Raw genomic sequence first — 68963 nt, forward strand, 5'->3', positions numbered from 1 at the left:
AGGTCTAAATGTTAATGAATAAGGAATTATAATATATCAAGGAAAATTATATAAAATTGAGGAACGTCTCGTGTGTCCTAAAATTCATGACGAATTTTAACCCAAGTAATAATAAATAAGAGCTGATACGCGATATATACATCTTAGGAATTACGATATGACGAAATTAAATGCCACCGGAATTTTATTTGGTTCCAAAACAACGAAATTTTAACCTAACGAAAATATGTGCTTCTACAGTATTTTAGAGAAAATGAATAATAAAAAAAATTAGTATATTTTGTTTGACGATCAAAGCGGCCTTGAACAATCTATAACCTAGCTCCTACTAGTTTTGTCTGGTTAAATGATCAAAGAGGAAAATCGTGCTTCCGTTTGGTTCCAGCCTAGTCTTCGATGAAATCGCCATATATACAGTGTACCGTGAGAAAATAGCAGTTGTGCATCTAGAAAACTATAGCTACAGGTCTGTAGCTCTCGGTCTGAAAAAAAAATTGGGATTAATTGATGACTTTTCAGACTGGGGGCTACAGACATGTACCTACCACTAATCAAATCTTCAAAGAAGACTAAATGTGTGGATTCTTTCACTGGCAGCATAAATATTAAACAAAGATTAATAATATATAATTATGTGCATAATTGCATTGCTATTGACAACACTTGTAAACTTTAAACTAAGTTTTGTGGATGTTATGATTGCGCTTTTAATTTTTAGATTTTTTTAATTGTTGTGCATGTAAAATATGGATATATAGTGCATATTATTCTAAATTTTGAATTTATGCGGTGGAATGAATACAGAATTTACAGTTGTTAATTTCAACTATAAACAAAACTCACTTCGAATTTGCTTTAAAAAAATATTCTTGAACTATATTGCAAAGCATCGGCTATTAAAGAGCTTAAAAAAAATTTATTTTGTTTATTCACCAGTCCAGTCAATGAGGAGCAGAGGCATTCTTATACATTAAAACAAAAATATAATCATGATTAAAAACAAAAATATAATCATGATTAATCATGATTAAAAACACAAATATAATCATGATTAAAACAAAAAAAATATAATCATGATTAAAAACAAAAAAATAATCATGATTATAACAATAATGGATAAAATAAGTGAAAAGATTTCCCAGATTTGTCAACCTGATACAGTGTATATGTAAAATGATTCACGTATGATCCAATAACCACGGATGATCTCCTTAATTATATCACCATGCACCCGCTTTAAAGGAAGCATATTCATGACAAAGCCAATTCACTAAAAGGACAATCGAAGAAAGCATTCAGGGTGGGGAGGGAGGGGTGCAAAATTTAAACTTATCATGTTAAATTCACATTGTAAAGTTATCAAAAATAATCCCCTTCCTCCCACCCCGACAAACACAATCATTCCTCATATCCCCCCCCCCCCCCCGAAAAAAATTCTGGATCCGTAATGAAAATGAACAATGTTATAAAAACAAACTAACTTGGCTTTTTTATGGTCACATAGTTACCGTAAATGATTTTGAAAACAATTTTATTTTATCAAATGTGATTTTCTACAAAATGAGATATGCCTCTACAAGTGTCGTGTCTGTAATTCTTTCAATGCAGATTATCTGAAACTTGTCCACTATGTAGATTTATGAGCAAAGGGAGACAACAGAGGTTTGTAACACTTTAGGCAATATTCAACGAAAAGTTTAAAAGAATGAAGACGAGGGAAGAAAGACAACTCGTGGATTACTGCCCTTACAAGACGTCATTATTCTTTTAGTACACATCTACCCACTCTAATACACACTATTTTTTTTCAATATTTGTTGGTATTTTCTCACATATGTTTTTTCCAGTAATTGGTGGCATGTGAAATTACTCTTTAGTTACAGCATAATTAATCTAGATCTGTTTGGTAGTTTGTAGAGGGTCTGATTTTTAAAAAAATGTTTGTTTTAGGTAATTTTGTACAACGAATGTATAAATTAGATCAGAAATATGTCATCAAAGGATATTTTGATTAAAAAAAAGAATAAAGTCCCGGGTGGATATATACTGGGGGTGGGGATGGAAGGTGGGGGGTCGATCCTTTCTTCAAGTACCTGTGGTCAAAGGTATGATATAAGACCACACACTCTAGGTGACCCCCCCCCCCCCCCATAAACCTTACCACGAATGCTGATCGCATGAGAGCAAACATCTAGGCTTTTACACGAGGATACTTCATCGGCATCGGCTAACGTTAAGTTTGTTTTCTCGGGGTTGGGGGGGGGGGGGGTAAATTAGTATTTTTTCCGGAGGGGGGAGGGAAATTTGAGTTCGCCAGGTTGGGAGGGGGAGTCCGGACATATTTTTGGTAATTTTATTATGTAGTTTAAAGAAATTTGAATTTTGAAGGGGGTCCGGCCCCCTCTAGATCCGTACATGGGGTGGGGTTATTCACATAGCAAAATCTAAAATGACACCTCCCCCCCCCCTAGATCCGTGCACGTGTATAATTTGTTGACTTTTTAAGACATCAGTGACAGCTGAAATATACAACATATGTTATCTCCAGCCCACTCCCACCCCTCCCAATCCATTTAGATCCGTGCATGGGACAGCTAGCATTAATTAAATAATGTAGATTAGATGTAAAGAAAAGGTAACTCTTGAAGCAATTTCGCGAGAAATCAAAAGAGGGACAACTCTTTCAAGACATATAATGACAACATGAATGCAGCTATAAAATGTAACCACGTTTGGCAATTAATTTACATGTATGTAATTTTTTTTCTCTAAATTGGGAAGACTTTATCCGTTATGCATTTTATCAGAAGTAATCAGTAGGCCGAAAGATGTGGCAAACGCGGATCCAGAATTTTTTTCAGGGGGGGGGGGGGCGGTTATTTGGGTTTTCGGGGGGGGGGGGGGCAAGGCATATTTTTGATTTTCGTAATGTAATTTAAAGAAATTTGAATTTTGAAGGGCTTCCGAACCCCCCTGACCCCCCCCTCTAGATCCGTGCATGGGGTGCAGTTATTCACATAACAAATTAATCTAAAATGAAGCATTGGACCCCCCCCCCCCCCCACACACACACACACAACAAACATTCACACGGAAAATAAGCATTACTCGAACTCCTTCGGAAAAAATTTCAGGATCTCCGTTTACTCTGGACAAATATTTTTTCTCAAAATTCTCAAAATCTTTAATTTTTCGCAACAGATATATAAAAATGTATTTTTTCCTGTTACTAAGTAACTAGTTTTTGTTTGGGAAATAATAAAATTAATTCTATTAACTATTCCAAAAAAATAAAGTATTTCAACAGTAAACCCTATCTAAATTCCTGACTTAATTTCTAAACTAATAACAAGTCAATACACTTAAAAAAAGGAAACATTTGCCCCTGTTTTTTTTTTTTCGCTTCTTTTACCCTCGTTGTCAGGGGGCGAATTTAAGCCTGCATGGATGAATTCAAAGCAAATTTAGAATTGCTATGTTAATCAGAAAATAATGACTATTTATTTTAAGGTTTCTTCGCCCTTGATTTTGATGGTTCAATATGTAATTGTTGTTTAAATTTGATAATAAATATGTAAACAAACAAACGAAAATATGAATATATTTGTTGCATGCTGTTGTTTAATAAGATAAAAGAAATAGCTTACTCGTTTTATTTGCAAATTTTGGGTTTGACATAATCCTGATAGTTTCGCGCGTTCCATGATTAATTTTCCTTAGGTTACTGAAGGTTTCTAACCATTGATAAACCGGTTAGAACTGGATCGTGCAGATTTCAGTAATGTCATTTTATATATTGATTTACAACTAATTTTCGTTAGAAATACAAGGAATCTTGCCCAGTGGATGTAAACATATATAATTATGAGTTCATAGTTTTGTGGAGTGTACAAAATATATAGGCGTCAGCGTGTGTAGGGGAAGAGACTAACTCATAGATCTTCTTCTTTTTTTTTTTATTTTTTATGGGATTCTTTTCATTATACTATTTGACATACCCGGCAATTTCATGAAATTTGGCAAAAGTTATAGGTCTCTGCGTTCTATACTATTTGACAAAATATCGTGCATTCTAATATATATGATGAAATTCGTCTCCAATTTTTGATTCGTTACACAATATACAATTTTGTTTTGTTATATGGAATACATTTACTTATCTTTCTGTCAGACTGCTAGTATACTAGCTGGTGCATGATTTGCGGCGCGAAATTTCAAAAAAATAATACTAAAAATTTTAGACAATTTTTCTAAATATATTTTTCAAGTCCAAATTAAATCTACCTTAAAAGTTTTGTTTATTTTACTTTTAGGTGAGTTAAATTAAGATACATATCGCTTTACAGGCACGTAGCATCAGGGGGGGCCAGGGGGGGGCCTGGCCCCCCCACTTTTTCTTGCAGCAACAAATTTTTTAAAATTTACATATAAAGAAATGAATTATAATGGAGTTGGCCCCCCCACTTTTTTGGAAGGTAGTAAAAAATTGATAAAATTGATATGAAAATAAGGAAATGAGTAGTCAAATTGGAGTTACCGCCCCCCCCCCCCCCCCCCCCCCGGATTAGGAATTTCATGATTTGGAGGAAAAAAATTTATTGGAAGGGAAAAAATGTTTTGGAAGCATAGTTGAGTCCCCCCCCCCCCCCCCCCCACGGATAAGGATTTTGAAGATTTTGGAAACTTTAAATTTCCCTTTTTTTTTTTTTTTTTTTTTTTTTTTTTTTTTTTGCTTGTCAAGATTTTTTGGATGGGTCTGGCCCCCCCACTTTCAAAAACGATGCTACGTGCCTGCTTTACCATATTTGAGTAAATTGATCCTATAGTCTTGCTTTGACAACATTTTAAAACTTTAGTATATGCTTGTGTGGGCAGATCCCGAAAACGGGGGAAGGGGAGGGGTCTGAGGGATATTTAATATTTAAAAGTTTGTCGGGGGGGGGGGGGAGTGGGTCCGAGGCGTTCTCCGCCAAGCGTGCAGTCTGAAAATTGCCGAGTTACAACACATTTAACTTTGATCCGAATGAATGTATGAAGTCCTAGTATGAAAAAGTCGTTGAAGAGTTTACGAATTTATTTACATATCTACGCACAAACTTGAAAGTCTATGCATCACATAAGAACAATCCACACAATTCACACAGAAAATAATCCACATAATCCACACAATATATTCGTTATCTACTGCTACTCTCATATACACTGTCCACTGCTACTACTACACTCCTCTACTGGTACTTTCACCTAATTATATAGTGAACAGTGCTTCCTCAGTGTGGGGAGTGAAAAATCTACCTCCTCAGTGTGGGGAGGGAATACATAATATTAAATAAATATAACTGTTCGGGCAATTAACTAATTATCACTATAATTAAAAGGTAATTAGGGGTCTGGCATAAAGATAAGACTAACGGTAAATGAGAAATTGATAAGAGATAACACCTTACAATCTGAACATTAATTAGTACTAAGAATAAATTTGCTACACATACTTTAAGCATTTTTTTTACCATGATAAAAATAAATGATTATTGTATTAAATTATTTCATTGCATTAGAATATAGTTTTTATTACTAGTTCACATTCTAGTTCCAATTTCTCAAGCCGGGTAAATCAGGTGCTGTAAGAGCACCCCAACTGATAAACGTTACCATCAATATTTATAATTTAATTACATTAAAAAAAATAAAATCGGAAAAAAATTACTAATTTTGCATATCCCCCCCCCCGTCCCTGATTCAACACAATATTTTTTTCAGAATTTTATTCGGCAGGTGCTTTCACGACGTCGCCTTAACCAAACGAATACCGTTGCTCGGCCTATCTTTGTTGTTCAGCGTTTAAATATATTATGTAAAGTTTTTCTTTTGTAATATGTTTATCGATAGCTTATCGTAACGGGAGGCTTTATCATATCACCCACACAACACATCTACTCGTAATACACAGTTTTCAATATCCCGTCTCTTCACTTGATCCGCCTCGTAATGTAAGGGCCGAAAAAACCCTCAGAATACCCCCTTTCTTCTATACGTTAGATTAGAAAGCCTTTTATCCTTTGATAAACTGCGCGAGCTCAGAGCAATGACCGTATTCCGGTGTTCCAATAACATTGGCGTAGGGGTTGCGACTTGCAAGGTGTGCTTCGGTTCAATAAATGTATTCATGCCCGGAACCAACATTACGTTCGAAAGAAGCATTTACAATCTCCCCGATGTGTTGGTTTGAATGGCGTACATATATTTATGTAGCCTCATATTGTTCGCGTTAGCGGAGGGATTTCCCGTTGACAGGGGTATGTATCTTGTAGCATTCTCGTTTTTTCTTCAAATCGCCATTTTTTATCCATGCTATGTATTGTTGACCTCGCGATCACAAAAAACCAATATGGCCGATCGTGCCATGGTCGAGCCAGATCAGAAGGTCTTTATACCCCTATCGGCTGAGGACATATAAATTGTTGTCTACGGCCGAATCGTGCAGGGGTCCCTGATTTTGTGTACAGAATTGACGGGCAGTTATGTCTTTGTTTGTTTTCGTTTCAACGTAGCATGCAGCGTGGTTTGTTTTGATTTTTTTTCGCTCGCATGTTTTTGCTGTGTATTCAATGAATTAAAAAATGTGGCGAGGCCCACGAAGGGTTAATTGTTGATTTTTTTATTGTTTACCACACTTTTCTTTTTTTTTCGGGGGATGATGGCAGTTTATTTTTTTTTATAAAAATGTTGTAGTGAAATAATTTTATTAGGTATTACAGGCCAAGAGAGCGGAAAAAAATTAAATATGGATCATTAGATGGTTTATTTTTGTTTTGAAACGTGAAAAGGTGGTTGACCTCGTAAGAGCAAAGATCAGTGCAAGATAGTAGCAACAGGTTAATATAATAATCGTTCTACAATAAAACTTGTGCAAAGATATTTGCTGATAAAAAGTTCCAATATATTGATCATAGAGTTAATCTTAAAAAAAAAAACCCAACAATATATGTATACCAGAATAATGTGACCCCATTAACTTGGTATGGTTGGATAAGGCCTAAGTTGCCATTTTTAGAATGCGCCCACATGCTGTGGAAAAGTATTCCACACCTGCTTTTTTTTTGAAGTACATAAAAAATCACAACAACACATGTTCCATAAGAGGAATATTAGCATAAAATAAATATAAATTGTATTGATTATGTTGGTTTTATTGAGTGAACATGTACTTATTTTGCTGATCAGATGTTGATCATAGAAGTGTTCAAAGAAAATTTCTATTTCTTTGAAATGATATGTTGACAAGATGATCAACCTTTATGCTGAAATACAATATTTGACCCATTTTTTCTTTTCTAGAAAAGGAGATTTATTTGAAATTTAGGATGAGAAAACTGATACTGTTTAAAATCGCAAGATAATATAGCGTTATGATTACAAAGGTCATACCACTTAGAATGCAGAGTTTCAACAATATGCATGTACCAGTAGGGAATATTATTCTGAAAATCAATTTCCAGATACACATGAACAATGGTTTTTTGATTTATTTTTTAATGCAATTTTTTGGCATCATTAGTTCATCACTGCATTCAAGTTAGAATATAGACACTTTTAAATGTATTTATTTGTAGCATTTGCAGCACTTCATTTTTAAAAGGTATTTTTCATGGTTAGGAGGGGGGGGGGGAGCCATGAATGAATTAATGATACATGTATGAAAAAGCTACCCTTGCAGTGCGTTTTTCTCTCTCTAATAAATATTTAGACACATGCAAGACCATGAAACAATTAGCTTTTTGTTTAAAGCAAGAAAAATTACTAGGGTCTAAGACTCAACATTTTTAAGATAACTAAATCATATGTTTTGATGATGATGGAGGGGGGGGGGGTATAATTGGTGCAGATCTTGTTTGTTGTTTCTTTTGCCCTTCATTGCCCTACATACTGACCAAAAAGTTTTACACTACTTTAGAAAATAGCAACATTTTTGACAGATTTTTGAAGGTAGACTGATAGATTAGCTTGTAAGTATCAATGTTCCTCTGTATTGCAAGAAAGAGGTTCCAGCAAATCTGCATGGACTGATGGTGAAATTTTCTTGCACTTAATTAAAAGTTGGATTACAGTATAGTATTCAATGCGCATTTTTTTAAGTCTCGGGTTAATATCTACAGGTAATATATACATGTAATGCTTAATATATACATGTAAGGGCCAAGGGAAGGAGGGGTGAATAAGTGGTTTTACCAAGAATTGAACAGGTGTTCAGTGAATCATTAGCGAAGACCTGTGCCCCGTCAGTTGAAGGTACATGGGCATATATCAGCAGTTTTTGAAGCCCTTCATCGAATGTCACAAAATATGCAGTGTTGCGGACCTTTGGGTGGGGTAGGGGGGTGTGTTGGGGTGGGGGGTAGTTTTTTCTATGGACCTTTGGTTGGGGCAGAGATATGGATTGGATGGGGGTTATTTTTTTTTTACTCCATGTTATTTTGAGGTTGATCAAATAAGAAAATTTTGTAAATGTCCATGCATGTTATAGCCCAAACTTCCTATTCAACTGACGTAGTCTAATTTCTTTTAATTTCTTTGAATATAGTGATGAATTAGTAAGGAAATATGCTGTGTTAATCATGGAAGCTATATAACAAAAAAATGTTGCCAGCACCAACTTAAGTTTGTTGATACAAATTGCTATAATAATTCACATATTTCTGTTATATATTAAGTTGCATTAGCATTATAAATCCTGGATATCAACACAATTTTGATGTATGATATTTCTAGAACATTTGTTTTAGATTGAAATCCATTATTTGAAATTGTATACATATACAACTCTTCACCGATTGATTTTGTCTGGTTTTAATTGAAATTGGAATCGGCCTTCACACTTTTTTTTGTTGTAACCAGAGTATGCGTTTCACACATCAGATTTTACATGCTGTAAACGAAGTTCCGTATTTCGAATCAGTCTTTGCTGTCACGGTAATCTGACGCTTATTACATTGTATCGGGTAATTTTGTTTTGCATATAATACCTTGAGAATTCTGATGTCAGTCAAGGTCAGACCATTTTATAATGTTATTATACGTATTTGTGATGTAATTGCAGAGTTGAATACCCAGTGTAAGCCATAAATGTAATTCTACTTTTTGATGCTGTTTTTCATATTAAGTAAATTTATAAGCGTATCCATTACATTTACTAAAAGAGTGTAAATTTTCAAGCTCTTAGTGCTTTCTATTCATTATTATGCTGATAGAACATCAATAATATATAGTAAGGTTATTATATAATAGCCCCAAAAAAGAGTAAATTTTTCAGATTTTCTATCAAGATCTGGTAAGATTTTTAAAGAGGACTTTAGATTGTTTATAATTTGTGCAATTGAAAGATTTGATAAAAAGGGTAACCTTTATAAGAAACTGATCCCCACCCCACCAAAATCATAAACGAAATATGACCCCCCCCCCCCCTCCCCCACCAGGAAAGAAGCAATACCACCCTCCAAAAGAAAATAATAACTCCCCAACTCCCAATCCCCCCCCCCCCCCCAAAAAAAATTGAACAGAACAAGTACCCCCCTCCCCCAAGAAAAAAATTTTGAGGAGAGTGCAGAATAAGTGAACTTGTCTTGCTATATATTTTGCTGTGTATTGCAAAGAAATGTAATAAAGTTAATAACAAAACCCCAGGAAACAAAAATATTACAAGTTTTATATGTTTATAGCTTTGTATGATAATATTGCCCAAGTATTGCTAATTTTCCTAATTCTAACATTAATCCTGCATGGTCTCATGACAAGATGTGATGCAAGAATCCTGATTAAAAAATGTTGTCTTGATAGGCCCTTCTATATATTATACATATATTACATGGCTTCGAGGGCGACATACCATAATATTTGACCCGAGGTGACAGGAAAGCCCTGGAGTGTTATGTCGCCCGATGCCAAAGGCAGAGGGCGACATAACACTCCAGGGCTTTCCTGTCATCGAGGGACAAATATTCTGGTATTGTCGCCCGAGAAGACATGCAATATATGTTATATAACATTTTTAAACAAATCAAACTAGGGTTATCAACATATTTATTTAATTCACAAGGCAGAGGCAAATGTTTTTAAAACACTCACGCTTGAGTTTATCACTTTTGTCGTATTTGCCGAATTTTTTTTCATCAATTAAACTATCGAGATCTTCTGAATTAAGATGAACAAACCGCAAATGTTGGCCTAACATGTTTAAAATTCGCGGATCTGTTTACGTTTGCTTAGCAACTGGCTCGTTGAATTTCGAACCCGACGTAATTAATATGCAGAATTCTTGCACGCGATGGTGATATTACAGTTTCGGGAAGGCAATATAACTATTTCCTGTGAAATATAACTGTTTCCGGGAGGGTAATATAACTGCTTCCGGTGTGATTCAGCAATGTTTAGGGCATAGTAATAAAATTATCTCATTTGTGACATAACGAGAAAACTTATTCAAAAATGTTATATATTATAATATGCTTTTATAAAGTATTTTAAAAGAGATAGCTAATATTACAAAGTTAATATTAAATGCGATTCAGAAATCAAAAAATGTTTGATAGGATTATGCTCTGCTTGCAACTTGTAGTGATCTGTCCATCCATCTGTCCATCCAATCTGGCTCATACTTCAACTACAAGGTGTGCAGTGACCTTGAACCATGTTTCTAGGTCTAAGGTTAAGGTCATAGCAGAAGTATCTGAAAAAACTTTGCTGGAATCTTACATTCTCTCCCCTTGGTCCAATCTGGCTCATACTTCACCCACAAAGTGCCTTTGGTGGAAGGGTGTGCAGTGATTTTGAATGACATTTCTAGGTTAAGGGTCAAGGCCATATCAGACCATGAAAAAAAAATTCAGAGCATATTTACTCTCTTCTATCTAGGTCATAATTCACATAAACAGAGCCTCTGGGTAAAGGGTGTGCAGTAACCTTATTAGGTGGCAGGGGATAGTTTTTTTGATACAATTCATTGTAGCCAAGGGATGCATGTCTTCGGAACTCTGTAACTAGAATTTCCTCAGTTCCCATTCAGCACAAATACCTTTAATTCACTCTCTATGAGGCCAATCACCATTTTCTGAAGAAAATTATTAGTCAAAACCTGTAAAATTCTCTACATACTGGTTTTTATGAGATTTAGATCCTTTCATATTTAGCTAATTTTTCATGATTTTTCAGCTTTTTAGACCTCCCCCAGCTAATTCCCTGCAGAGGGTTGACCTTCCGTACCGCATGCATGTTGCACTATCACATGTCAAAAACTTACCGGTGTATAGTTTACAATGTCCCATCCACCTACTTTTTGTGTTATTTTACCTCCCGTCTGTAACTTGCAATTTCACTGTGTAAAGTCAGCACAACAGTCATAGCCGCAGGTTTCGCATTTCACTTCTGATTCTCATGTACCTAACATAAGGGGCCTACATATTGCATATCAATTTCAACAACAGACACCCCTCTAACTAATGATAATCATTAAAAATCATTTCATGAATTTTAGCAACACTCATAAGCCTTCAAGTACAGCAACTCTCAATTTTTCAAAAATATTGACGGGTACTTTATTCGAAACTGTCCCTTGCTACCTTAGCAAGGTTTCAAGGTGAAAGGTGAAGGACAAAGCAGATATTTTTACAATCTAGGATTAGACCATGAATTATTTTCCATTGGCTTAAGCTTGCCCATATTAAACCCAAAATTGCCTGTTTGTAAGAGGTATTGAGCTACACTTCAAGTTCTATGCCAGCCTGAAAATTTCCAAGTCAAAGCAAAATCATATGTCAAGTGCTTTTATCTTATTTTCCATTATTTAAGCAGGGCCCTCTGAAATGGTCAGAATCTCAATGATGTCTATTTAGGTATACATTTGAACCAGTTTTCTCCATACCAAAGAGCATTCAATAAATGACAAATTATATGTACTTGCTGCATTTATTTCCTGTAAAATAGTATTATATGATACATTAAACTAAAATGCATACTGTAAACCAATTTTTATTCGCGGCGACTGTATTTCGTGATTAACGGCCAAAAAAACTGGTTCGCGACGACTAATGTTCGCGACCAAGCCTTATCCAGACCTGTATTGTTATAAAAATTATAGACATAGGATTGGTTCGCGGCGAGAATATAGCTGTAGGATTGGTTCGCGGCGAGAAATATTCTAACCTGGCGAAAATTTCTTGAACACAAATAAAAGTTGGTTTACAGTATCTACTATTATAAAGAACGTTATGTGAATACTGAAGTGCTAGGATCAAAAGTTTTATAATTGAATACAAAGATCATATTAGCTTTATTGAAATATCGAGAACATAGAAAGTAAGTCTGCTGTTATACAGTACATGGCATAAGGTATGCTGAGTCCAAGTATTGACTGAATGCATTAGGATTTGTAGCGGTATCATAAATAAATCTAATGCTATAGAGGTCATTGGCCGCAGAGTTCACCTATAAGGGGAGTGACCGAAGGTCAAACAGTGGTCAGATAAAGGGGCCCCCACAGGGGCAGGGGGTGTGTAGGGGTGTTTGACTTGACAAGCAGGGAATTAATCAAGAATTAATCATTTTTATTTCACTTTAAATATGCCTTTCCAGTTTAAAGAAATTGGATAAATATAATAATCATTTGCCCCCCAAATTTCTAATGTCCAAAAAAAAAGACAGGTATTTTTTGATACTAATCTATAAATTAAAAAAGAGGAATACTTAATTATTAATTATAATACAGTGAATAATATATGTAATTAGAACAAATCAGTTTAATTTACTTTTTATAGTTTATCTGTAAATATGATATACTAGTGTTTCCTATTTGACCAAAATCTTGATGATTTTTCCATATTCAAAAGCCACAGGTTTCTTTAAAAAAACCCAGAAAAATCACCGTTGTCAACAATTTCTGAATTGATTAAATGGTAGATATAAGGTGAGTGGTCTGTTAGATTTAATATCTATATTAATTATTGGATTTTCACTGCGAAGGACGCCTTTGTTTATATTTACAGTATTGATGCTGCAGGTTGCCACCAATCAATGTTTATTAAGATATATAGATATATAAGTAAATGGTTAAAGAATAAGCTATTCCCGGAGGCCAATGCTTTAAGCTTTTTCAGTTGAATTGCTGAGAAATATTTTTATCAATTTAAAGGTTTATATGTAAAAAAATTTATGTAATAAGTACAGGTAGCATAGAAGCTGTTAAGTTAGTAAGTCCATGAATAAACTGAAACCTTGTAGAATTGAGTACTATTGATGACAGTCAATGATAATAAACAGAGTAAAAATATCACAAGTGTTTGTAAGCATACTGAAGTCATCTCTAGAATCCTCAACTGTGAATGATTGAAAATATTGGAATTATACTAACTAAACAGTTTAATCCGGGCCATTGCGAAAATTAATGCTCTCCAAGATTATGTACATATGTAGGGGCAATGAACGAATGCTCCTCTCTGTGCTAAGTTTACAAAGTGTTCTTATAAGTACAGAGGAGTAACTGACTAACCCCTGACTGACTTTGAAGGCCCCCTAGGATGTTAACGATAAACCTCTTCTATCTACAAACATAAGTGCTGTGTATACCCCCCCCTTCCCTCCATCTGGCCGCCTTGTTTGCTGTCTTATAAATAAATTTTTAAAAAAGTTCTTGAAGAACATGATCCATGACTTACATGTGCTGTTGAAAGAGAATTGAAGTCTACAATCAATAGAAAATTATTTTTGAGGCCCCAAGGACTTAAACATTACATAAAGGACTATATATGATAAGGGCCTAAAATGGCCCCTTAAAATGAACATCATCATTTTACTATCATTCTTTGTTTTCTTAGTACAGATATATATGTGATGTGTTTACATCATATTCATTTTGATTCAAGTGCCCACAATTTAGAAATATGACATTGTAAAGACAACCTTTTCCCGCCATTTTGCATTTTTAGCGTAAAACAGCTTGTTTTCAAGCAGTTTTTCCTTCCGAAAACATAGAGCGCATTCTTGAACAAATAAAATATTTTAATCAGAGATGTACCTAGCCAACACTAATAAGTGACAAAAATATTTTCCTTGTTCAATCATGCGCTCTATATTTCCCATATGTAAATAGATAAGAAAAATGTCAATTTTTGGCTGATTTTGATTGAATTATAGAAATGGCGTCACTTCTGACGTCATATACTGCCAGTGTGTGCAAATAAATCAAATAAAAAGATGAAAAATATATTTTATATCAACTCTTCTAAAAAATTAGTAAACATTTTATTGTACCCGAAACACTTTAAAAATGGCGAATTATGGGGGCCAAATTTAACTCTTATCATATATAGTTCTTTCTCTATTCCTGTACACAACATTCCCCCCCCCCCCCCATTCCCCTTTGCGTCCTGGCTGGTGTAATCAGCCCCTAAGATAAACCTGTTACTCAATTGCTGTTTGTTTGGGAAACATTTGGGGCCCATTTATACAAGTTCTAACGGACTTCAGGTCACAATACAGACTAAGACTTTAAATCCGCTAACAAAAGGGACACACACGCACACACTCGCATAGTTCAAATTTTTACCTCCAATATTGGTCCTATTAGTATTTATAATAAAATATGCATGTACTTGTATATATATGTATACGTAATACAGTAGGACTAAGTACTACTCCAATCATTGTAGGAATTTTGTACGTATTTATCTCTAATAAACAGTAAGACTAATGCTCTCGCCACCAAATTTTGTTATGCGATGAATTTCATGCGTCAATTGTAATGGATTTTTTATTTTTCAGTTTTAACACAAATTTTTCGATAGTTTTGTGTGAACCTTTTTCCTTGACTTCTTTTTTTTTCTTTTTATATAAAAATAGGGGCCGTTAAAGTATGCATGTTGAATTATTTTATTAAGATTTTTTCTTTGTCAAGTTATTTTTTTTTTCTTTAGAAAACATGCTTTTTGGTAATGTAAAAGAGGGTGGGGGGCCTTTTCTATTAGTCTTATTCAGAGATGACGGGATGGAAATCCATGGGTCAATTATTACCGTAATAAACAGAGGTGTTTACGAGGACTCTCTTTAAAAAGTTGACAAAGTTTGGGATTTGCGGGAATTAACGTAGAAAGTTCTTGCTTAAGTAAGCGGATTAATTCTTCTCTCAATGACCAGGTTATGTAACCACTACCCTGCTGAGGTCAAAAGGTCAGATGCGATTAATTAAAGGTCCAAACCTGGACACAATAGTTTCAGCAAATGATGTATGATAGAGAGGGACAATTAAAAAAATTGAAGTTTCAGAATTTAAAAGAAAGTACAGTCAAACTTCGTTATCCCAAACTAGATGGGAATGTTTGAAAACTTCGAGATATCCAAGTATTCGAGATATCTAGGGAGAATTACTTAAAAATAAGTGGTTGGGACTAACAAATCACTTTGACATTTCCATTGAATGTGGGATATCAGTGTTGGAGATATTGAAGTTCAAATGTAATTGATATTTGCTAAGGGTTATGTCTTAAGCACACCTCTCTTAATTAATTGACCCTTCAAGTATTCAAAATTGTTATGTATTTCATTCAATGATTTTCTCCATTTTTAAAAAGGGGCCTGTGGCTTTTGAATTAAGAAAAATCATAGATGTTTTGGTCAGTTGGGGGAAAGATTTGTATATAGATAAAGTATATAGGAATGAAATCGATTTGTTCTGCCATTGTCTTAATTTTTACTGTATTTTTATAAATTGTTTAGTGTTCTTCCCTTTCATTGGGGATTTTTTTGGGCAGCAGAAATTATGGGAGAAAAGTACAGGTTCAGTTAGGAATTTGTAAGAGAAATTTTTGTGTAATATATAAAAATTTGGGTCAATCTTGTTATATTACACGACTTCAGTGTCTTCAACGGTATTCATCATTTTGGGGGGGGGGGGGGGGGGGGGGGGTTGTCTCATCAACAATACTTTGCTATAGATGTTGAGGTTTGAGTGTAGGTAATGTTTATAGGATTGCCCCATTTTCAATTAGATTTTTATTTTCTGTAAAAAAAAAAGGAGAGGGAGAAGCAGCTAGGTTTAATATTTATTTGACATTTAATATTTCATTTCAAACTACCTTGTAAAGAATGAACTAGCAGTACTTATAAAATTTCACCAACAGAAAAGACAATACATAACTAATGGCACTGTAATAACCAAAAATACAATTTCTTCCTGAATATTAGAAAACAACGGTAGAGATTGCAACACCATTACATACCCATGGTTTTAACAGCAACACCATTACATACCCATGGTTATAACAGCAATATTGTTACACATATATGATTATAACAGCAATATTGTTACACATATATGATTATAACAGCAATATTGTTACAAATCCATGATCATAACAGCAACACTATTACATACCAATGGTTTTAACAGCAACACCATTACATACCCATGGTTTTAACAGAAACACCATTACATACCCATGGTTATAACAGCAACACCATTACATACCCATGGTTATAACAGCAACACCATTACATACCATGGTTATCACAGCAACACCATTACATACCCATGGTTATAACAGCAATATTGTTACACATATATGATTATAACAGCAATATTGTTACACATATATGATTATAACAGCAATATTGTTACACATATATGATTATAACAGCAATATTGTTACACATATATGATTATAACAGCAATATTGTTACACATACATGGTTATAACAGCAACACTGTAACACACCCATGGTTATAACAGCAACACTATTACATACCCATGGTTATAACAGCAACACCATTACATACCCATGGTTATAACAGCAATATTGTTACACATATATGATTATAACAGCAATATTGTTACACATATATGGTTATAACAGCAACACTGTAACACACCCATGGTTATAACAGCAACACTATTACATACCCATGGTTATAACAGCAACACCATTACACACCCATGGTTATAACAGCAATATTGTTACAAAGCCATGGTTATAACAGCAACACTATTACATACCCATGGTTATAACAGCAAGACAGTAACACACCCATGGTTATAACAGCAACACTATTACATACTTATGGTTATAACAGCAACACTCTTACACACCGATGGTTATAAAAGCAACACAGTTACACATTTAAGGTTGTAACGAAATCACACATACTGAAAAGTCAGTTTCATTTTCCTGCTCATCTTGAAGCTTATTGAAAACTTTTTGCATTTAACAAATAATGAAGGAATCACTCTTTGAGTATTATGAGGTGATCAAATATGGTCAGGGGAAATCCAATAAAGTCCGAAGGGCTTTACAATAGATCTGATCACGTCTGATCGTATTTGATCACCTCATAATATTCAAATAATGATACCTTATTACTTCTACATGTATTTATATAATTTTCAGCAATTGTACGATTAAATATTAGGATAGTCATTGATGAAATGTATTGGACTATGCATTACAAAATTGTTTTGTTGTGTTATTTTAGACAAAGACACTGGAAAGTGTAAATATTGTTTATCACGAACCAGGCCATAAACCTCCAATACTGAACAGCAATATATGACTCTGAACCCACCATGTAGTCAGGGCAACAGCTTGCTTCTCTACAGGATTTTTAATATATAGTTAGATAAAATAAAGCAATTTGGATGAGAGGCGGTAGATTTTTTTTACTTGATTACATGTCGTAGTCATAAAATAAAGCAGTTTGTATTGACCCAATAGTAGGAGCTAGAATTGTCACCTGATCTCATGTAATGGGACTATCTAAGAATTTCACCGGATTACATAATTATTGGTGTAGTTATAATAAAGCATTTTTCATAATTACATGTAGTTGTTATAGATAAATGATTTTGTATCGGACTATCTAGGAATTTCACCTGATTACAAATCATTGTCACAGAATAAAGCATTTTTGATTTGAAATCTATGAACTTTAAATGTATTGTCATAAAAGAAAGCAATTTGAGGGCGATTTAAGAATTTCCTATGATATCATTTAATTTTCACACCCGAGGATTACAGCATTTTGTATGGTTGAATCAAGAATTTTCGCATGGTTACATTACGTAATGTTTCAGTCATAGAATTAACTTTTTTGTATGTATATAGGAGGAAGAAGTAATATTACTTTCAGTCATTATATTAAGAATGAAGTTTTTTGTATATATAGGAGGATCAAGGAATTTCACATGCTTTCATTCTGGTTTTTCAGAGGAGGATCTCATTTCTACGGGTATTACTTTCACACGGCCAGACGCCTACAATGTGGTGGCACAGAAGGGGAACCCCCTCCTGTTGAACTGTTCCGTGGGGTCCAATGACACTGCGCGGTTCTCCTGGTACAAGGACGGGGAGCCGCTTGACCTGTCCAATCAGAGGCGGGTCCAGGTTGTAAACGGGTCGCTGTCGTTTAAACGGGTCCTGTTCCGGCGGAAAAAGAATGTGACGGACGAAGGAGTGTACGAGTGTCATGTCCGTAACCAAATCGGCAGCATCATCGCAAAACGGGTCAAAGTTGTTATTGCAGGTGAGAAAAGTCACGCATGTGGCAAAGGTCACGAATGTAGCAAAGGTCACGGATGTGGCATCTGTTTTGTTAACTAAAGTTGAACTTTGATAACTCGAACACTGATATCTCGAAGACATTTGATATGTCTTTGAGATATCAGTGTTTAAGTGATTTCTAAGTCCCAACCACTTATTTTTTAAATTATTTACCCTCGATATCTTGAATACTTAGATATCTCAAAGATTTTTAAACAGTCCCATCTAGTTCGAGATTGCGAGGTTAAACTGTAATATGAATTATGATTTAAATGGATGGAAGTGTTCATTGCAGATCATTTGGGCTCAGATTTGGCTTCCATTTTAAATAAATTCAAAATAATGAAAATTAATGAATAGCTAATCAGAAGAAGGGTCACGGATTTGAATAATGATTAAGGGTGGAAGTGTCGCACCATTGCTTGCCCCGGGACCATACAACTTAAACGAGCTCACTTTTGATGTCAGTTTTACTTTCGCACTATATATTCCTTGTGTAAAAGTAAAACTTCAGAGATCAAAATAAAGTTTGTCTTAGTTTTATGGCCCAGGGGCCAGATCCTTTGAGCTCAGATATGGCTTCGAGTTATAGATAAATTTCAATAATAAAAGTTAATGTTTGTGTGAAATAAATGAATAGCTTATCGGAAGTTTTTAGTACTTGTATATTAAAGTTTAACAGTGAGAATTCCATTTTTGCCTGTTTAGACAGAATCGTGAAGGTGTGGTTTTGTTGGAGAGGGGTACACCGTCAAAATCCATGAAATGTGTACCCTCCAAAAGTTCTAATGTTTCCCCAGTAACCTTCCCTGTGAGGGAAGAAAGATGTGTTGCTAAGAGGTTGGTTCTAAGTAGCGTCTTTAACTTATAACTGGTTGTCAGTGGCTGGAAACATTTTACTATGAAACGAGGTAACGTCAGGGACGTGAGTTTTCAGTGGATCCGCTGATTTCCGCGGATTTGGAAATCAAAATGTCCCTTTTAGAGACCAGTGCAGACCCATGATTCTCCTGCCCTTCTCAGCCCTGTAATGTATTTTGCAAACATCATGAAATTTTCTAAGGAATAAAACTTAGTGTTTAAAAATTACAACAATCTCCATCTAAACATGCTGTGTTAGAACCATTTTAACAAGACTTTGGACTTTCAGTTAGACGCAGCTATTTATTTCTTGCGTCAAAAAAGTTAAAAATGACACGGTTTCAAGCGAAATATCCACCGATTGGGTAGTCTTAGCTCAAAAGTCAGACAAATCTTGTTGATTGTTAATTTGAGTGGCTAGCATGAAATACACATGCCTACATCACATTGCTGTTTGACATAACTTCTCAAAGTCCAAGCTCTTGTTAAAATGGTTCTATTTTGGTTCCCTGTAAAAGTCCAAGAAGGCAAAATAAGCTGTGCCCACAGAAGCAGAGCATCAGGCTTCAAAGAGGATGGAATGAGAGTTGAATAATATTGGGCTCATTAATTAAAAATGGCCTGTAATTTGAACGTGCATGTATATACTCAGTTGCAGGAAGTTTGAATGGAGATTTCATTCATAAATTGTCACATGTGCTCGCCGCTTGCAGTAAATTGCTTGCAAGCCCGGAATTTTGAATTGACATTTATTTTCATTAACTTTGTGTATTTGCTCACAGTGAGTAAGGACTGGTGTACCAATTAAATTAGAAAGAATGGGATGGCATTGGTTTGTTGGTTTGGGGGGGGGGGGTGTGCTTCTTATGCAATATGGCTGTACAATTCACCTTTTTGTACTCACTGCCAATGATTATAAGTCGCGTAAATCAGCTGATTGTATTTGACGTGTGGGGTTGGATTCAAGGCTCTCTCGCTTCATCGCAGTGTATCAGGGAAGGGTGTGGTTTCTGTTACCAAAAAAATTATTTAAAAAAATGATTGTTGCAGGAAAAATGGATTTATAAGAAGGAAAGAGCCAAAAAAAATTTGAAATTGTAACAAGAATTCATTATTTTTGAGAACATTAAGTGTGATATGTGATATAGAGCTTTTATGATTATGATTCAATGTGATGAATAATTGAACACTATTGGGCAATTTTGAAAATGATATTAAACTTGATTAATGTTTGAAGGAAACAAAAAAAAACTAGAGAATAAAAATTTAATGCTCTATTGGAAAATGAAGCTTAATGTCCAAAATAGGATATTCATTTTTGAAAAGCTGGTGTCGTTATTTTTATTTTCTCACAAGTGAGATATAATAACTCTTTCATTTCAGAACAAAAAAATCCTCTTATGGAAAATAAATATGTTCCAAAAATAAGTGTAGTATGCTAAGTTTTTATTTGTAAAACCGGATATTAATTTCTGAAAAGTATCCGTTATGCTATTTCTTTATAACAGCTGAGAGATTCTGACCTTGTATATTCACATAAAGTCGACCAGATCCTAATCAAGCTGTGCTTATGTTATTGTTCTTTTCCATATACAAAAAAAAATTATCTGTTATGACACAAAAAAACCCTTACAATCTGCTATTACGCGTATTATTATTATTTGTATCACCCTCGCAATCTAAAGCCTCGATTATTTTTATGATTTATTCTCGCAAATAAGCCTAACCAATCAATAGCCCCTTAAGTCATCGCAGGCAACTCAAAGAGTTTCACCCCCCACTTGGGGCCCCAGCAATGTTTTGAAGAAAAATAGTTCCGTCGTTTTTGGAGTGATAGGTAACCGAGAATTGATAATTTGTTATGAATGGCTATTTCAAACGGCTCTGTATCTCTGTAAAAAGTGAATGTTGACCTGAAAAACGGTTGTTATAGACAATTTGGGTACTTTCTGACATGATAGAGGGTTACATGGGTTTGACCTACAGAGACCAGGTCACTTTTCTCATAACAAGATCAGGAGAGGCCCCATCAAAGGGGGCTGCTGCTCTATTAACGTAACGTAAACAACATTAACTTTGGCATCAAATCTATTTTCATTTTCTCTCTTTTTTTCTGAGATTGATTTTTTTTTCTGTATCAGAGGTTTATTTGATCCCAAGGAGATTCTGATATGTCAGATTTTTTTTTTATTTTGATGTATGGGGAGATTGATAAATGATTAATTTTTGTAGGATTTTCATGAGTAACAGGTCATACAGTTTCTACTACAATCACAGCATGCCTAAAGCATAACATTATTAATCTGCCATGAAAGGAGACCCCCAAAAAAGGTTGCTACTTTTGCTCTATTTTTACACTGCCCTGGAAATTGGTGTTAATTTAGGTCAAGTTATCCCTGATAAAATCTTGGCAAAGTACCTGTTGACATTCTGTGTAGACAGTGAACATATCAGAGAGAGAGAGAGAGTGAGAGAGAGAGAGAGAGAGAGTGAGAGAGAGAAACAGAAAAAGAGAATACTTGACAACATATTGTACAAAGGCCTTTCGTTACATATGGGTAACTTGATCGGGTTGGTCGATAACAGGACAGAATCATGAATGGGACTGAACACACACTGGTTGGGTAACAGCCATTCATAGGGGGATTAACACCAGCGCCCTTACCTTTTATTTGCCACTTTTAACTTGGTTTTTTTTTATGGTCATATCTTTTTACTTTTTTTTCTGCATGCCTGCCCAGGCTAATGAGTGTGTTGAATTTTTTTTTTCTTACTGAAGAACTATAAATATTATGCAGAGTTCTTTTGACTTTGGAGAGAGAAATCCATCATATCTCCCTGAATAGAGAGAGAGAGAGAGAGAGAGAGAGAGAGAGAGAGAGAGAGAGAGAGAGAGAGAGAGAGAGAGAGAGAGAGAGAGAGAGAGTGAGAGAGAGAAAAGAGAGAGAGAGAGGAGAGAGAGAGAGAGAGAGAGAGAGAGAGAGAGAGAGAGAGAGAGAGTAACACAGCACCTACTGAGATTTTGTAATACTGTGTAGATCAGTTTCTATTATTTGTAGTACACACTTCCAGATCATGTAATTCTACACATTTGAATTCTATAATTAATGTTGATTTTTAAGTTGATCCGATATTTCTATTGTTCTTTAAAGAATTTTTAAATATACATAAGTGCATACATTAATTGCAAAGGCGTTTGTCTTTGAATTAGAAAACTTTTCAGTCGCTCAATAATAATACCCGGTACTGTAATTGTTGTTCAGAGCAAGGGTGAATGGGATGCTGCTAATCTTTATAATAGTGAAAACAATAAACGAAGGTGTAATATTGCTGATGGAGTAATCTGGACTATGATGCTCAATTACATGTTTGATTTCTATGTATAGTGGGGGTATACGTTGACTCAGAATTGTCCCAATGTAGAAATGTATTTTTAAGATTTCTCTATCTTCTGTATTTCTTCAATGCTTAGCTACATCATTGTTTTAGATGGACGTAGAGGTTTATTAAAAGTTTTTTCCCATTGGCCACCATGTGTAGTTTTGGAAACTTGCAACTCCGGCAACTACGGAATAGAAAATATTTTTTTTCTTTTAAACAAACATGATATATACCATAGGTAATTACTCTCTCCGATCATTTTTGAATTTTAAAAAACCATTATAATCCTTGTACCACATATTAGAATTATGGTCAATTTTATTTTAAAGCAAAAAAAACAAAAATCGGAAGATTTACCCTAAGAATGTCAGCAATGAAAGGGTCTCCTTTGGAAAAACAATTAAACATTTCCTCTCTAGAAGTGGAGATAAGTGATCCACCCTTATATAGATTATTTGGTTAAGTGTCTGGATCCACCCTTATATAGATTTTAGGGGTAAGTGGCTGGATCCACCGTTATATAGATTATAGGGGCAAGTGTCTGGATCCACCCTTATATAGATTATTGGGGCAAGTGTCTGGATCCACCCTTATATAGATTATTGGGGCAAGTGTCTGGATCCACCCTTATATAGATTTTAGGGGTAAGTGGCTGGATCCACCGTTATATAGATTATTGGGGTAAGTGGCTGGATCCACCCTTATATAGATTATAGGGGTAAGTGGCTGGATCCACCCTTATATGGATTATAGGGGTATGTGTCTGGATCCTCCATTATATAGATTACAAGACTCGAGATTTAAACTACTAGCTCTTTCACTAAGATAAGGGTCAACAGTTTGTCAACAGTTGGTAATCAGCAACAGATAAGCTCCATTGAGGGCTCCACATTCATCATAAAATCTCAGATAGAGTATGGGTATGATGTCATCTTGCAATTACTTTAATACTGTAAAAATATGTATTGCAGGCATATTTTCAGCATCATGATTTTCCTCTGTAATATTTGGTTTAACAGTTTACTTTTAATGTGTGTGCAGGATTTGAAATCTTAAATTTTTGATTATGCTACATACTCTCTCTTGAATGTCACTTGAACCGAGCTTATTTCCTATGACCTGGTAATGCTAGCAAATAAACAACAGAATTGACCTAGCTCTCTTGTCAACGTTTTCATTGTACTATCACTGCACTAATACTGTACTAACACTGTACTATTAGTGTACTAATACTGTTGGTCAATTTTTTTTTTAGACTAAACTTCTCTATTTATAAAAATCAATTCAGAACATTGTGATGGTCAATGTGTGTAAATAAGAAAATTAAGGAGTGTCAACAGTGGCATTTATTGTGTAGTATTTCTCCACCTCCTAACTAAGAAGAGCTGCTGATTAAATCTAACATGGTAGTATGATATTATTATGTGGAATAAATCAGTGAAAAGTTTGATGAAATTAAACCAAATATATTATGGAATTAATCAATGGAAGATTGCTAAATCAATGGAAGATTGATAAAACTTTGCTGTTCAATCAATGGAAGATTGATAAAACTTCACTGTTAAATCAATGGAAGATTGATAATTAAAACTTCACTGTTAAATCAATGGAAGATTGACAAAACTTCACTTAAATAATAATCTCAATGGAAGATTGATAAAACTTCACTGACAAAACAATGATTGACATGGATGCTAGTGATGTTAATGTGTGACAAGTTGTGAAGTGAATGGAGTAGGTTTGAAGGTGATAATGGGAATGCCCGGATCATAAGGGGAGGGGGGGGGGGTGTCAGGGGTCAGGGGGTCCAGACTGAAGGAACTGATCTCAAATGAAGGTAGTGAAATGATAGCTTTAGATGGAGTAGTTTGAGACCATTTTGATACTATTAGCCATATTCTTTCTTATTCCTTGACCTTAGTGTTGATCTGCAGAGTCCCACATTTTTATCCATCACTTAGTTTTTATGGTAAATTGTACATTATTCAATTATTTGGAACATAAGGGCTCTGTTCTGCAAATGTTCATTCAGAACACCTCCCAAGGGACTAGAAGTGTTTTTGCCTTTCTCTCTCTTTTTGCTAAACCTCACGAGGTATTAACATTATAGTAGGCAGGAATCAATAATGAAATAGGCTGCCATGTTTTACGATTCATGGAGGGGAAATAGAAGGGAGGAATGAAGCAATGGAGGAGGCTGGATAAGCTAATTAGACCACAGAACACACACACAAAAAATTAGTGCTCTTCGTTTGTTAAGGAGTACATAAAAGTGATAAGAGATGCAGTTATCGTATGCAGCCTATTAAGGGGAATTAGCATTCAGTTCTTTTTTGGAGGACCTTTTTACCTCCTCGGAGAAAAAGAGTTGTAGATATTAAGATAAACTACAGCAAAATATATATCAAATATATGAATTTCTTTTTTCTGATCTCAACAGCATATTAAGGGGAATTAACACTCAATTCTTTTTTGGGGGACCTTGTTTACCTCCTTATGAAAAAGAGTGGTAGGTTTTTAAATAAACTGACCATTGAGTTTATATTTATTGTTATTTAGAGCAAAATACATATCAGATATATGACTTTCTTTTTTCTGATCTCAGCGGTCATTTTTGTGCATCTAATAACAAATATGGACTTGTATGTATGTATTAAATTCAAAATTATTATACCCCCGCAAACGAAGTTTAGGGGGGGTATATTGGTTTCACCCTGTCCGTCTGTCCGTCTGTCTGTCTGTCCGTCTGTCCGTCCGTCCGTCTGTCCGTCTGTCCGTCTGTCTGTAGACGCAACTTTGTCCCCCCTATAGAATTTTTTATTACTGCATGGAACAGTTTGAAAATTTGTACATATGTTGAACACCATCTGAAGATGTGCACCTGCAATTTTTTTTAAGATCAGACAAGATTTAATGATTTTATGACAGTTTTCATTTTCCTTATTCTATATATTGTACACTAATGTTGAAAAGTAAGGGAGGTAATCCTTACAGATTTTATTAATTAATTAATAGAAAACACTCTAAAATATATTTATATAAATACATCCAGATGGAGTTTTTTGTCTTTATGTCTTAATTAATAAAAAAAAAATTATTTTTTATAAGTATTCTATCAACTGACAATGCAAAGTTTTTGTTTGTCAATGATAAATTCTTAGGAGCTAATGAGAACATCAAAGACAAGTGTGGCTGAATTCATTTGTCCCAAGGGAGCCATTATCTGAGCCATGGTTCAGATGGAGCATGTGTTTAGGGGAAATTGATAATCTGTAAAATGGGTGATGGTTTTGGGGCTATTTTAAAACTGTTTCATGTAAACCAAAAGGTCTATCATTATAAGGAAATAAATAATATAATTATTAATAAAGAAGTTAAACTATTTTTAGAGGTTGTTTAAATTTATTTGTCAAGTAATTTGATGAAGTGACCCTATTGGGCATTAATTTAAATGAAATTCAAAATTACTGATATGATTGAAGTGTTTTGGCAATTTTAAAATTGTTTGTGATATTAAATTTTCTTTTTTACATATTTTTACATAGTATGGTAATTATGGTAATGTTTTGGGAGTTTATTAAATTTAACAAGCTCATTAAAGAAAATCATAGTCCTATGGGATCAATTTTCTGATTTGGAGTTCAATTGTGCCATAGGAGAAAGTGAGGAAAATTTGAAACAACTAATTGCATCTGTCAAGACTCTTATTAGAAAGATATTGAAAGTTTTATCAACAGAAGAGCATTGCTTGGCTACCGGTATTTCTATTCACTGCAAAGGGAGGGGTTATTGTCATTTTGTTGGTTTTTCTTTAAATCAATTAAATTAAAAAAATATATCATCAAATACATACATTTGTAAATGTATTACTGTTATAGACATGTATTTACAGTGAAATTCTGACAATTTTGATTTTAATTTTTCTTTAACTATATTTTTTTTTTTTACATTTCTAGAATTTTTTTTTTGTATGTGTTCCAAACCTTAATTATTATTCAATTCAATTATTTGTCCCATTTGAAATTAGCCTAGCGGGGGTATTAGTCTCATTAGGACATAATTTCTTATCATTTAGCATTGTTTAGATATAGACGATTTTCCTTAAAAAAAACCAATTATCATCTTCAAAGCATAACTTAATCTTATTCTTGGTAGAAATATTTGATTGATTGACTGATTAAAGGAGAAATAATTTTGAAAACAGATAAAAATACAGAGAGAGAGATTGTCTGAGAGAGAGAGAGAGAGAGAGAGAGAGAGAGAGAGAGAGAGAGAGAGAGAGAGAGAGTTGCAGATTAATTAAAAAAACACACAAACTTTTTGCAGCATTTTATTGTATTTATTTGAAAAAGAGGAAAAAATTACAATTAGTAATTAGTAGGCAGATTCGAACTCATGATCTGTGGTTCAGAAGCCGTATACTTTAACCACTGAGCTACGACGATATACAACCAAATCGAACAATATAAACAGTTTAACAAAACATTTAAATCGCCATCTTGTGAGGTAGTGTCTTAAAAAGTATAAGTCTGGGTGTAGTGAGGTACCTTAACAAAAATAAGTCTTCTGATCACAAACAGACTCTGATTGATCTGGAGATGATATTTATCTTATTTCATTACCGTAATATATCTACATGTATTCACTATGTACTGAAAAATGAATTTGATCCCACTGACTGGTTTTCCTAGCTTTATTAAAAAAGCTAACTTTGTTGTGTTTTCTTTTGCAGGGATAGCCAAGTCTTACACAGAGGATCCACAGTCTCAGGAGGTTCCATTGGGAGGGGTGGCCAGGTTCCACTGTGAGATCCAGTCCACCCCTCCTCCTTTTTACTTGTGGCAAAAAGAGGATCGGAAACAAATTCGAGAAGGGCCAAGGTAAAAACTTTTTCTTCTTTATGCTGCAACAATGAAATTCTTAATTAGCACCTCTCTTTAGTTGAATATATTTATTTCGTCAGTTCATTCTTCAAATTTATCTCGAGTTTGCCTGAATATTTTGACGTGATGATTTTTTGATATATTAAAACATGTGAAGTATTCTTAGCCTAATTTTTCAATAAAAATTTTTTAATTGCTAAGAAAACTGATGGTAGAACTATCCACCATTGTGATAGTTCAGTACTGGAAGTGATTAAGCTTACATCATCTAAGTACTTTGATTTTGAATTGGTATACATTGAAGAAATTGATTTTGTGTTCCTATCAATTTTCCTGGGTTTATTGATTGAACAATTTAGTCTGTACAGAGTACTGGGTTATTAAGATGTCATAATGAACAGGTTTTCTATTATTGATTCATTGTCAACAGTTCACCGTGGGGATTTTTTTTTTCATTTAAAGACCTATGAATCAAAATCAAACCAAACCAAAAAAAAAAAAATAACAAAATACATAAAATGTTTTCCCTTCCACTCATTTTTCTGGAAGGTCATAAGAAATGTAGGACTACGAGGTTTTGGAAATGTGTACCGTACAATAGGATTCATGGAAGTGGGTCAGGGATATATACTGTAGATTGGCAAATATTTACAATAGTTTTAATTTCACTACGTTTGCGATTTATTGTTTTCCCACAAAATAAAACCCATTGTAAATATAACCATCTTATACTTTGATCAACTGGTTTTCTTGGGGCTTGAAATTAAAACCATCGCAATTGGTACCTTTTGAGTATTCGTGAAATTTTAATGTCGTGGAATTAAAACGACTCGCAATATATACTGGTACATTAGATAAATGTGATGTTTGTTTTACATTAATCATACAACTTGCAGAAAAGTACTGTAGTCAACTGTAATTTATTTCTCTTTAGTGCTGAAATTTACTTTGTTAATTACTGAATTATAACTCAACTGAGATGAAGGTAGCCTTTCTTTCTCTGTGTTTTATTTTCAATTTAAAGAAGTCTAACTTTTTTTTTCTTCAAGAACTACTATGCCACAGAACAGCATTTATCAACTTTTTTTTTTCGCCAACAAATTTAGAAAAATGATGTTGTGTGAAAAGATTTTCTTTTCCAGGAAAATTGCTGAACATATGTAATGTGTAACTGATGGTTTCAGGCCTGGAGTGAAAGGTCAAGGCGAATGTCATTAAATGAAAATGAAAAACAGAAAAGGTTATGGAAATTGGGACTCTCGATTATAAGATATGAGTCCAGATTACTTTTTTTCCCAAACCATTGTATGATTTTATTCTAATTAGTTTTTTCCCCCCTGCTATCTCTATTATGAGCATAAAAAATTAGTGTCAACCTTACAAAGCATTACATTGATTTTCGTTTTTTTTTCCCTCTGCTATCTCTATTATTAGCATTGTGTCAACCTTACAAAACATTGATTATTTTGTTCCCCCGAGTTCCCTCTGCAATGTCATCTAGGCAAATTAGGTCATATCAAATGATGCTGATCTGTAGTATGCTGTAGATTTCTTATTTTACCCGAGTACTTAATTTCACGATTTAAATGTTTTGCATCAAATCCATAGAATATAAAGTTGCAAACACTGATTTTTACCATAGTTTCATGTAGTTTAAATCTATCCAAAAAATGATGAGATTTTAAAATCCACCAAATATGCTTCTTGCAATTTTATGCGGAAATTAATTCCTTGCTTTTAATTAAGGTCTTCCGTTTCCAACGGAAGACCTTTCTATTATTGTGCGGGAAAAATTATTTTTCTTTTTTTTTTTTTTCTTCCTAGACGCGAACTTTGAGGCTTCATATCTTGCTTATTTCTGAACGGTTTTTGCTCAAATTTTCAGGGCTAATGTACTTTACAAAACACTATCTTAAGCAATTCATAAAATTTAGAATTCCCCTTCCGTTAAAGAGTTATTCCCCTTTTAAAAATTTTTAGGGCCTTTTGTTTCCAGACAAAGGCTCTGAGACTATGATAGCAGGGAATGGGAATCCAACGAATTTGAATAACAGAGACATTGTAGTTGTGCACATCTGTTTTTGTTTTAAGATTACGTTTTTTATTTAGGAAAAGGTAGGGGGTCAAAAAACAGGATTCAAAAAAGTGCGAAAATTTAGACATATTTTCCTTTATATCTTTTAAACGAAAAATATTTTGTCAAGACATGTAGAATAAAAGTTGTGCAAAATATAGAGGGCTTTCATTTGACATCAATAAAAAAGGGCTGGCCCCTTAAATTAAGGGCCAATGGCCCCTAAAAAATTTTGCTTAATAACTCAAAAACGGTTAGGATTTTGATATAGCTGTCGCTGGAAAAGTTGTTTGTTGGGATCTCATAAAGGTCGTTACAATGTTATTTTGTATGTGATTTGTGTAGTATGAGTGTAAAAAGCTTTACATGTTGACATGTACATGTTTTCATTTGACAAGTTAACGAAAGTCTTTGTGCGTACAACTGGCATAAAGTTGCCGCAGAAAGTATGCTGGTTTATACAGGAGGCATTAATTCATAAGAATTTTTGTTGTTGTTGGAGTATACGCTTTTCCTTTAGGAGTTAAAATTATTGTTGTTAAGTTCTTGTAGTGCACAATCATTAAAAACGGCAATTGTAAAACAAAACATTCTTTTTCTTTTCTAGTAAACCACAAAATATGGAATTAAAAAACTCTATGCATTACATTTTAGTTATTAACTCCATGCATTTAAAATCTACCTTGAATCAGAGCTGCATGTGTGTACACCATTACGTAAGCTCTCCCTTGCCCGCGGCCGAGAAAATCGGTTACCATGCTCGCGGCTGGACTACCTAGCGGTCAGCGGTTATCTAATACACGAGAGTTGCGTCTCTCATATATGAGTTTATGTAGCCGCGAACTCAAGAATTGTTTTAGTTTTGATTACACAAAATCTTTTGTGGATTAAACGATTGGATGTCAAGTAAGAAATAGTTCAGTTAATTAATAAAAGCAATGTCATTCTCTAAAGCAATAATAGACATAGATCAATTGTGGGGTTTAAGTTTAAAATATATAACTTCTATTTGATAGAGTAAGGTCATTATACTGCAAACTTTTCAAATCTTCCTTGGTTCTGAGCTGTGCGATTCTGTGCTTTGTACCTTTACGTAATCTATTCTTCGCCCACGGCCGAGGAGATCAGCCACGGATGCATTACCTAGCGGTAAGCGGTTATTTAATACACAAGATTCGCACACCGCGACTTACACTTACATGCATATGAACGTGTTTGAGTTAATATAGCCGTATATACAAGAACTGTTTTAATTTTATGTTATAAAAGTTTGTCCTACTTGTATATATATTTAATTAAATATTTGAGTGTAAATGAATATTAATGAACGATATTACTCCAAATCGGAAAAATCGTTAGAATAAACTAATGTTTCGTTTGTTTAAGTAAAGTACTTTAAAAACTGTACAATTAATGTTTTAAATCAACACCCCCCCCCCCCCTCAAATATTAAACCTTTAAATGATGATCATCCCTCGCACATGGCTGAGGAGATCCGGCGCGAGTGGATAAGTGATCCGCCGTCGGTTCGTGTTCTTCTACATGTACCTTATGACGCGTTTATGTTTCATATTTTGCACGGACACAACTATATTTTATTATGTTTTCAACTATTATATTGGTTTAAGATGAAAAGATAAATTTATTTTACTTGTACAGTTGATTAAGCATTGGTGTATACGATAGCGTACAAGGTAGTTTAAAAATCAAACAAATTATAATCAAAGTTCCATGTTACATGTTTGCGGTAGGTGCTAGCACGATAAAAGAATGTCCTGAGTTGAGGCATTCGATGATTATTTAAAAGAATATTCACATGAGTTTTAAACAACTTTAGATTAGATTCTATCGGTCACATATTAATCACTTCTGTAGTTTTTCTACATGTTCGTTTCATTATGGAAGCGAACTCATTGCTGCCCCCCCCCCCCCCCCCCCCCCCGCCCCCTCCTCCCGCCCCGCTGACAGGAGCTCGCGCTGTATTTTTTTATTTTTTTTGGCGAAACGATATCAAGATCTGTCGAAAATCATTTTTGGTGGCTTTTTCTTATGTGTAACATTTTGTTTCACTTTCCCAACCGTTTGTTTATTCGGTCAGTCTGTGTTAATTCAATCGCCACGTGCGACCGAGAATCTTGTGTCGCTTCAGCGCACACAGCTCAGAACATATATAGCCCCGGGTCATCAATTGTTATGTAATTGAGTAACAGTTGGAATGGTGCTTTTACTACATAAAATATAAATAAAAAATCATCCAGAAAAAATGTTACCGTAACTCAATAGTCAATACCAAAAATAAAAATCCGTATGATTACAAACTGAAATCGGTTTTTCAGTATTCGGCGGGATTTGATTTTTCTTCTAACATTAGTATTTTTATTGGTTTCAGAGAATACGATGAAAAAATACAAACAGGAAATAAATCTGATATTATTTACATTGATAATGTTGAAAAATATATAAAATTAAATTAGTCACATTCGTTAGAAAACAATGTTATACAAACATCCGATAATTTTTTTCCTATGTCGTATCATTCGCGTAAATAAATACGTTCTGTACATATCCATGTACCTCAGAAAAAATTCAAATGATTAAACAAAAAAGAAAGTTGTAATTACTATTTCGGATTTTTTTCAAAGTAATTTAACATTGTATTGAAAAGAACAAGAAATAAAAATGATTTAAATTTTTGACTCAATCTTCGTATATATTACCGGCGCTCCTTACATGTATAACGGCGTACAGTGTATATAGATTATCATGATCTATTTGAATTAAGTTCCATTCGTAAAGATTCCCATAATAATTAATTGCATGACTGTGTACATTGTAGGCAAATCCCTGTGCGTTTATTACGTCTTGTTTTCCGTTAACAGTGGTTTAAGTAATTAAAATAATTACTTGTAAAAATATCTGTAATCGGGATTCCAAAGAACTTACTTCCCGCAATTCATAGAAATGATCAGTATGTTTTCTTTCTATGTTTAAATTTAAATTTTGTTCAAATAATTAATAAATTTTCTATCATTTAAATTGTGTGCTTCATCAAATACTGATTCCAATTACCTTGAAGTCATTAATTTTTCCATTGGCTATTGACAAAAAAGGAGACGCTTGACCATCCAATGAAAACAAATACACAGAGTTTGATTGACAGGTTCAGCCAGGTGCAGGTCTCACCCGATGTCCGAGGTTATGTGTGTCGCGAGTGGTCTCAATAAGAGTTATCGATGTAAATAAATTAAAAAAGATACATGCTTATCAAAACATGCTCGTGTAAGTTAAAGTTGATTAAGGCTTGTTCCAACAGAAATCATATTTTGCTAACTGTATTTAATATTTTTTATGTATAGCGAATTTTAATATTGTACAGTCATTTTACCGGTAACGAATCAGTATGCGGTTTCTCGTGCATGCAACTATTATTATCGGAATTCCAAATGTTTTTATTTTTTGTTTAAATCGCGTTTCTTTGTCCTTCTAAACTGTATCAAACCCGAAAAAATAAAGGATGAATTACGGAGACAGTAATTTCAACACCCCCTCCAGTTTCCTAGTTTTGAATTCGTTTCCCAGTATCGAATTAAGCGCCCTTTATCACTTCTGACCGAATATTTTGAGGCGAATTAATTTCAAAAATATACTTGAGGTACATGTTAATGGACTTATAAATGAACAAGGAAAAACAATTGTGGGAATATGTCATTTAAACAAATTATATGATCGTTATTTTTATCATACCGTTTTCCGGTCAAATTGAAACTGGACTTGAACAGTTTTCATTTCCGTTACTTTATAATATTGAATTTTCATACAAACACTTTATAGTAGTAATTGATGATAAGTAGTTGCCATTTTCCTTTGTTTTTCCCGTATATCTATCAATTTTTGCAGCCAAATAATACTTCTGTCGCAATGAACCGTAACTAGGAAAACTACACGTGGTCCTATTTGAAGTCGTAATTTCATTCAAAGCTCCATTATTATTTGATATGATGTATTATCTTTTTAAATGAATTATATTGACTAATTATTCACTAAATAGGGATCAATAACAAACTTATTTTCATAGTTAGGCTTAATTGTTTTCACACTTTCGTTTTTTCTGCTTTGAACATCCGGCAGCCCATATCTGGGGCACATTTTTAATTTGTAAACAATTCGGTAAATAATCGTGCAAATGGCAAACACTGATATAATATTTATTTCTATGTTATAATCACCTAGCTAGAATTTTTTAAAACCTCAACTTTGTCTTCCACCAATAATTTTTCTAAAAATTATTCGATACTGGCAAATATTCGTTACCGGTAAAACTGTACCAGTACTGAAACATCGTATAAAACGTTATATATACATGTACTCTGTAACAAGTCGTCTTTTAATACATATACCTTTCTTTTGTTTGTTAAAAATAAATTCAATTTTGTAAAAAGATAAGTATATCATTTCTTCTAGATTTTTTTTTCATGAAAATACCTACAAGAGAGTTTTGCCAATCACAAACAGTTTAAAGTACATGTAATGTAAAACACGGGCTCCATTTTGAAACAAATTGTCAGAGAGTTCCGAATGAAATCTGATAAACGTTTCACATGGTTCTCGCACGCTTTGCTCGAAACGATTTAAACGCATTGTCCGAAATTCTGCACGCTTTGTCCCAAACGCTAAACGGTTTACACGAAACGCTTCACGATTCACACGAAACGCTAAACGGTTAATACGAAACGTTTTTCGCACGTTAGTCGCACGCTTTTTTTTGTTGTAGTAGTACGTTTCAGGGTCTGTAAATTTCTAAATTGCACATTGTCTTCAAAAATTTACAAATATTTAAATAAAGAAGTTATCTTAGAGAAAAGGTTACGTGTTTTGTAAACGGGTTCGGTTTAAAATAAAAAAAAAACCACAATTCCTGACATGCCACATGAGTACATACTGTTTATTACAATGCTTGCTACCCTCTGAAAATTTAACTCGCCATTAAATATCTCATTTTTTAAATAATGTTTGTTACGATTACATAAACTGTATGCGACAAATAGTTTTCCTAAAACATTTTCTTATTTTCTTTTTCAAAACACGTTTTATATGCAGGCTTTCAATCACAACACGTTTTTATAACAAAAGCAGAACTGAAAGTTTAGTAATTATAATCGTTTGACACCATATCACATATATTTTCAACTCGCAGCAACAACGGAAGACCTACTCGTGGCTTTGCCACGAGCTCTGCTCTAGTTTGGAATCTAATTAGTGAGTATAGGTTAACATGCATGCATGGTTTATAAGTATGTGGCTGTTTTTTTCTTTTTCTTTTTTTGCAAATGACCAGCTGAAAACCAAGCTGCAACGATTTGATTTGTTAAAAACAAAATATGACACATCTTTATTCAATGTATAAAAGTGTGCTTAAGTCAAAATGAATTATTTCATTACTATTACTACGATTCATTGAATCTCCAATTACATGTAATTTTTGAAAAAAAAAAAAAATATGCATAATTATATAAATTATAAAAGTTTTAAGTTGCAGCAATTTTTAAGCAATGCATGTGTTTTGTTGTTAAAAATGTTACTGGGGGCATAAGGTTTAAAGTCTTTGATAAACAATTAAACAAAAGAACAAGTTAGCTGCCATTTAATCTACAGAGGCCATCAAAAGGGGAGGTGTTTTGTATAGGGGGCTCATGATGTATTGAAATCTAAATGGCCCTCGGTTATCGGGAAATCTCATCTTTGTGGTGGGTTTTTCCAGAGAATCGGTTCAGGTTCAATAACAACCCTGTTTGTCTCCTCATGGGTAAAATTGTAACACAGGAAAGTGACGCTGTAAAAGACAGGGATTTGTTGGGGATAGGGGGGGGGGGGGGTGGTTGTTATAAAAAATCATTCACCAGATAATTTCTGTGTACTGTGCAGATTTAGAGTTGTTGACAGATGTTAAGAGATTAATATTAAGAGCAGTGAATTCTTTACTAATCTGATCGAAATCTTTTGCCTGGTGTGAAAGTATCATTTAATTCAATTTAATACAGATATCTTTTTTGTCAACAGCTAGATGAAACATGTTATCAGATTTTGGTTTAAAAATCTTTTGCCAACAGATGGAACATTTAGCTGATTGATTTAAAAAAAATAAAAAGTTTTTGTTTTAATTTTGTTAAACTATGTACTTTTTCCTTTTTTTGAGCTGAAAATTATTGTTCTTTTGGTTATGCAATTTTGTAACGGCCTCAAACATCCAATGAATTTAAATAGAAAGAACCGTCGTAAAGCCATGATCATTGACCATCATTCCTTTACGAAACTCCTAAATTTAAAGGCGACTTAAAGCGAACATTGCGCAGCAATATTTGCTGAAATTATGTGCATTTCAATTATAGAGTTTCATTTCTTTTGGTACATTTGCGTGGCCACAAAAGCAGAGCTCCATAGAGTTGAAGACTGTAGAAACTTGATGAACCTTAGTGAAATATATGTTACAGTACCTAATGTAACATGCTGGATTAAAGGATCCAGGTCTTACGACGGATGATGACAAGGAGCCGCCGTGTGTACGGGGCCATTAGCAACTTCCTGTGAGGAACCAGTCAGTTTTATTAAAAAACTGATTTTCTTTGCAGCATAAAAAAAGGAAAAGGAGATCGAGTGCAGTGTAAAAAAATAAGAGAAAAAGAAATCAATATTGTTTGGTAATACATGTACATTGAGATGTGAATTATTGAAAATGAGGTTAAAAAGGGGAATGGGGTGGGTGTTACCCCGATGCACTGGAGAGAAATTATTTCAGGTGAATGAAGGTGTTGTGGAATCTCCTATTGACAGGTGTAAAAGAAATAGGTGTGCATTTTTTGATTGACAGTTGTGCATTAGAGCTTTTACCTGGAGCCATATACAGCTTGTGTGTTTGACCCGTTTTCAATACATTTTAATAACACAATTCTCAAACTGACTGGGTACTGATATTGTGTAATAATGTATACGGGAGAGAGAGAGAGAGAGAGAGAGAGAGAGAGAGAGAGAGAGAGAGAGAGAGAGAGTATACATTAGTAATCAAGCTCTGCTCCAGATATTTGTACCGATGACACAGATTTTGTTCAGAATCTATTGATTTCTCTCTCACATTTGGTGACCTTAAGTATTCCCCTATTATTGGCTTTTGCCTTTTCATTATGACAACAATGTTCATTTTTATTTCATAACTAAAAGATTTTTTTCCACCTTAATGAAAAGAATTTTGTAATTCTAAATGATCAGGAGAAAAAAATACATTTAGTTATTTGCAGAATTAAGAGCTGTAGACCAGTCACTTTTTACAAAAGTTATTTCCCTTTGCCACCATCTTTGGGGAAAACACCCATAGATTTCTTAAGCAGCCTATGTAGTTTAGAGGTTTGAAACTTTGTCATTTTTGTTGTGTATTTTGACTGCCCTAGATTGGGGCAACCCACACTTCACAGGAATAAATCAAATTCAATGAGATTTCATCTTAGGAAGGGGAAATTTTGGTTTTTTTTCCCTTTGACCTTTAGGTTGAAACCAGAAAGGGAAACAACTTTTGCAAAGTGTGGATTGGACTACTGTTATTGAAGAAATCGGTGTTGATAAGTAAACAATCTTATTAATAATTACATGGTTATAATCTGTTATAATCAGTGTTGACTTTATAGGTCGTACTTGGTATTTTTTGCCCTCCTTCAACCTACTGACAGATAAAACATGAATTTTTTTCTTCTTAAAAAAATCTATTTATTAACTTAATCATGCAAAGTTTACCTTCCTAATGTTGCAAAGTTCAAACACGAAATTGGAAGTGGACAAACACAGATGGGATTTTTCTGTGAGAAAGCCAATTTCTGCCAATTTGAAAGTCAAATTCTGCGATCATTGACTTGTTTTAGATCTTCTTTCTTCCTATGATTGAAATATTCAGGCAAACATAGTTCTATTTCGAACATTCTATCGGAGCCATCATTTTACGACACGTTGAAACATTTTCTATTTTAAGCATCTGGATGTGTTTTCTAATTTTAGACACAATGATGCGTTTTAAAACTCATTTAAGACAAATTGATGTATTTATATTTTCAACACATTAATGAGTTTTCTTGATTCAAACAAATAGATGTGTTTCTATTTCTAGACATAATGTTCAGACACAATATTATAACTTCATTTTATATATGTATTTTCTCACTGCAGTTTCTATTTTCTATATTTATATGCATTTTTTTTTATCAAACAGTAATGTATTTTCTATACTTATATATTCTCTATTTTTAAAGATAAACACATTTTCAATTTTTAGGTGCAATTTCTATTGGAGATTTTTGTTTCTAAACACGTTGACAAATTTTTCATAATTTTTAGATACAATGACCCATTTTCTATTTTCAGACACAATGACCCATTTTCTATTTTGAGACACAATGACCCATGGGTCATGAGACACAATGACCCATTTTCTATTTTCAGACACAATGATTTACCCATTTTCTATTTTCAGATACATCATCCTCCCGTCAGGGACACTACAGCTCCTTGACGTGAGGCAGGAGGATGCGGGGGACTACCGGTGCTCGGCCACGGGGGGAGAACTCCACAAGCTCCCAGACCAGGTGGACAGCCTGCCCTGGAAGCGCAGCAATGCAGCCACTCTCAGGGTCATTTCAGGTGGGTCAAGGTCAAAAGGATAAAAGCTTTATACTCATATTAACTGAAATGGTGGTAGTTTATAGAAAAACTGTTTAATGATATAATGGTAACTCAGAGGAGAAGTTTGGGTCAAGGTCATTATGTCAAGGATATATGAGATCAAGGTTAAAAAGATAAATGTTTGATATTCTGGTCAAGGTAAAAAGAAAATGAAAATGTGATACACAAGGTTAAAAGGATAAAAGCTTGATACAGAGGTCAAAGTTCAGACAATGAGAATAGTGAACAGTGATGTGGAAGTAAAAACAGTTATTTATGGTCCTCCTATCTATTCACAGCCTCAGGAAGAAGGGAGGTCACTTTTGTGGCCGTCCCAGCCCAAAATACCTCAGTAGAGAAAGGGAAGTCGGTGATCCTGGAGTGTCTGGCAGACGGGAATCCCCGCCCACACATCACATGGTACAGGAAAGGTCAGTATACTTCAGAAATAAACAGCAAGTTAAAAAGTTCAATGGGATATGAACTTGGTTGGCCATGTGATCAAATCCTGTGTAGACCAAAGGGCTTCTCAGAAGATTTGATCTCGTACCAACCAAGATCATATCCCACTGAACTTTTGAACATTGCTGTTTATATGTACGTTTACATACGAAAACGGTAAATTGTTCAGAATTACTGAAATAACAGTGTTTTAATGTTGACAATAATGCAACTGTGTGATGATAATTGTGACGTCATTAAAAATATCACAAAAAAATTGAACGTTTTCGTTATTCTTTAGGTTCTTAATATAAGAATATAGATATATGTGTTTGCACAGTCTCATTGAGTGAGGTGTGAAGGGTAGGAGAAACCTGTTCTTTTATGTGGTATAAGTTAAGGAGATGGGTTTGTTTACAGATAAGAAACCACTACCGCATTCGAAGATGGTGGGTGGCAACCTGAGGCTGATCAACGTCGACATGGATGACGCGGGGGTATATGTGTGCGGCGTCAACGGCACCATCTCTGGCAGAATGCCAGAAACGTTACTCACCGTCACAAGTAAGTGGGCTCTTTGGATATTCTGTTGATTGTCGATATCTAGACCTGATAATGTGGATATGGTAGGAGAGAGTGCCTGTTGAAATATTTGGAATGTTGGAATTTTTTTGGGGAAAATTTTCACATTCATATCAGCATACTAATAGAAGAACAAGAATAATATCAATAAAAGGATAAATTATTTAATTTTTTGTACTGTTTTCAATATTTGATCTATTCTCCCCCATTTTCATTATGTCTTGAGATTTATCACTGTCCATTACAGCAAAACCAGTTATTTTGAAAAAACCATTCAACCATAAATATCCCAAGACCAGAACGTCACGGTTTGCCTGCGAGTTCGCAGGGATGCCGCAGCCGAAGGTCACATGGTACTTCAACGGTCAGCAAATCAAAAATGAGGGGAGATACAAGGTAAACACAGTTCTCCAGAACTGCTAGCATACTGTGGAATCATTAGAGTTGTGGTGGCTCAATTTTTGCGGTATTCGTTGGTAGCCCAACTCCATCCTCCATAAAACCAAATTTTGAAAATTTTCTTACTAAAAATGAAAATCCATGCATCCATGAAATTATATCCCAACGAATAAAAACCTCACAATCCAAGAAAATTGGCCCCCCAAAATTTCAATGATTCCAAAGTATTGTTATCATACTATGGGGAGGTTTTTTTTTCCTCAAGCATTAAAAAGATATTTATTGCATGAAAAGTAAGATTGATACTATAAAGGGGTTGTCTTTATGATTATTCCAGATACAATAAAAAGGTTGTCTTTAGGATTATTCCAGATACAATAAAACGGTTGTCTTTAGGATTATTCCATCACTGTCACCTAGTTATTAGCCATACAGTGCTTGGAAGCCATAGTCTCAAAGGGAGACAAATCTAGTCCTGTCCAACAGAATTTTGTCCAATCTGACAGAACTTTTTTTTGTGTCAGCCCTTTTGTTTGACAGTGATAAAAAAAAGTCTATTGTTGTCCAGGCTTGAACTCAAAAAGTCTATCGTTGTACAAGCTTGGACTCAAAAAGTCTATTGTTGTCCAGGCTTGGACTCAAAAAGTCTATTGTTGTCCAGGCTTGGACTCAAAAAGTCTATCGTTGTCCAGGCTTGGACTCAAAAAGTCTATCGTTGTCCAGGCTTGGACTCGAAGTCTATTGTTGTCCAGGCTTGGACTCAAAAAGTCTATCGTTGTCCAGGCTTGAACTCAAAAAGTCTATCGTTGTCCAGGCTTGGACTCAAAGTCTATTGTTGTACAGTCTTGAACTCAAGAAGTCTATTGTTGTCCAGACTTGATATTTAGCATAAACCTGGTCTTACCCTGGCTTGACGTTTGGTATTGACAGGTGGAGAACAAGGTGGGACTCAAGAGCGAGTTGGTCGTGGTCAACACTGAGCTGTCAGACTCTGGATACTACCAGTGTGTGGGTGAAAACGAGCTCGGCTACGACATGGGCGTCGCCCGATTGGAGATCTATACAGGAAGTAAGTATCGAGTCTGGGAATGGCCATTATTGAGGCTAAACTTCAAGCACCGTCGTTGTATAGTTATTCTTGCTTGTGAGGGAGAGAAAGGTCCACTAGACAAAGCTTAGTGGATAAAACATGAACAAGTTTTTTAACAAAAATATTTTTTCTTCAAATGATTCAGTTTCTCACTAAAATATTTAAAGTGTGCTTTGTATTTGTTCCTGTGTAAAATATTACTTAAAAAGATCTTTTCAGAAATATTGACAATTTTTAAGCAAACTATGTTGAAAGGGTCACCACTATAAAAAATTTGTACATGCATAACGTTTGGCGATTTGATATAGCAGAAGCTGCTTTCCACCAAAAAAAAGCCATATAGAAAACAAATGCAATACTTTTACTGTGCATTTAGAGTTTGACCATCCATCCCTCCATTTATCCATCCCTCCCTCCATTCATCCATCCATCCATCCATCCATCCATCCATCCCTCCCTATTTTTCTGAGTTTTCACATGGACTGTTTGTTTCCACAGAGAATCCACCTGGACTCCCCAGGAATGTGACAGCTTTTGCCTTGGACCAGCATACAATTAACGTCTACTGGAACAACTCGCAGACGTCAGAACCCATCCTGGCCTACACCGTGGAGTACGCTGTATCCGACAATCCAGGTAAGCACCCAACATGCAAGTCCTAACAAACCAAATCCAACATGCAAGTCCTAACAATCCAAATCCAACATGCAAGTCCTAATAAACCAAATCCATCTTGTGAACATTTTTGTCCAAGTTTTATTTTTCTCTGTGTCGGATATCTTTGTTCAACAAGCTCTGTCCAGTAATCAAAGAAACTATACAATAAGCAAGTCTCAGTCTTAACAATCCAACTCCATGTCATCAATATTTTCCTCACTGTTTTGGATAACCCTATTGTTTCACAAGTTAGTCTTGTAATCCAGCTACTTTTTTTTCCCCATGTTTCTTCACAATTCAATCTCAATAAGTGCATATTTTCCCTGTCCCCCTACCCTATTTACTCATTCATGTTAGACAAATTGATTCAAATCAAGATTCTTCATTAAAAGAAAGAGATCAACTTCCAGAAAAATTTTAATGAGACAAAGCAATATTATTAACATCTGAGTATTCTTGTGTACATTTTGTGAAATATTAAAACAGTGGAACAAATGAGTTTTATAAATTTGTCCTATCATAAATTTGTACAGGCAAGCAGATACAGAGCATGGTTGTGAATGGGAAAACATCAGCAAAGATCGAGGGATTGCGTCCATACACAGAGTACGCCATCTCCATTAGAGGCTACGCCAGTAATAGCGGGGCAGGGCCTAAATCTGACCTCATCAAAGCCAGGACTCTTCCCAGCAGTAAGTTCAAGTCCTCAAGTCATGAGTCTCATTCCTTCAGTTGCAAGTTTTCCAAGTCACGAGTCATTTGTCTTCAAGTCAAAGTATTATTTGTTCAAGTTTCAAGTCTTAAGTCTCAAAGTCAAACGTCTCATTATTGGAAGTCTCAATTCCTCAATGTCATGAGTTGTAAGTCTTTAAGTTAAAAGTCTCTCAAGTCTTTTAATTTAAGGACTTTTTTAATTTGCAGTGCTTCAATCAGCATTCTTTGTAATATAAAGGAGATTCCAGTCTTCTTTTTCTGCAGCATCCAATTCCTGATTGTGGTTTCCTGTTACAGAGCCCATTAAGTTACCTGTGACTACTGTATACAGGGAAATATTCACCCTGTTTTGTTTATGCCCCTTTCGCCCTCGTTGTCCACGGGTTAATTTAAAACTTGGCGAATTCCAATGTCTTAAAATATCTCTCTTCAAACACAACTGTGTCCAGGCGAATTCAAGACGGGGCAAAACTGCAAGTTTAGAAGGGCGAAAATTACACGGGGCGAAAATAACCCTGAATACTGTATATATTTTTCATTTTGGTTTCCCCTTGCAGAGCCCAGTAAGTTACCTGTAATTCGTGAGGCCAGCACCACCTCCAATAGCATCAACATTGAGTGGGAGGACCTGGCCCCCGAGGACAGGATGGGGGTCATCACCGGTCACCTGATTGAGTACCGCCACGCCTCGGACACCCAGACACACACCAAGGAGGTGTCCGGCGCCGCTAGATCCTACCTCATCTCAGGTACCCAACCTTGTGTAAATTACAGGAGATACACAATTAAATTTTTAAGATGAGGGTAAAACAATTAGGTGGTGTTTCTGCATTTGATGAATTCGAATCACTATCTAATTTATATATAATTTCTATGTTTCCCTGGTAGTTAAACATCCAACAAAATATAATTTTAATAGCCTAGATAGTAGACTAAAATATGCATTTGAAATATGATATCTCGAACACTGATATCTCAAATACATGTACATTGGATATGTTGAAATGATTTGTAAGTCCCAACTACTTATTTTTTAAGTATTTTACTCTTGAATACATGTACTCGGATATCTTGAAGTTTTGAAATAGTCTTATCTAGTTCGAGATAACGAAGTTTGACTGTATATTGAACAACACAGATTGCATTACAGGAGGTTTAATATATTGAATAACATCGATTAAATTCCAAGAGATATGTATAGAACAACACCAATTAAATTACAGGAGATATATATTGAACAACACTGATTGAATTACAAGGTGATAGAAAACCTACAACTTGTTGAATAAAAATCACATGCTACCACAGACCATGAGAGATCCTTTATATAATCACGATGCTTATCTGTATATCTACTGTACCTTAGGTCTGACACCAAACACACTGTACAAGATTCGGGTCAAGGCGGGCACTGAAATTGGATACCCCAACCCTCCCAGTGACAGCCAGTGGGTGGAATACAGAACAGCTGGCAACACCAATGGTAAGTCATGCTCACTGTACCGAGGAGGCTAAGGGGATGGACATTTTTAATCCCTTGGTTGTTCATTTGGTATGACACCAATGGTAAGTTTCACTCTCTGTACTGGGGAGGCTAAGGGAATGGACATATTAATCTGTAGGTTGTACATTTGGTATGACACCAATGGTAAGTTTCACTCTCTGTACTGGGGAGGTGCAGGGAATGGACATATTAATCTGTAGTTTGTTTACCGTGGAATCATCATCAGAAACATAATGATACTTCCAGGCTATCCTATAGATATAATGCAGTAGAAAAATAGTGTGTAATTTGCATTAACAGATACTGACCAAAAAAAAGACGAGTATTTTAAAACCAATAGTTACTTAAATGATTTAATATGTAACAAATGACTATAGGTAATTAACAATGTATGTCTGTGGTGTCTGTACTGCCTCACTACTCTCTGAGATGTAGGTCGAGTAGAGATATAAATAACCGTGTATATTTGTAGCCTCGGCCAACGACACAGTCCCCCGACCCCCCACCAACTTCTCCGTGGTCAAGGTCTCCCCGTCGGAGGTCAACGTGACCTGGAAAAGCCTGCAGGAGGAAGTCCCAGTGACAGGCTACACGTTGTCGGTGACCAAGTTAACGGGATCCAGCCAGGGCCCACAGAAGTACCAGATTTCCGATCCTGACCAGTCTTGGATCAAGCTCAACAACTTGGGTGAGGATTTCTCTCTATGTTCTGCATTTTTGGGATGCTGCCCTTTAATCTCTAGAATTAGCTAGAGTGATTATAAGTTGGCTTTAAAAAGAAACCACCTTTGGGTAGAAGCAAAAGTGAACACAATCAATAATATAAAAACAGTTTTAAGAAAACATAATACAGGTTTCAGCATTAAAACTGTTGTCATATTTACTTTCCCTAACATTTGATTTTATGGCTACATTAAGAAAATCGGCAAAAATTGGTGTTTGGCTTTCAACGAATATATAGAATTTTTCATTAAAGAGTAGAGAGTAAAGAGTAGTTGCCAAAAAAAAAAAAAAAAAGTTATAATGATATACCTGAATAAAAAAAATTAAGTAATTGAGGTTCATTCAGAAAAGAACTTGTAACTGTTGCAGAGAACAAGACGTCCTACCAGTTTGTGTTGGTGGCCAACAGTCCCCAAGGCCCGTCTGACCCTGTGGTAGAGGAATACAGCCCCTCCCTCCCTCCCCCTCCCTCAGACCTGAGGGTCCTCAACCGGACCTCCACCGCCATGCTGCTGGCCTGGAGCCCCACCCCCGGGCTATCGCCTGGGGAGGGGTTGCTGTATGAGGTCCGGTACCAGCCCCTGACCTTCGCAATGGACAAAGAGGTCATCCTCAAAACGTGAGTCAGAGTCAGACAATTGAGAATGTGGATTAAGGAGGCTGGATGGTCAACAAATTACCCACATCTACCTCGAAATTCTACAGATCAAATCTTTCATTTAGCGAAGAAAAATTTCGAAAACTCTGGGGTCATAAAAGTTGGACGAGCTCACTTTTGATCTCAGTTTAGCTTTTACAGCAGGAATATATAGTGCAAAAGTGAGACTCGGACCAAAAGCAAGCTTGTCTAACTTTTATGGCCCAGGGGCCAGATCTACCTCAAACTATCATTTAGTGAAGAAAAGTTCCGAATGATTCGTCTGTAGAATTTTGAGATTTTATTTATCTTTATATAGATCTGTTCTTTTTAAGAGTTTGATACAGTCTTGAAATGGCAACAACCATTCAGTGCTATTAAGGTGGTTAGACGTCTGTAAACATATTACATTTTGTGTATTCAATTTAGTATTTTTTGAATTTTTAGAAATGGTCTGAATCAAATTTTTGCTTACTTTTTAAAACCGAAATTCTGCGAAAAATCAAAAACGCCAAATATGAACCATTTCCAGTACATTAATTTCCTTTAACAGGAGAGTATTCTATATGCATAAAAATTAAAATTTCAAGCTATAAAACTCTATGGAATTTTTCTTTATAATAGGTTATGGATTAAAAAATAAACTGTAGATTTTAAGGCAGATCTGATGGTTTACCACCCAGCCTCTTAAGAACTTTTTTTGTGTGTACTGATTTGAAATCGGTTTTAATAGTGATAATTTTAGTGAATGGTTATTTTTGAAAAATGTTCAATGTTACAGGCAACAGTACATTTGTAACAGGCATCTGTTGCCAAAGAATGTTCTATTTTATGGCGCATTTGTTGTTTTTGCTGTAACAGTTTTTGTTTTTGCTGTTGTCGTTTTTGTTTTTGCTTTTGCTTTTGTTGTTTTTGCTGTTGTTAAATAGAGATTTGTTGTCCATTGACAGAACTCATTCGTCTCTGTGGGTAAGAGACATGAAGCCCTACACCAAGTATCGCTGTGATGTCCGGACCGTGTCGGACGGGGAGAAGGGCAGGTGGAGCTCTCCGATAATAAACCTCACCCTGGAGGGAGGTAAGACTTGGAGTCAAAGGGCAGAGGAGGGTCCTAAAACTGAGGTTGAAGGGCAGGGGAGGTAGAACTTGGGTTCAAAGGGCAGGGGATGTAAATCTTGGGCGAATTGCAAGTAAAGAAAGCAAGGGAGGGACAACTGAAGGACATAGAGGCAGAGGAAAATAGGCCAAAAAGCAGGGGAGGGAGGTTAGACTGGGGATTAAAGAGCAAAATGATACTAAGGGTCTTCTAATGGTAGAAAAAATGTGGTGTGGAGATTAGTGGAGGGAGAATTCTTGGTGATGCTTGATTGTAATAAGGAGTGTTGCTTTTTTTCTAATAAATTAAATTGATAAATCCCACATATGTAACCCTGATAAGGACCCTAAACCTCTTAACTATATCAAACAGGTGGTAATTGTATGGTTTGTTGAGACTTCTGCCTTTCCATTTCTATTGTATTGTGTGTCTGTATTTGACTTCACTGCTTTTACAGTGCCCTCTGAGCCGCGGGAGCTACAGGGACAGATTCTGGAGGGTGGCATCTTCATCACCTGGAAGCCGCCGGCGGAACCCAATGGTAACATCACCACCTACCTAGTCATGTACCAGATCCTGACCTCCACACAGAACCTGAACCACTGGGAAATCAAGAGTGTCAACGGTACGAGGCTACCAATATTGATCATAATTAACATGTATTGTGAACAGTAGATTACAACACATATAAAACACATAGTATATAATGTATTGTCAGTGATAGCTAATACACACAAAACAAAAAAGTTATATTGCCCTTGATATTAGGAAAGCCCTGGAGTGTTTTGTCATCTGATGCTGAAGATATTGCACTTGAGGGCTTTTCTGCCACCTTGGGGCAAATATTCTGATTAATTGTCCAAGAAGCCATGTAATATTCATTGTATGTTACTGTAAATGTATTACATTTGGCTGTGTATTCTATTTAGTGTTTTTGGCAAAATGCGACTTCCACTTAATCAAGTACATTGCAATACCATGCTCATGTGTTAAAATAGTCACATATGTAATAATATGAATGTAAATATAATATGTTTGCAGTATTTTACTTCGGAGACACAACTTTGATTCTACTAGTTTAAGATGGTGCTATTAACAAGGAGATATATTTTGCAGGTTCTCTGACGTCGGCTACCATTGAAGAATTACAGAGAGGACTGTATCGCATCATGCTGAAGGCGTGTACAAATGCAGGTCCAGGGCCCCCTACTGACCCAATGGAAATCTCCGACATAAACATGCCACGTAAGTCCCACCAATAAAAACTGCTGTTTCATATGTACTCTGGTTTAAAGCAAGGGTTTAAAGCATTCATTAGGGGTTTGAATTTTGTTTTGTGATTTGTGAAAATTGTGATTGTTAAAGCAACTTAAAAAAAACCCTGAAGAAATTGTATGGATCAAGTTGCTTCTGAACACTAATAAATAATTTATCATATTGCATGTAACTTTACATTGTAAGTGCGTTCATTGTGCTTGGTTCAGTAAGTTGGAAGAGATTTGTATGGATTGAAAAGTGTTCACAACTTGGACCTTTTAATGGTGACATTTCATCAACAATTTTTATGCTGTGCATAAAGAATCAACTATGGGTGGTGATGCAGATTTAGTGAAATTGTAAGGACCAAGTGATCACAACTGAGCCTCTGTAATGATATAAAAACTGTCTGTTGTAGAACCACAGCCCAAACCAAGCTCCCAGGAGGACCAGAAACTGGGAATCATCCTCGGGGTCAGCATCGGAGTGGCCTGCATCATCATCTGTATCCTGATCATCATGTTCAGGAACAGGTACGGCCTCTGTCCAGGAGTTATTCTTTCCATTGTTTCTCTCTCCAGGTTTTTTGAACAGAGAGAGAGAAAGAGAGAGGGAGAGAGAGAACTTCTTTAAGCATTGAGAGAGAGAGAGAGAGAGAGAGAGAGAGAGAGAGAAAGAGAGAGAGAGAGAGAGGGAGAGAGAGAAAACTGCTCGAGACATTGAGAAGAGAGCAAGAGACAGAAAGAACTGCTTTAAACCTTGAGGAGAGAGAGAGGGAGAGGATTGCTCTAGACATTGAAAAGATTCTTCCAGCCTTCCCACGCTTCATCAAATAGTACTTGTCTATTTATATTCTTACATGCAAGATATCTATCTGTTTCCTGTAGGGTTACTATGTTTTTCGTTTTTCAGATTTTACAAAATGTTGATTTTCCATCATTTCTCTCCCCAGGTGTTTTGCGACCCCACAGTCTCACATCACACAGCCGGCCTACCTCCACGCTAACGGACATGCAGGTGGGCGGGGCAATGGTCATGTGATCAGGGCAGGGCTGAACGAGTATCAACTCGAAACTTGCACGCCCATGTTGAGTTCCATACCAGGGGAGAACGAGCACTCCGACTCCAAGGTCAGTGTGTTATATGTCTACTGCAGGGTTGTCTCTAAAAACTGAAGTAGAAGGAAGAAACAAAAAAGTAGAAGGGGGCTGGAGGTCTAGCTTATAGATAGATTGTGTTTGAAATGCCTAAATAGCCGGGTAATTACGTCACTTTAGACGGGGGAATTCTCCGCCTCCCGGGCCTTAGACACAACCCTGCTGTCTAGTGAAATCTAGGAAAGTTTGTATACTTTCTTCCACTGAGGTACCATGAACTTTGAAGTTTGAAAATGTGTATTTATTCCAGACTGTTACAAAGATTTTGTTATAGTTATAAGTAGACTTGATGAGTCTTGATTGTGTCTCTTATCTCTAACTATTGGCTAATATTTAAAAACAGATTTGAGAATTTGTTATGTTGGGGAAAAAAACCAATTTTTCAATCACTCTTTAAATACTCTGTCAATGTCCTTTTTTTTAATGAAAATTGAGCATATGCCAAAAAAATTACACAGTTTTTAATAAAATAAAATTGTTGTATGTTGTATTACTTCAGGTCCCATTTACATCGAACATAAATTTTGTATTTAACTTATCATGACAAATTCTGTCCCTACTTTGGAACTGAGGTAGAAAATGTTGTTAGAAAATTGTTGATTCTCCAGGTTAGTGTATTGTATATAACAAATGATGACATTTCTGTTCCTACTTTTAAATAGAAAAAGAAAATTGTGAAAACCTTAGGTCAAATAGACATTCAAATTACCACACTAGAAACATTGCAATGTTTTTTTCTTCACACTGTGGTTTCGTCAATATTTGTGGTCCTCAGTTTTTAGCTCACCTGAGCTGAAAGCTCAAGTGAGCTATTCTGATCACATTTTGTCCGTCGTCCGTCTGTCCGTCTGTAAACTTTTTACATTTTGAACTTCTTTAAAACTGCTTATCCAATTTCAACCAAATTTGGCACAAAGCATCCTTATGAGAGGGCGAATATAAATTGCAAAAATTAGAGTCCGATCTGTATTCAAAGCGGAGAAAACCTTGAAACTGTAGAAAAAGGGGGGTGCATTTTTAAAAATCTTCTTCTCAAGAACTACCAAGGCAAATTCAACGTAGTTTAGCATAAATTATACTTATGGGAAGGAAAATATAAATTGCAAAATTCAAGGGGTAATTTTGTTTCAAATCGAAGTTATTACGAAAATATTAATAAAGGAAAGGCGTGTTTCAATCGGGCTCGGCATCCGGTAAAATGGGTAGGCAAGACTTGGCCTGGGCAAAACAAAAGATTGGCAGTTATTAATCTGCCAATCTCATTAAAATTTCAGGATATTTGATGGACTAGTATATTTGTATTCGCTGTAGATATTGCTGCAAAATAATGCGTATTTGGAATTGGCGATTGCCGATCTGCCCTGGCATTTATTTTGCCACGGCCTGGGTTTGCATACCCATTTTACCAAGATTCGTATTCCATACTTCTAAAACGAGGTTCTTTGTTTAAAGCAGCCATGACATTATACGAAAAAGGGTCGATCTGACTATGATGAATTTGCTTGTTGTGTAACAGTTCGCGTATGAAGGGAAGTTTTGAAACATGAAAAATATATTGGTGCCGATTTTGTGAAGTAAATTGAGGCTAAATATTTCAATGCGTTGACAGTTTTCACACATGACGTTGGTGTTAGCTTGTTCTGATTTTCGTTTCGTTTTCATTATTTATGCTTTGTAACCTGGAAACTATCGTCTGTATTTCGTGATTTTTACGTATCAAATCAAACAGAGACTTCGGTAAATCAAACAGTTACGTTAACTGTTTACCTGCGCAAATTAAGCAAAATCTGATGTAGGGGTACTGAAATACAATTCATTCTATCGGTAATTCGGCATTATCTTTTGCGTAATGGTAGATTAATGCAATAGGTTTTGTTGAGATGCTCGGCATTTCCTCTAGTTTATTCAGTTTAAATAGAGTTTGATATCGCTTACGGAAATATGTAGGTATATCCATGTATATATATATATAATTCATTTCGAAAAAATAAATTGTGTTCTTTATTTGTTATACATGTAGTGCATGTTATTTACAATTTCTATTTACTAACCATATTTGAGTGTTAAGCTTCGAATTATAAGCAAGATACAGAGATTTGCTCACAATTCTATGTTTGTACATAGATCTTAAAAGCTAAAGATTAAAAAAGTATAAAAAATTGTCAATATTTATTACGAAAATTTTCAAAATCTGTTCTTCCAGAAACCCACTTATTGAATTGTAAACTTAACCTTTTTAGCTCACCTGAGGATGGGGCCACAATAAGGGGGTCGAAGTTTAACAAATGAATATATAAAGTAACTCTTTAGAAATCTTCTTCTCAGAAACTAATCGGCCAGGAAAGCTGGAACTTGTGTGGAAGCATCCTCAGGTAGTGTAGATTCAAAGATGTGAAAATCATGACCCCTGGGGGTAGGGTGGTGCCACAATGGAGGGTCGAAGTTTAACATATGAATATAAAAAGTAATTCTTTAAAAATCTTCTTCTCAGAAACTAATCGGCCAGGAAAGCTGACACTTGTGTGGATGCATCCTTAGGTAGTGAAGATTCAAATTTGTGAAAATCATGACCCCCGAGGGTAAGTTGGGGCCACAATAGGGGATCGACGTTTTACATAGGAATATAAAAAGTAATTCTTTAAAAATCTTCTTCTCAGAAACTAATCAGACAGGAAAGCTGACACTTGTGTGGATGCATCCTCAGGTAGTGTAAATTTTAAAGTTGTGAAAATCATGACCTACGGGGGTAGGGTGGGGCCACAATGGGGGATCGAAGTTTAACATAGGAATATATACAGTAAATCTTTAAAAATCTTCTTCTCAGAAATTCGCCGGCAAAGCTAAAACTTGTGTGGAAGCATACTAAGGTAGTGTAGATTCAAAGTTGTGAAAATAATGATCCCCAGGGGTAGGGTGGGGCCACAATGGGGGGGGGGTCAAAGTTTAACAAAGGAATATATAGGGTAAATCTTTAAAAATCTTCTCAGAAACTAATCACCCAGATGATTCTTTATAATTGTTAAGACTTTGGCTCCAGGACAATTCTTTTGCCTCACGAGAAGGTTCAGAGTTTGATGTACGTTTATATCCCATATATAAACTATTGTTAGGGATCTTTTTTAGATCTGCAATACTCAACATATGATATGACTATAAAATCATCCTGTTAGAAAAGGGACTAATGATTATAAACAGAAGAATATCCAGGGGAAAATGGATTTTATTTATACAGGATTTACATGAATTATTGTACATTGTTCAGATAGTTTGTATTATGACTCCATTGAGCTGATTTTATCATACCGCTTGTTCCTCAGGTGAGCGATGTGGCCCATGGGCCTCTTGTCTTAAATTGATGCCCGCAAATAATTTGTTAAAGTCACAGTTTCATGGATAGGTAAATTTGTGGAAAATGATCAATGGTGTGTTGCTGAAAAATTGCACTTTGATGAAGGTTTTATTTCATCAGCTTGCCAACAAAATCCACAAAAAATTGGAATTCATCAAATATTTATGAGAGAACAGTTACTGTGGAATAATTTTCATTCGTTGGGGTCAATGTTCATTGGAAGCCAAATTTTGACGGTTATTTCGTTGGTAGTGTAATCGAGATACCTTTAATGGATATTAAACAATGATTGTATATAAGTTCGTGGGCATGTTAATTCATGGGCAAAGGTTACCATAGAAAGCCACAGACATTGGTGCCCTACAAACAATGATGAGTACAGTTATTATTTTTCCTCTGTAGGGTTGCGGCAGTGGGAACATCATCGTCACACCCAACGGCTCCAGAATAAACGGCTATGTACCTTTCAAGAACGGCATGAAAAACGGCCACATTTCAAATGGTCACATGACTACCTTTGTGGGCTATGCCAATCTGGGAAGCATGGAGGTAAGGCGACCTAATAGCACAGCCGCATGAATGTATATAAAAGCCATTTTTGGAGTTTATTAATGTATTGTTAGATCATATTAGGTAAAGTTTACGTGATTAAGAAGGGGGTGGAGGGAGCAAAGCGACTGAGCCTCTTTTTAATCGCATAGATTTTACTTAATATGATCCAACTTACATAGAACATAATCCACTTTTTAATTGGCTGATCAAAAGTTTTGCACCAATCAAATCTAATCTTCATTTTTGTTCAAACCTGACAATGTTTTAAACAAATTAATAAACTCTTGCATCAGAAGATATAATTTAGACATATCCTTTTTATTAAATACAAATGTAATAAAGACAGATGGCTTAATTTCTATAAAGAAGTGATGTGCTTATAATGAGTGGAAAAATATTGGTCAAGAAAAACTCTGAATTCAAAATATATAGAAAAGCAATTTTTTTTCTATATGAAAGGCTTTTGAATAAGAGATTTGAATGGTGGTAATCATTTTAAGAATATATGAATGACCTAGTTAAACAACCAGCCCCCTTAAGGGGAAAACTGTGTTATATGCATTATATGAGTGTTTTACTGTAGTTTAATTCTGTTGCATGGTGGTATCCAAGGCCACTGGTAAATGAGCAAGATATAGAAAAAAAGTGAACCAAGTTTTTGTGTTAAATATTGTACATTTGTAATATTATTCTGGCTGATTCATTGAAATGCTATTTTCATATGGAAAACCCAACTGTTATTTCTGCATGAAAACTCAACTGTTATATCTGCTTTTAAAAAAGTGCTAGTTTTTTATGGAAAACTTAACTGTTATTTTTGGTCAAAATAGTAAGCTCTGTTGTTTTTTTTCTGTAGGAAAGGAGGGGTCTGATAGCGGCCATGTTGTCGGGGAGTGAAGTAAGTCACGTGTCAGAAGATCCCACCTCACTAGACAAAGCTCCGGACCGCGATTCCCTTCTGGACGGAATCGACAAGAGTCTGGAGGACACAGAGGACAGCAACAAGAGTTTGAATGAACAAGACAGTTCCATACAAAATCTACCTCCCGACGTGTCAGACGACGTTCGGCAGCCTATTGCTCCGTCACACAGAGACGTCGTCGCACAAAATACCTCAGAAAGTGTCGCCACAGCTACGACGTGTCAAGGAGAGATTGTCTCCCCTTCTCATCCCTCACTCAGGGGATATCATTGTAAGTTACCTACCTCACCAGAAGAAAGGAAACATGGAGGCAGCGTGGTGGCGTCCTCACCATCAACCTCAGTCACCTCAAATCCTCCTCCTCCTCCTCCTCCTCCTCACTACAGTCATCAGGGACAGCCAAGAGGTAAACAGAAGGGCCAAAATAGTGGCCGGGAGCCATATCCAGAGGGCAAAGTTCAGGACCTGCCAACAAGCACCTGTAATGGCCATTCGCATGGTACACCTCGTAGTATCCATGAGGAACCTCACACAAAGTATACCTCATCTCAGGAGAGAATATTTACCGGTCAGCGGCGGGGGGATCTTCTTCGTCAGAATGCCCCCAAAGTGTCCAAGGGCGGGAAGGGGGCCCCTAGTGAACGGGGGCACCTGCGGCGAACGGCCGATGTGAGCGTCTGAGTTTTTTTTTGTTTTTATTTAAAAAGAAAAAAAAAATATGATGGTTTTCCTTCCCCCGGATTTGAAGGCTCTCATGACGAGCTTAATCATCAGGCAGGATTTTTTGCAGCTATTGATAAAAGAAACGTTTCTCAGTGAAATGGAAACTGTGTATTTGTTTATATTGGTTATGTTCATACTATACGGGTGTAATTCAGGGGCCCCCCCAAGAGGGGGAAGAAAGGCTTGAAAATTTTTGTTGTTGTTGTTGTTGCTTTATTTTCTACATGTGAAATGCAGGTCAGAAACATTTGATGTATATTGTTTTCCCCTAGAGGGGGCCCCTGGGTAGCTAGCATTTTCTTTTTGTTCTTTTTGTAAGTTTATATTAATGTGTATGCCTGGACTACTTTATCAGATGATATGTCTTACAAACTTACCTCACAGCTCCATTAAATTATTTGACGTGGCTAATTCATCCCCCTCCTGACCCCCTTTTCCCCCCCTTACAAACCGGTTTCAAGGGACAATCTCATAACATGTTATTGGGGTTTGTTTGTTTTTTCTTTTTTTTCATTGTATTATACACCTATGATGATGTGATCCCCAATTTGTTTATGAAAAATGTCATGTTGAAAGATTTTTAAACTTGTTTTCATATCACATTGCTGATATGTCTTGAGAAATTCAAATCATCCTATGGATTCGGTATAATGGTATGAAAGTTTAACGTAGATAACAATGATTCCATAGTTTTAGCGTTGGTAGGAAAGCCGTTGTTTAGAATTGTGAATTTTCAATGTTTGCCAAAATGATCTTAACACAGGTTTTTTCCCCCTGACATTTAGAGGGTTTTTTTGACATCATTTTTAAAATTCGATTTTTAGAAGTGTAATTGTAATCAGGGCTTGAATTAAATTGTTTGTGATGTAGATTATGTTGAAAACAGACAAAAAGAAAAAACGGGTTACTATTGAGTCGATATTTTAAGCATCCCAGGTACACTGAAACTGAACGGGTCTTTTTTATGTTGTATTATTATATTTTGTGAAGGAAATCTTTAATTATGTGGATCTGGAGTTTTGAATTGTGATGTGTGCTTTTATACCCCCCCCCCCCTTTCCCTTTTTAACTAGTATAATCCCAAATAATACCATAGAAAAATGTAATAGTTTATCTATGCAAATGTCTTTAAAATTTTTATCCAAGGGCATTGCTACATTTGAAAATCTTAACTAGGGCTTTTTCAGAAAGCGAAGTTGTTTGATTGTATTTTTACTTCCCTTGAATATGAGTTTCTATGTTGAATCCATTGAAACCAGTGTTGCAGTGAACATGTTATTGATCGAAGTTAAAGCTAGCATATCAATGGCTGACATTGGGCGATCAAATTATTTTACCAAAAATCAAAACAAAACCATGGATATGGAATTATTTAGTGCTACTTGTATGTTGAAAGTGCTATTTTTTAAATTATAATTTTGACATTTTTTTCCCTTGTTTGTTAAGATGCTTTAGGATATTTTAATGTATTTTAGATTTTTCTTTAGATCTGATGATTTGATCTGACAAATTTCTTGAACTCTTTTTTGTTCAATCGGCAGTTGTTTAAACTTTGGGGGAAAAAGTGATATTCGATGTACTGGTTTTTAATAGGCATGTTGAAGAATTCAATGCAGAAATATTTTTTTTTGATTGATTTAATCTGAACTTTATGCAGGGATTTTTATCAAGTTCATTATTCAATTTTTTATATGAGCCTGTAGCTCTTTTCGGAAGGAAACTTGAAAAGTGTTTTCTGACTGAAGAAGAAAATATTTTTAAAAGGGTAAGACGGTTTCTATTTGGTGGAATCATCCACTATATACAAAATGTACATGAATTTGATAGTGTTGTTGGTAAACAAGAAACTATTTTTTTTCCCCCCATATATTTTTGACTTCAAATATTCTTAATGGCCCATGTTGGTGCATGGTATGTATGGTGCAGGCCTATTGTTTATCAGAAATGACATGTTTTACAAGAAGTTTATAAGCTGCTGTTTCTAACTGGATTTGGATTTTAAATAGCATGAAGGGAGGTATCCGGATGTGTTGATCCGGATTTGACGAATCATGTTAAAAATCTGGTTCTGTTTCTAATACTGGCTTTTTTCAGTGTTTTATATCAGGAATTTTTGGGTTGAAATCATTGAGTAGAATTTTTTAAAGTATATAACCATCAGGAATTTTAGCAGCCCTTCCAAATCTCTGAAAAACTTCACCAGGTTTCTCTCCCTCTCCTTACAATCTTTACAATTTGCTACACAATCATATAAAGGCTAAACTGGTCATGGTGTTTGTGGACCTAGAAAATTAAAATTGGATAATAATGATAGAAACATTTGTCAAGAATGATCCTCTTATTGTTTGAAATACACTTTATTTAAACCCCACCCCCCACAAAAAAAATTCCTTTATGAATATTTGACGTGTTTGATTGATGATTGTCCGTCTTTTATATGTATACAAATTGATACAGACTGCCTGTTGAATTCCCCTTACTGCTAGAACAGGTTGTGACCTTTTGAACTTTATGGGATAGGGAACCTTCTTCTGTACATATTCATCATAGCGCGGCAGTTGTCTGTGGTGCCTCGCATCCATTACCATACATTATATATCTCACACTTGTCTTCTCCTCATTGGCTAGTACTCCTGACTGGACTATTATGTGTAGTATGGTTTACTTTATTATTTCACTGGCCATTCCTGGCCTGTTAACATTGTAGTCAATTTTCTCCTCTTTGACCCCCCAATACCCCCCCCCCCTCCTTCCCTTTATTTTTAAAATATAGATACATGTATGTGTCTTGACGTAGATTTTTGTTGGAACAAAAAAGTACTGTATGTTTTGTCAGACCTGCTAACTTTGTGAACTTTTTATTGTACAACAAAACATATTTTTTTGACATTGGACCTTTCTGCACTGTCAACTCAAACCATGTCGTAACCCCGGCGACCTCTTCATACGTTACCATGGTTACCTCTTATGACTACCTCAAGATGCCTTTTGCTCGGTATGCATTTCTCAGGGAGCGTTCATTATTTCTTACTGCGAGCAAGAGGGATCTAGAAAAAAAACTATTATTATGGAAAGAATTCTTATTTTGAAATGAATCAAATATTCATTGATGTCAGATTTTTACCATTTTTTTTTGTTTTTTTTGTTTTTTTTTGGAAAAGAAAAGAAAACCATTTTTGGATAAAAAACCTGAACTGTTGTTATAAGATAATATGAACTTCTTTTCCTCTCCTCCCGGTTGTGTAGAGATACAAGTGCGATTAAGACTGACGGAAGCACAGCTAAGGCAAAAACATGATTTACACCAGAAAACTTATTGACATTTACAAGCAGATGACACACATGCAATTTGATATTTTAAATGAAACATTCCTTTGTGCAATTATTTTACTTTAAATTCGAGCACCAACTCCAAACTCATCAATTACTCCCCAATGGTTCGGTTGGATATATAAGGAGCCGAGGCTAGCTTGTAAACATAAGGCAAATTCCATCACTCTTTTTGGCCAGGAGGTAGAAAAATTCCAAATAATGGGTGCGACCATGTTAGTTCTTTAACCTTGTGAAATAGTCCATTCTGAAAAGGATCACATACCTTAATCACTGGGAACCAGCAACAAAACTTGATAGGATAATGTATTGACAAGGACCCCCTAACACTCATTTTATTTTTGTTGATGTTCACAAGTTTAGCAGATAGTATTTCTTATTTACTGTGTATTCACCTGAAACTACTGTAAAATCACTAGGTCTGACATTGAAATTGATATATTTTAAAACTGATGTTTTGTTTGTGTGTTTGTGGACATAATTTAGATCATTTAGAGCAGTAGAAACTCATGATTTTGTTTACCTCAGGACTGCAGAATTCAGGGAGAGGCAACTTGAACACACAGTTAACCAATACTTGAACACAAGTTGAATATTTCTTGAACACAAACATAATCACTTGAATTACCTGATAAGTTTTCATACATAATTTTTGTAAGATGTTGAAGAATATGAGCATGTTAAAAAGAAAAAAAACTATACAGTTCCTTTGAAAAACACTGAAAGGGGTGTGAATTATTGTTAATGTGAATATGAACTTTGTTTTCTCCTATTTGTGCTTGTACTGGTTTTTCAGTTTAAACGTTACAGAAGTTGATGCAGAGTCTCAGTTGAACACTTTATAGGATTTGTGGAGATTTCTCTGCGTGGTAGTTATCAACAGAAAAGGAATGGGGCATCAACTTGATTTTGAAACTATATGAAACCAAAGACTGTTTATGTGTTGTAAATAGTGTTTTATCAATTTTTACAGAAAGGAAACAAACTTTTTTTTTTTACAAAAAAACCCATAACAAAGGATCTTCGACTATACTCTGTTATACCTTTAATCATACTGAAACCGAGTGAGCGCCCTTCGAGATATGTTTGTATAGAGTTGCTTGCCTTGAATTTGTTTGTGGTTTGAAATCGACGCCGCGGCGGTGAAGGAAAATATTATTATAGGACTTGTTTGGTTTTTTTTTCTCTTAAAAAAACCCCTTAACCACGGTGATCCGACACTGAGCCGCGGCGGAGATCAACTAATCCCGGTGAATACGAACCTTTTTTTGAGATGAAATAATTATTATTGATAGTTATTTACATGGCAGTGCTCAAGTTGTCGACGACAGAATGATTATCATCACTGAGGTCTGTATTTCTATATATGTGTGGTTTTATTTTTTTTTCTCTCTCTCGTCATGTTATCATTTTTTCCCTCTTCCTCTTCATCGTAGTGAATTACGAAGCCAGAGACAAAAATGTTGATGTTTTTTATTATAACTTTTTATTAGAGGCCCGACACACAGAATAATTTCTCTAGGTTTTATTTTAAGTAATATAAATAAATTGTGCTTAATCTGAATTTTGAATCAAGATTTTTATACATTGCTTCGTTGAATAGCAACTTATGACCTGAAATTTTTAATTTGTTTAAAAATCGCCTTGGTACATTGAACAGGGTGGGTTATTGCCTCCCAAAGATAAACCTTTAGGATCATTAGAATATGGCTTTGAAAATCTGAAGAAGAAAAAATGGCTTCGAATCGGTGACTTGAAAACGTAAACAATCTCACTTTTGGCCTAGATCTCACTTTTACATAAGGGAAATGACGTTGAAAAAAAAATAAAAGACAGAGTTCAAAAGTAAGTAAGTTTAAGTGTCATGGTCCCCGATCTTTGTCGGTGGAATTAATTCTTGTTTAACTGACTGATTTTTTTTTTTTTGATTTATTATCAGACATGCCAGTTGGTGTTCTTATTAATATCACATGCTAAGCGGGTGGAATGTTCCTCCTACAGTTTTACAACTTTTTACTTTTGAATCAGCTATGTTCGACCCACGATCAATGAACCTGGGTTCCTCTTACATGATGAAGGCGTTAAAGATTTACTTATTTATCAAACGTATTTATTGCTATTTTGAGACCATTTAGCGGTATAAGTCCACCAAACCTTGGTGAGTGGAAAAGATACGGGCATTAAATGAAATCTTTTTATATAAAACAAATATTTACAAGTGAAATTAAGGAAATTGTGTGAAATAAATCAGAATTTTTAAATGGTTGTAAATGGATTTTTGAACAGTGGATTTTGTTGTATCAACTTTGTAAGCTTTAGTGCATATATACGATTATGTCAATTTGTCATCAATTCTTTGCTCTTTTTTTTAAATGTGTGTTGACCTCTAAAATACGTACTGGCATTGTCGCATGCAATGACATCATTTAAATGTATGACGTCATTAAAGGAGGGAAAAAACCCAAGACTACAGTTAAAAAACAAAGGGACTCGAGATGTTTTCTATCTTGATATTCGTCAATTTGTAGTTACTGTGTATTTAAGATTTAGAAATCGTCCGTGTGTTAATGTGTCATTGCCTGTTGAACTGCTAGTATGTATTTTGAATATATATACCTCTGGTCTGGAGCCGAGCATCATTGTATTCTTAGGTTGGTAACACGATCATCATGTAATAAACCAATACTCTGTAATCACGACTCGTCCTTGTTTATTGGTATCCATGGAAACAACATACAGGGGCTACGGTACCTGAAGAGTGCTGATTGGTCATTGGTTAAGGCCGTTTTTTATGGAGGGTAATCGTGTTCAAAAATCCAGACATGTAAACTTGTAAATCCGAATATGCAATCGTGTTGATGTGTGAGCCTGAGCATGAATATGTGTAATTCTGATCGTGTAACCTATAAAACTCGGGCATAAACACGTGTAAGATTTGACTCAGTTCCTTCGCATGATGCACATTTTGCAACTTTATTGTTTACATTAGTTAATTAAACCTTCAACTTTGCACACTTTCAATCCGTAGTTTCTGCATTTGTAACTTCAGGCTCGGCAATAGCACATCTTACATGATACAAATTGACAAATGTAAAGTCTACAAGTTTGTCGAATTTTGACATGACCTTATATGGAAACAGTGACGTCACTGATAGAGAAAGGCTAGCTGCAGGTAAAGGCATGCCGTAATCGCCGGAATAGGGACGGGATAAATAAAAAAAAATATTAGGTAAGGCTATAATCATATTATCTCTGGATAACAACATTTCATAGAGTATTATTTTTCGGAAAATTAAATTATGAGATTGGTGTACATTTTATCAAGAGAATGTATAAAAGATGCGAGTGAAGAATTCGATCGGCATCAGATATCCTCTTAGAACTGAAAAAATTACATTTAATGACTTTGTTTGAATACACGTGTATAAAGATATATACGCATTTTTATTCATAGGCGTCTGAACCGGGAGGGGGGGGGGGGGGGGGGACTTAGCCCGTCACATCGGCAACGATTTTTTTTCTACGTGAACCTCTTCCTGTTTGGTCCAGTTTCAATCATACCTCAATTTTTTTCCTAAAAATAATACCGGTGTTTTCGATAGAAAAGGTGTCGTTCATTAAAAGCTTATTGCAACAGTTTAGCTGAATATTATGTTTATTTTTCGTTCATTCCGGTCCGGCGGTTACGGCATGCCTTTTCCCGCAGCAAGGCAGTTGCCATATAAGGTCAGTTCAAAATTCGACAAACTTGTAGACTTTACATTTGTCAATTTGTATCATGTCAGATGTGCTATTGCCGAGCCTGAAGTTACAAACGCAGAAACTACGGATTGAAAGTGTGCAAAGTTGAAGGTTTAATTAACTAATGTAAACAATAAAGTTGCAAAATGTGCATCATGCGAAGAATATGAGTCAAATCTTACACGTGTTTATGCCCGAGTTTTATAGGTTACACGATCAGAATTACACATATTCATGCTCAGGCTCACACATCAACACGATTGCATATTCGGATTTACAAGTTTACATGTCTGGATTTTTGAACACGATTACCCTCCATAGTTTTTAGCTTTTCTGAGTTAAAAAACTCAAGTAAGCTATTTTGATCAATTTTCACGCGTTTCAAAATAGCTGCAATGTCGTTACCTTCATGTCCCGCATGATTAGTTTTTACCTTCACAAAATAGTCCTAATAATGTTAAAATAAAAATGAATAAAGGCGTTAAAGATTTAAATTTAATGACTTATAATCATACTCATGGATAAAAGGAATAACTACATAAATTTTAATTACATTTTGCCAGAGACATAATGTCTCTGATTTTGCCCATCGTTTAAGTCTGCACAAGAATCTTGTACACCGGGCGTTAACAGAGCTGTAAGCGAAGCTTATGTCGCATGACCTCTGGTGAGAGAATGAAAATGAATCTGGTATCGATTGTTTTTTGGGGAGTAGATCTTGATTTTTTTTTAAAAATCATTCTGCGTGCAATCAGTCGCTGAGAAAGTGAAATGGACCTGTACTCTCATTTTATTAATGTATCCGCAATATACTTTTTTTTTAAAGAAATGAGAAGCTTGTTACACCTAAAATGAATGAGAATTGGAGTCACGCGAACTTCCTCATGTGTAATTATCAGCGATACGTCACATGCACGACAATTTAAGCTGTATGAGAGATGCGTGCTAGGGGGGATGAATGACAGTGGAGGCTAGGCAACAATGGTAATAATGTTCTATATGTCCAAATAAACTTGTATATATAAAATATGTGTTTGTTAACTGTTTCCTAAAATGAAGTATTGATTAAATAATTCTCTTACAAAAATTTAATTCCCTTTAGTAGTATCACTTCATTGATAATATAACTATCTATATATATTATAGTGGATATGCAATTATCTTATATCTGTATAAGAGGGCATTAGATCATCCTTATGCATTCATGGCGAAAAATCGAAGTTCATACTCATACAGTCATTAAGGAGACTGGGTGCTCTACAAATTAACCATCAGATCTGCCTTAATCTATTTAATATGATGTTTTTTGCCATCAACTTTTATGGAGTAAAATAATCCTAATAATTTAGATTTAATATTTGAACATATTTCACGATATTTAAATAAGAGCTCTTCGATCTTGAGAGTTAAATATAGCCTAAAAATTGCTGCGACCAATTGGCCCTCTTAAAAAGAAGCAGCTTCGTTGACTACAGATACATGTATCTTCCCGTGCTTTTACTTGCGCGTGCGTGCATTAAGAAGAAATAAGTCAAGCGTACCAATTAATATTTGTATTTTGTTTCACAAACGTATTTCAAATTTTATAATTTTTTCTTCAACATTACATGTACTCGTACACTAGACATTTAAGAGTTTTAAACAATAAAGTAATCAATGTTATATCTATGATTATTATATCTCTGTAAATATATATTCTATGTAAAATTACAACGAATAAACACGCTACTAGTATTCTAACCGTGAAAGAGTTTCCGTGCTATCTGCACATGGTGAATAGTTATCAAAACTATTCACCGGCGGCATTTGATTTCCCTCCATTTTAAGGTACCTCACTACACCTAAACTTATACTTTTTAAGAAACTACGTCACAAGATGGCGATTTAAATGTTTTGTTAAACTGTTTATATCGTTCGATTGGGTTGTATATCGTCGTAGGTCAGTGGATAAAGTATTGGGCTTCTGAACCTTATAAGTGCCCTACCGGTTTTCACCGGAGGGGACTAAAGCTTTCCTCTGCGTCCGTCAGTCCGTCCGTCCATCTGTCTGTCCGTCTGTGTGTCCACATCAGTTTTCCACACTTTTTTTCTTAATGCGTTAGAGGAATAATATGAAATTTGCTGAACAGCTTCAAAATGTCAAACTACAGATTAAGTTTACACTTTTGTAGCGTCTGGTTGACATATTTTCGCGAAAATTAATTTTTTATATTCCAATTTTTTAATGTTCGGCTTCGATATTCTGCAAAACAATACATTGTTTTCACAATTTCCACAAACCGGTAGGGGACATGTATTGCTTATGCAATACTCTCAGAATGCTTGTTTAATTTGTGATTACTATCACAAGCAAACCAATCAGTCTCAAATGGTCCCCATAATTCACTTATATAATTGAAAATTTGTAACGACACACCCCAATCATCAGAATCTCTAAATTGACTAATGAAATCTGCCTTTTCATGAAGAGACCTAGGACTCCACTCCATCTCCAAATGAATACCATTAACTAAACAATGCCTGTAAATATTCAAAGAAATATTTTGCAGATCACCTATCATGCTACCCTTGAAAATAAAACTGACTATGTTCTTGATATCAGTAAACCATTTGACCCGTTTCTCTTCAACTTCGTGATTTAAGGAAATCAAAACTCTCTGAACAGCGACCAACTCTCTCCAAGTTGAACTTTTCTCCATCTCCTCTGGACTCCACATTCCATGAGAAATTCCATGCATAGAATTATCAACATAACCACCAGAAGCATATCAAGTAGCAATAGAAAATATATGTACAAACTTAACACATGATGGTTGAAACATAAACTGCCTGATATTGATAGCATAAATGTTATCTAACTTAAACTGAATTTGCCCACAATTGTCATGTGACAAAACTACATAATCATTCCATGACCTTAAACTTAATATGTCAATACTCAAAAACCTGGTCATGACTTACAGACTAACGGAACCTAAAACTATAGACATTGAAAATATCTGCCCTACAAAACTAGCAACTTTTCTAATAAACACTTTTCTTAATTTGAGAAATTCGGACATAATTTCTGAACCAGTATCCAGCACTTTCCTTAATCTCTTTTCCGGGACTTTTAAAACAAACCTCACTGTATCAATTCAAAAGCCTAACCACAGTAAGTCCTGCACTGGTGACCACACAGATTTACGTTCGTTAATAACAAACCCACTTAACCGTATATCTTTCCGAACACTCTCTGACATTGACCTAGTTACCTGTAAATCACTACCAATTCCGATACCATCATCAAAGTAGGCCTACATGATAACACATTTGCCCTCTCACCTCCACTTCTTATTAAGTGGCCTGGTAACTTTTGTAAAAACATACGGAACCATTTCAAACCAAATGGAAGGACCAAAATGTTAAAAAAAATTGTTGTTCACCATCTCTAATTCATGAAAATCCCAAATATTCTGTATGTGGATGAAACATTTCAATATGATGATAAGCAGAATGTAAATCAAAACTGAACATAAACGAATTTGATTTAAGATATACTAGCGCCGTTCTAATATCTCATACTTTACACTTTGTCTAAGTACATCTTAATTTAAACATCTTAAATCCAAAATAAGTCTCTTTTTGTTATTAGACTGAACAGAGACTGTCACAGGATTTACAACATAAGGAGCAGTATTACATTGTTCAATAAGTCCTTGATTCAACAATTCTGAAATTGCAGTATCAACAAAATCCCTAAGCATCAAAGAAGAATTATTATTTTTCTGAAAATTCCTACAAGGCATACTATAAAAAGGAATTTTATAACCATGTTTGATAATATCATGAGCACCAATTTTTTCCCAAAAATTTTACATTAGATTTTAATCTATCTTCAATACTGCAATCAGTAAGACTTTGATTTTTAAATTCATAATTGTCAAATAAAAAATACTCATCTATAACAAAATTTGAAGCATCAGATTGCACACTGTTTTTTCTCTGACAGTCCTCCAGTTGAACTAGGGGTGGATCTTGTCCTGATGATAAGTGGGCATTCCCGTTGTAAGCGGGTGAAATCCCCGCAGACGTAGCACCCACCGAATTGAAAGGGAAAGGTTCCGGTTTGTTGTTTATGCTGTGGTACAGCACGTGGAACATAAGGAACAGCAGGAACTAATGCAACATAGCTCGAAAACGATTTGGTGCAGTAGCTGCAGGTTGAGTTTCGAATCCCTCCCTGTCCCCGAACGGCTGCTGTCCGTCTTGCGCTTCTTAAGAGCTCAGTTTTCGGCTTTATATATCTTGCTTTCATCATCTGAGTCGCATACCACCGGGTCTGTCACGTACTGGTTCACTGTCTCGCACCCACCAGAGGAAGAATCGGCAATTCGAATATACTTGTTTCGTTCCTTAATTTTCTGACCTGCTTCTTTTATGACTTCCTTCGCGTAGTCTACTTTTCCGTTACCAATCGCCCAACTTATAGAATCCAAAGACTTTTGAATATCTGTATTAAAATTGTACTGAATTTTATGTCCTTTCGACCTCCAGGTAATTTCGTTCCACAGCATAAACAACAAACCAGAACCTTTCCCTTTCGATTCGGTGGGTGCTACGTCTGCGGGGATTTCACCCACTTACAACGGGAATGCCCGCTTATAATCAGGACAAGTGTTGAATGCAGTAATGTCATTAAAAGGTACACAAAACGACATAAACAAATTGAAAACTGGTGTTTAGCTGACTTTGTATCCCAACTTGATGTAGTGTTTCCAAAAGAAAGTGAAAACACATTCGGTCAAAAAGATGAAAATGATGAGTCAGATGTTGACTTTAATGTAACACTTGATACTCGAAAGAATGGCATTATCATCAGACGTCGCAAAGTACCAAGAGTGATTAGATATGTCCGGTTCAATCTAAAAACAGATCCCGAAAATTACTACAGAGAAAAGTTAATGTTGTTTTTGCCCTTGAGAGATAAATCAGTTGATCTGTTGTCTGGAACTGACACTTTTGAAAATTCATCTAGTCGTAGAAAGTCTTTTTTGGCTCATAAAATCAAGCAATATGAGTTTAATGCTGAACTGTAAGATGCAGCATTACAGATAGCAAATGGTGATTCAACAGATGCTTTTGATGAATTAGCACCTAATACTCAGCAAACAGAGGCAGAAGATGAAGCTGAAGGATCTTTTGAATCAGACAAGTTTGTTCAGTTTAATCCTGAAAGACCAGTTGAACAAAGAATATATGATATTGGAGCAGATGTTGGCATCCCATCAAGACAAATTACAGAGGAAATTTCTCTGAGACTGCCAGAGGATGAATATTTGAAATTGGTGGAAAGTTTGAATGTGAAGCAAAGGGAATTTTTCAATCATGTTTTGCGATGGGTCAAAACTGAAAAAGAGCCGGTTTTTTTTATCTGGAGGTGCTGGTGTTGGCAAATCTGTTTTGATAAGAGCACTTTATCAAGCTTTGCACCAATAGCTATGTTCTACTGAAGGTGAAAACCCAGATGATGTTAGAATACTTCTATGTGCATACACAGGAAAAGCAGCTTATAACATTGGAGGATCAACCATAGCATCCGCTTTTCATCAAAAAATTAATCAAAGCTTACACTGCGATGAATTTAACACTTTTCGAACCAAATACAGAAACCTGAAATTAATCATAATTGATGAAATATCAATGGTAGGAAATAGGTCACTGCCTCTAATTGACAGTCGTTTGCAACTTCTTACAGGCATCAAAAAACCATTTGGTGGTATTAGTATCTTAGCAGTTGGTGATTTTTTTCAACTCAAACCTGTGATGGACAGCTGGATCTTTCAGGATTTAAAACGAAATGCCCAAGCTCTTGCAAACAATCTTTGGAAGGATCACTTTTGTGTATTTGAATTGGATGAAATAGTGAGACAAAAAGATGATATTGAGTTTGCTCAACTGCTTAATCGCCTCCGCTACAATGAACTAACATCAGAAGACAAGAACGTAATTCAAAGATGCATGATAACAGAAACAAGTGACAATTATCCACACCATGTTCCACATCTCTTTACTCAGAATTCTAAAGTAGATACTTACAACAATCATTTGATTGAAACACTTGAAGGAGAAAAGGTCACAGTGAAATCAGTTGATACTGTTATCAAAGATTACTCAAAGGAAGTAAAACAAAAGCTTCTCAAGTCTTTAGTAAATGAAGATGATGTAAGCAAAACTGCCAATTTAATGCAAATGTTGATTCTTGCTGTTGGGATGATATACGATATCTCGGTCAATATTGATGTCTCTGATGGGCTAACAAATGGGTCATCATGTAAGGTTCAACTGATTGAAAAAAAATGGAAGGCATATCAAGACCAAGCATAGTTTGGGTCAATTTTTTTGATTCTGCTGTTGGAAAATCAACTGTGTATATTTCCTCATTATTCTAAGATAATAATTTGCAGACTTGCATCAATGAGAGGAAATACACTGATTGACAATAGTGAAATTAAATCCTTCTCCGAGCCTTGAGAGCGCGTAAGGCCAGAACTTATCCCCGGTTTCCAAGGTGCTAAGCGGATGTCAGAGTCATTGACTCCCCCTGGATGGGTCACCAGTCCATCGCAGGTTAACTCCCAGCTTACTGCTGGTACCCAATTTCAGCTGGGTGGACTGAAACAAAAGATAAACAAAGTACCTTGTCTAACGGCACAACACACACCATCAAGTGACCGCAGAGGAGATTTGAACCTGCAAACTTTGAATTACTGGCCTAACGCCCATGACGACTGAGCCATGTGCTCCTTTAATGAACTACAGATGAATTCATTGTGAATTACAGTTGTAGACAGGTCATGTAAACACTTTCAGTACTGTGCACAAGCCACATCAAAAATTGATCTTTTCCTTCATATTCAAGCAAAACAGAATGTGGCAATATCTGAAGAGAGGAAAGAAGATAATGAATTTAAAAAAAACAAACTGATTAATTATGCATCTGCACTTATTTGTTTTATATAGAATTGTAACTGATGCTTTATATTTATATTTTGTTGTTATATTTCCATGTGTCACAATAACTGTGATATAAATTAAATTGTACTTATATATATATATATATATATATATATATATATATATATATATATATATATATATATATATATATTTATATATATATATATATATATATATATATATATACTAGTATATACCGGTATATGTCACAGCAAAATTGTTTGCATCTCATAGGAATAATTAGACCTCATTTTCTAGAAAAATTATTTTTCAAATATGTTTTTAAATTCACTATTTAATCATTATCTTTATAGCTGTTATCAATGAATTCATACAAAATTATGTAATATTTATTTATACTGTTTATATATGCACAATGTGTACTTCCTTCATGTGACTGCATAGAAGTTGTAAATTGAATCATGTTAATACCTGTACATGAACTATTTTAGTTGAAAATATTGGAGCAAGAAAAGAGGACATGCATCTTTTCAGTACTGTTCGGTTTTTTTGTTTGTTTGGAATCGTGTTTCTATAAAATACAAGAAATCATATTGACGCAAGCGTCAAATGGGCCGCAAAAAATATAACTGTTGTATGAATCATTGGTTGTTTACA

The 68963-nt window shown here is 35.1% G+C and overlaps 1 protein-coding gene across 1 annotated transcript; it reads left to right on the plus strand.

The window, feature by feature from the left end:
* Positions 1-5420: 5420 nt before the first annotated feature.
* LOC128173848 (protogenin B-like) lies at positions 5421-60298 on the plus strand. The gene is made up of 21 exons (XM_052839525.1): positions 5421-6296; positions 18245-18559; positions 27551-27698; positions 38285-38451; positions 38772-38903; positions 39334-39477; positions 39743-39891; positions 40825-40963; positions 41483-41620; positions 42175-42333; positions 42913-43104; positions 43722-43838; positions 44332-44547; positions 44952-45201; positions 46170-46297; positions 46773-46940; positions 47432-47560; positions 47991-48105; positions 48525-48702; positions 52481-52627; positions 53487-60298. Exons 1-21 carry the CDS (start codon positions 6230-6232, stop codon positions 54231-54233), a joined length of 3945 nt encoding a protein of 1314 aa, XP_052695485.1. The 5' UTR covers positions 5421-6229; the 3' UTR covers positions 54234-60298.
* The last annotated feature ends 8665 nt before the right edge of the window (positions 60299-68963 follow it).

This window comes from Crassostrea angulata, chromosome 2 (genome assembly GCF_025612915.1).
Source record: "Crassostrea angulata isolate pt1a10 chromosome 2, ASM2561291v2, whole genome shotgun sequence".
NCBI classification, from domain to species: Eukaryota; Metazoa; Mollusca; class Bivalvia; order Ostreida; family Ostreidae; genus Magallana; species Magallana angulata.

Excerpts from the sequence above, each read along its gene's own strand:
- LOC128173848 (XM_052839525.1), top strand. The coding sequence starts at position 6,230 with ATGGCGTACATATATTTATGTAGCCTCATATTGTTCGCGTTAGCGGAG. Across the intron at positions 40,964-41,482 it reads ATTGGAGATCTATACAGGAA|AGAATCCACCTGGACTCCCC; the intron begins GTAAGTATCGAG and ends TTGTTTCCACAG. Across the intron at positions 43,105-43,721 it reads TAGATCCTACCTCATCTCAG|GTCTGACACCAAACACACTG; the intron begins GTACCCAACCTT and ends ACTGTACCTTAG.